Source organism: Tinamus guttatus, unplaced genomic scaffold (genome assembly GCF_059628265.1).
Source record: "Tinamus guttatus ecotype Peru unplaced genomic scaffold, ASM5962826v1 Tinamus_guttatus_pri_ptg000038l, whole genome shotgun sequence".
In the NCBI taxonomy this organism is placed as follows: Eukaryota; Metazoa; Chordata; class Aves; order Tinamiformes; family Tinamidae; genus Tinamus; species Tinamus guttatus.
In genome coordinates, this window is record NW_028288572.1 from 2,092,991 (window position 1) to 2,165,079 (window position 72,089).

Genomic DNA, 72,089 nt, shown 5'->3' on the forward strand with positions numbered 1-72,089 from the left:
AGTGTCTAACCTCTCTAAACCACAGCTCAATACTGACAAATTTGGTGAAAACCACTGCTTTTCTGAGTAATACCAGTGAATCATACCAGATCAGTCTTGCCAAGACTGTATGGTTTCATCCTGAATAGTGCAGGCCTTAAGACTTCCAAAACTGATTCCTGCTTTAATAAAATAAAATAAAAATAATATGAAAAAGATCTCTTTTGAAATCCTATGAGGTTAAGAGCTCGAAACACTGGGTGTTTGCATAAGTGCTTTATGTGTATCTAATCTAATTTTTACCACTGATATACCTGTACAGCCTGACAGTTAGTATTAAGTTTAAAGGTATGATTGGGCAGGAAAATTCTCCAGACATACACATGAACTAATAGTCTCTAAAGGAAGTCAAAGTCACAACAACAAACCATCTAATATGGGTCTGTTTCCACCAGAGTTTAATCATACAAACCACAGTTATCCGAGCAAGCTCTAATCTGCCCTGGTCCACTGCATTCAGTAGAACTTAACTGCTTGGGAATGAGTCTGTACACAAATACCCAAGCTGCAGTCAAAGTGGAACTAATTCAGTCAAATAGCCTTGCTTTGTGATGGAAATAGAATCATTCATGAAGAAAGGCGCAGTGCAAGAGGAGGAAGGCTACCAGAATATCTATTTTTGTTTCTTTTGATTTTCTTGTGCTATGGAAGGATGTTGTCTCATAAATATAACTATATATGATTATGATATAAATATATCTATAGGTGAAAAAAATATAAAAGAAAAAGGAAAGAGGGAAATGTATCAGGAGCTCTTCAAGGCACTTCAGAAGGAATGTGATATGTAATGATTTTTACTTCTTTCTTGTGAATAGTGAAATTCAGCTTTTTGTATTATTTACACATGAGAATGTCACTTTACATATGATTTTGAGCTATACACATGTGGATATTAACAGACATACATATGCATGTATGCACACGCACAGACTCCACCAAGGAACTGAATGCTTCACATTCTCCCTCTCTCTTTCAGATCTCAATGTCAACAAACAGAAAATCAATTATTAGTATGCAGACAAATTTCCCTAAATTGCACCTTTAGCCATTCTTTATGACAATGCTGACAGTGTTATTACTGAATTGAAGAGAACACCCTGCTGAACAGTGTTTTCCTGCTTTTAGCATGAAGCCAAGACAAAAGCTAGGAGAAAAAAATAGAGCTTTTTTGTACATGTCTTTTCATGATGTGCTTTTTATGCAAATATCTCATAGTTTTCTACAGTAATGATACCATTAAATGCCTTGAGATTATTTGTAAGAGAAAAAGTGTTACCTTGAGATTAAGACATAAAGTACTAAGTGCATTTTTAGAAACAGAGAAGATTTCTTCGTAAAGAAGTTAATGTTCCAAAGAAAGCTTTGTTTATTCGAAAGGTTTTATGGCTGTGCTGTTTTCTTCACTTAGCACCTTAATTCTCACGAACCATACGGCTGTCCAGATGTTTAAAATAAAAAGCCCATTTGGGTATTATCAGAGATTACTGAGAAAAGATATACTGACATGATGTTTAGCTATACAACATAAATTCTCATAGTATAAGGCATCAATAAATTCCATATCTTAAACCTAATGAAACTGAATCCATAAATCATAAAAACTAGACAAAGGTCCACAAAGGTCTTAATACAATCTTCTTCAATCAAGATACCATTTAAAATGAATCTTCCAGCTAGAGTGATATTCCTTTTCTTTTTTTCTCTCAACAAAGTATTATTGGAAAATGTGTTTACCACGGGTGAAGATGTTTCTACCAGGCCCAGACGCACTTTTTAGTTGTTCTCATTGCTTGTAGTGCCTTGAGAATAGGGTTACCTAATGCCTAAAATACATACATTCTCCTGATTACCTGAATCTTTCATCTCCTCCCCTCCAGAGCTGCCTAATATGCTCACCAAGCTATTATTGTTTTGCTTCGCATAGCTTGGCCCTCTTGCCGAGTTTCATTTGCTGTCACGCAGTCACAAATTATAGCACTTACTGCAGACTGCCTCCATTGCAAAGTATCAGTTTGCGCTCGCTGAACTGGAGAGCATGATGATGGATCAAGGTGCATTTGTGCTAATCCATTGCAAGTTGATTCTCCAAAGGATGCATCACAGTAGGAGTCTCTGATATTTCCTTTCCATTTTAATTTGCTTATGTGGCTTGTTCGTAATTGTTTGCTCTGCCAGGCTTTTTGTCAGCCACAATAGTCTGCACTCACTTTTCTTCTTTGGCTTTTGACAGATTATGAAAAAATAACATATATAAAATAAAGTATAATATAATATAATATAATGCTTGTTTTTTTGTTACTTTCTTTTCACTTTCATAAACAAATCTGTAAAAATGGCCAGAATTTCTGCAGGTGCAAATCACCGTAGCTCCTCTGTGCATGATTTTTTATGCCAGCTGAGGCTGTAACACACTACTACTAAAATGCCAGTGATGTAGCTATTGTGTAGACTTCAGTTCTGTGCCAGACTCACATCTCCTAAAGGAACATTTGCCCCATTTTATCTTTGTTCACTGACAACATCTCCTGCTTCAAGTGCTTTCAAACACACTTTCTCTTAAATGCTTGAGGTTACCACAATAGGGTGGAAAGTGAACGTTTGCTAATCGGTAAATCACTACCTTGTGTTAGCTGGCAAACTCCAAATGAATAGGTTGGTATTTATCTTCTACTTTATGTGCTTCATTAGTGGTTAAGAATCTGGATCTTGGACCAGGTCCCCACTGGTTTAGCTGCTGGGTCTATGCAGAACAAGGGGAGAGTCTTCCTTTCTCGTATTAAATACGACCCTAACATTAAGGTTGTTCAGATTCATCCATATCAGAAAAGTTCAAATGCCAAACTCTGTTTTCTTCCCCCCCCTCCAAAAAAAAAAGGGACATAACTGACACAACATGATAAAAATGATTTCAGTTTTAGTTTGTCAAAACTACTACACTGTTATTTTTTGTGTTGTCACAATGCGTAATGTAGCATAACTATCATTGCTGTGAAAATATTAGCTTTGATTTCCTTAGCATTGTCTGTTCAAATTGTTGAGGTTCAGTCTGTGATACCTTTTCTTTTTTTCTGTGTTTCATTTGCTTTGAGGGTCAATTCCTAAAAGCATTACACAGCCAAACTTATGTGGTTCTCTCTGTTCACCCAAAGGAAATTGTCTGTCATTTTGAAAAGTGCTCTCTTTTTCTCCTCAATAATTCTTAGAAGATAGAGAAGTAGTAGAACTAATATCTGATAAGCAAGACCATATAACAAAAGGATCATGGGTGTGAGCCCTGAGGCAGCACCTTTCTAGCATTCAAAGTTAAAAAATAGTCTATAAGCAAGCATAACCAGTGCTGTCACATGTAACTTAGGACTTAAATTTTGGCATACAGTCCCTGAAAGGTCCCTTGAAAGTATGAAGGGTGCAAGGAGAGTATCTTTTGGCCAGCGGGATAGGCTTAGCCAGTATTTGATGGACTTTCTGTGCAGGGTAATAACTAAGCTATTCTATTTAAACATTTATAGTGGGTTCTGAAACAATAGTTTTCTCAGTTTAGCTGATCAAGGATTGTAATCATTGGTCTTAATTAATAGCAATCAAAAGTGTGTATTCTTGCTATTGTGTATGTGCTTGTATATGTGCCTGCAAGTTGCAATAACAGTAAAATCATCAGCTCTATCTGAAAATTGAAAATTACCCATGAGAATGAACTCCCATCTCTGGGGTACTGGTTTGTAAAACTTGTTTCCTAGTTTTGACCTTAGGAAGGAGTAGAAAATTGTAGATATGAAGATCCAATGTTGTCAGGGACAAAATCAAGAGCAATGGTTTTGAGCCAAGTTAAACCGTGTACACAAAGACAGCAGGATCTTGTGAATTTAATTAGTAGACTAATTAGTTGTCCTTTCAAATTCATCAGACACAGTGTCACATCATTGTTATTTTAGAATCACTCTCAATACTGCAATATAGCAATCATCTATGGCAACCTTAAAAACTTCTTGAGATTCTGAGCTCTGTATGATTGACAGAGAGTAATAGTGCATGTTGGAGACCGCCACATACATCCAGAGAATATCCATATACTACAGAGGAAGTGTCAATAATTTTATTAATTTAGGTCTGCTGGGTAGCAAAATTTAAATGAGATACAACTGAGTCTCTAAATCTAAAGCTTGCAGTGCTCACACACAAAGCTTTGTCTGGCTTTGTTAACAGACAGAAAGGTACTGTGAGGAGGATCATAAGTCTTCATGGTCCATATATAAGCCATTTGAAGGTGAATATGGATAGGGAATGGTCCTGTATCACTTTCCAGAACAAAACCTGAACATCACCAAACGAGACAAAGCAAACAAGAGAAGGTTGTTTTTCACCTGGTGTGTGGCCGAACTTTGCCACAAGTGGTTTTACTCAAGGTCTGCAGGCACCTAAACACCACTGGTACTTTAATCTATTGGTTCATCTACTTGAATGTTTCCCAGCTACATCCAGGATATCGTCTTCAATATCAGTAAATATCAATATCAATACAGGTGCTGTAAAACTTGCTTAAAACTTGTCCAGCTCCTTCTTCTTTCATCGGGATCCTTCCTGTAGGAGAATGAGCTGTTAAGCATTTCCAGAAAAAGCCTTATATTAATGCAAGCAATTTGGACATCAGCTATTTCATTTTTTCCCCTAACATTTTCTCTGTAATTGTCTAGTAACTGTGCTCTCAGGTGACATGGGAGACTGCAGACCCACCTCTGCCTAAAGAGATTCAATCCTGCATCTCTCACTTTTCTAGTGAACTCTTTAATCACCTAGATATAGCACAGAGTGAGGGAATGAGAGAAATTGTGCATATTGCCATTCATTACTCCCTCCTGAGGAAAGTAATCTACTAGATAGCTAAATAATTTGAGCATCATGAAACCAGACAGAGCACAAGCAGGAGCATAAGTCTGTAGACTAGTGATTAGGACCCCCTGGAGACCTAATTTCCTCCTCCGATGACACTATTACATGTGAAAACTATTTCAGGATAAAACAGAATATTTACTTCTTTTTTCTTTTTTTGCTGTGATCCAAAGAGTCTCAGAGTGATTGCCTTTCATAGCAATGATATCCCGAGCAGGCAGTGGCCTTATACATAGATGATTTAACAAGAGTGAAGTCCGAGGTAATGGTTTACAACAATAAACTTGGCTAGTTGTTAAAACTACCCTTGTTCACATAACTTTCTTTTTTTCCTTTCATTTTTTCCCTTTTATTTCTTAGCACTGAAACAGCTGATTGTGACTTTGCTTCAAATCACACAGCTATTGCTTATCTCATAAGACACTTGAGAGTGAGCTGATACCCTGACCTTCAAGAGGTGCTGAGTTACCACAACTTGCAAATAAAAAAAGCAGCAGCAAAACACTAAAATACAAATTTAATGTCCCTTTAAAATCCTACAGAAGTTTTCCTTAAAAGTGGGTTCTCAAAATTTACATTTACGTAAATGCAATATCTTCCTTTTCAAAGCTGTTTACAGACGCAGCCAACAGAGAGAGCAAATTGCACATCAGTTTCTACATTTCGCTTTGAGATCTTCTGGGAGCTTCTGACACTGTGAGAAGAGTACATTTTGAGGACTGTTGAGATTGCTGCTGCTGCTGAGAAAGGATAGCCGCATGAAACCTTGAGGAAAGCTTAAGGAAACCTTACCTTCTGGTAAGTTCAAGCAGCTTCTAACAAGCTCTGTTAACTGTTCCTGGTCAGAAGGTGCTTTGAGCTTCTTGTTTCCAGATGGCTCTTGATGAGAGAAGGCCAAGCAACCTTTCAGCAAGTAGCAGGGAGAGACATATATCACTGCCAAGACTCAGTCCTAGCTCTCATATGTAGCTCATACAGACTCCATGGAGCTTGTGTGCTCTGTGGTGATGGTGACATGTTATGGAGGTATGGTTCCCTGAAGCACCCATTGAAGCCACAACCCCTTGGCATATTAGAGGCTTCGTCATTGTGAGCTTCATGCTCCCTTTTAAATCCTCGCTTATAACAAAACTCAGATGTTCTTGGATGTTCCATTGTTGTTACTTATTTATTACAATTTTACATCTAATTGAATTATTAAGATGCTCGTTCCTTGGCTAAAAGTGATACTGTCATATTTCTAGTTTCCTTCCTCTAGTTTTTCAGATATACGATCATTTCAACTCTTGTGAAATTTTCACTCCTCTGACCTTGATCCATACCTTTCTTAGATATGTTGTTCTAGTAGAGGCCTTCACAGTGCTGAATAAATTGGTAGGACAATGGCATATGGTTTTGAAAGTTAAACTATTATTTTTTACATTTAGGTTGGGTGAGGGGAATTTAGATGACACTGTCACCAGTACTCACTGACGACTCACTATAACTTCTAAATCATTTTCTGCATAATGGCTTCTCAAGCAGCTGTTCCCCAGTCTGATTTTTTTTTTCTTTTTTACAGCTGATTCTGCCTATCAAATGTTATACTTCGCATGAGTCTTTAAGAATTTTTGACTTTTTTTTTTTCTTTCCCCAACTATCTCTCTGATGTGTCAGGATCATTTTGAATTCCAGTCCTGATCTTCAGCTTCTTGAAAGCTGTTATCACCTGCAGATTTAGCAAGAGCACTTTCTATTCCATCATCTATGTCATTAATAAGGTATTAGATAGTTCCAAAATGAAGACAGAAGCCAGCCATTTGTTTTGAATACAAACCATTGATAGCTAATCCCTGAGTACAACCTTCTGATAGTCTTTGTACCTTCTTCATAATAGTTTTATCCAGACCAGATTTCTCAGGCTCCTTGCAGAAAAAAATACCTCCTAGACTGTCTCTTAAGTCTTAGCAAAGTCAAAATATGATGCTTTTGTTTTCTGCTTGGTCCACAAACCATCTTATAGAAAGAAATTTTTTGGCTTGGCAGGCTTTGTGCCTGACAAATCTAGGCTATCTGTTGCTCATTGTTATTTTCTGGAGATTCACAAAGAAATTTATGGATTCTATAGCCTTTTTTTGCTCTTGTTGTTGTTGTTGTACAAGTCATAGTCACAAAATGTTGCCCATTTCATACATCCCTTAAAAAAATAGCTTTTTGTTTTCTTTTCTTTAAAGGCATATGAAGAGAATTTGTTTTAAGTTATGTTGAAATAAATATTGTACCTGTGCTTAGTGTTTTGCGGTGAGAGCACGCTATTCAACATAAATATCTAGATTTATGCAGAGAGATGTGAAACATCTTTATTAGCTGTGCGTATGAAGTACTTCTTTAAAAAAATTTGCTTTTCAGGAATACAAATATACTCATGTCTGTAGAGTCCATCAGAATAGAGAGGGCAATTGTACCTTATGCATATATATGTGATAGAACAAAAGCTTTATGGGTATTTCAGTTGCTGCTTATTCTGACCTCAGAGACAGAACAGCATGAAGGAAGTGGATAGTCTTATTTTATGCAAATAGCTAGGCTTTTAATACAGTGGAGAGAAGTAATCCATGAATCAAGACTGGGAAATACTTCACTTAGGACTCAAATTTGATTTCTAAAGTCAGTGCAAATAACCTCTGTTCGTCCTGTCTGTTTTCTTCCTTTCCCCACTGATCACACTCTGCTCTCATCTTAACCAGCTGTCCATCAAGCTTATTTTTTTCATACCTCTCAGGTTACAAGGCTTGAGATTTGGCCTTAATTTTACTAATGCACAAAATCGAATTGATTAGCATCAGAATTCCCGTTACTGCCACAAGAAGGAGAAGGCTGAATAGTTCATGTTTTCCTTTTTAACCAGACTTTTACTGACTCCTCTTTCTGCAGAAAAATCAGAAGTTGGCACTGTTTTCTGCACTTTGGTTATAGGTTAAACTGGAAGAAAGGAATGAAAGGAATGAAAGCGTCTCAGAATAGCTTATGGATTTTTACTGGCCCATGTTAGGGATATGTAGAAGGTGAAAGCAGCCATGTTATTAAGGTTATCAGTCCAGAGAACTTTTCAGTGCAAATGGGATGATAAGTAAAAGCAAGAAACCAGATGTATAGAGACACAAGCCTGGAAGGCAAAGGATAATGAAGACAATGACAAAGAACAAACCCTTCAGTCACTAACTGATGCAACACTATAAGAAGTAATGAAGGGAAAGAGAAAGATAAATGTGGTGATTTAAGAGAACATGAGACTTACTTTTTATGAATTTATTTTTCATTTTTCAGAAGCAATGATTTTAATTATTGTGAGGATGATTAAAAACGATGGAATGGAATAAATGCTTTTATTGTGGTCTGAACCCAGAAAGAACCTGAGTGCACGGCCTCCATGATAAGACAAAGTTCTACACAGGTAACAAAGGGTAAAAATCAAAATCAGAATATACATGCACATTTTGCATGAAGAGTGTGCTCTTTCCTCAGTTGTTTAAAAAGTTGACTGTTACAGCATGCTGGTTTGCTATTTCTTCTCATCAGGTAGTTATCAGTAAGATTCAGCATTTACCAAGTTTGTTCGGTCCCTTGGTATAGATTTTCTATTGCTCTCATAAACGTCATGAAAGCATGATATCTTTAAATCATGGAGAAAGTTCTGGTGCTAAAGGGTAAGAAATACTTATTGGTCTGATGAGTTTATCTATACAAAATTTAGGAAGTATCAGCAGGTTACCTAATTACTCTGCTGAGGCTGGTGGTGGGGATGGACCATAACAGAATGGGGATGTACACGTAAGAGTTGAAACGACTGGACACTTGTGCCCCTCCAATGTGCTGTATGTTGTGACAGCACAAAGTGTCCATCCCGAAATGCACTTTGTGGGACTCCTCTTCTCTGCTTATGAGATGTTTAGAGCATCCCAAATACTTGACCTGAAGGCATCACTGTGGGAGAGAATGGGATGGGCATCAAAAATGAACAGAGATCCCTGGGCTGTATGAACTGCTGGGAACAAGGAGGAGTTATAAGCATGTTTAAAAACAAGTTCTGTTTTTAAAGAATCTCAGGTGAATTACAGGTCCAGTATTAAGTGACTTTCATGAGGTGTCTTGTCTGCTGTATAAATAGTATACCAGTTTGACATGCATTATTTTATCCCCATTTGTCCACTGCTTTGCTGTTCCCTGTGGGAGAAGTTTCCACTGTTATTATGACCAATGATTACAAAATACAGTATTTTTTTCCAGTGAAAATTTACTTTGCTTTCCCAAGATTTTTTTTTTTAACTACCCTGGAGAAAAGTAGATAGTAGAACAAAAAGGAAGAAAATAGATTTGCAGTTATCTACTTTCCCTTAAAAAATGTAAGAGGAAAAAAACCCACGAAAAATAAATAACACAATTTTTAATTTAAAAAGATTTCACTGAGAAATATGTTTACTTCAGAATGATATTATCCCATATTTATTTTAAAATAGTCTTTTTGTTTTAATAAACCCATTTACATATGTTAGCACAGATGCATATATATTTTTCTCCCTTTAAACTTGTTTTAAACTGTTACACAAGAAAAATAAATAAAATAAAAAGAACCAACTGTGTGTCCTGAAACAGACTAACATCTTTTGTAACTGGCCTCCAGGTTCCAATATATGTGCTGAAGTAGAACTGGTCTTTTCCACCATAAGCTCTTCATCTGATTGCCTGACAATGTTGAAGTCTATTCAATTGAATCAGGAAAGAGATGACTCCTGATCCTATCAAATTTTAAATAAGAAAGTTCAGTAAAATAAGCTATGCAAAAATAAAATGCTAAATAGCTCTTTCAGTGTTTTTAACATATCTGTATTTCTGCAGCAGGATCTGATGCAGGACAATGAAATCTAGCAGCAGCTAATGTAGCTGAACAGCAGAGAGATGGTGCAATTTGCCAAAATGAACATTCTGCATTTTGCTAAACAGCTAAATCTGTTTTTTAATAGGATCTGATCTCTAGCAAAAGGAGAAGAGAATACCATCAAAGGAGGAAAAAGGGAAATGCTTTGCATCTGTAGTCTGTCTTTTCTGAAAAACAAATGAAAAAATGAAAACAAAGTCAGAACATTTCCGGTTTTCCTTCCAGTTTGCAAACCCTAATCCTTGCTACCGGTCTCTGCCAAATCCCTGTTCTGCTACCGGAGTGGGAAGCACTCAAACACCTCATAGTGGGCAGCCTAGCAAGTGGCGTCTTCATTTATCATAATTAAATCTGATAGGGACCCTAATTTGGAGATTTTACTTTGATTTCAACCACTCTTATTTTACAAGACCCAGAATAATGAACACACTCCATTCCCTGCCAATGACTTAAAAAAAAAGTCTATATAGATTTGCAAAGGACAGATTTTAAAATATGCTGGCTATATCATGAAATTACTCACAGGGGTTTAATAGCGATGAAGTCTACAAATCATGAAATAAAGCTTCCCAATGCAGCAGTACACAACAGCTTTCAAATTGTCCATTACTTTTTATTTACTTTCGAAGGAAATGAACATCATCCCCATTGAAGGAATCTGTTAAACCCATGCTTGTAAAAAGAAGAAACCAGCATTTTCCTACCTCTTGAGGATGTACAGAAAGGAGCTTGCAAATAGATTTATGACCTTTGACAAATTTGTTGCTGAAAGATGAATAAAATAATCCTATGGTAATCCTAAGGTAAAAAACAAAATACTGAAACAATTTATAACACAGACTATGAAAATAGGAAACTTTGGATTGAGATAATTTTAACATATATATTCACATATATAATTTTACAGGGTTTCCTTACAAGTGGAGTTTTTTTTTTCTACTGAAGAGATTTAATTAGAAAAAAAAATATAAAGTCAACCTCAAAGTAGAATTTTTATTAAAAATATCCAATACGTTTTAGCCATTTGAAAATATTTAAGATGAAATGGGTGGAGAACGACCAATTCATATTTTTTTTTGTCTTATCATGCTAATATTTTGTGATTAAAAATGTTTGAAGGACTTAACTCTTTACCCAGTAAATCACCTAGCCTTCTAACTTTCAAATTCCCCCAGACTTATACTCCAGTGTTTTGCAAAAGACAAAATCTTTTAAGATAGGTAGGTAGGCAAGCGGCTAAAATAGGAGACAGTAGGGAAAAAATCCTTGGCTATTGGCACTATTGATAATGCCTTCATTACAGAGTTCACTAATTACAGAACAGATACAAATTGTTTAGTTAAAATGTATTACTGAAGCATAAAGAACAAGGAATGAGCCTTAAGCTTAATCTATTAGACGTAATAGTGGCAACCCCTGATGTGTTAAAAAGTTAATGTGACTTTAATAGGTTGTAATCAGACTAATAAAGGTTATAGCCATTCACTTTAGTAGCCAGATTCATTTAATAAAACTATAACTTTTGTTCTTGGGGTCTTCTCATACTCAAAGCACAATACATCTTTAACAGGGGCCGAGCATTGCTTTAATGGAGTTCAACAGCAAGAGGCTCTGCGCTATTCCTTTTTCAAAAAAAAAAAAAAAGGAAAAAGGGAAACTGTCTCTAAAGGACCAGGCTGGTCAGTTTAGAGGTGAACTGGAGTCTTCTTCTGCAAGGGAAGAGAGAGGTTTAGAAAATGCATCTCCTAAGTCTGAGACATCAAGTTGCTCCTGGAAATCATTTGAAACTCTTCCCTACTGTTTGCAACAGCCAATCAATTAAATATATATATATATATCCATTTGGGATTGTAAATAATAATATTGCAACGCCAAAAGAATCAGTAGAAATTCTAATTATTAATGAAAATATTGCCATGTACTATGCTGCCTTGTTTTATATGCTTTTTTTCTGGCTGAATAACCTGATGAAAAATGTTTCTGTTGAAGGGAATTTTTTATTTAGTATTTACTCAGTACTTGAAGCATCATTCAAGCAAATCCCACCAAACAGGAAAACTTTTGTGTGCGCCCATTTATTTGACACTGAAAGAATGGAAAATATCTTACCCTAGGAAATACTAGAGGGTCATAGCTCTAAATAGCCCTAATGTTTATTCTGATGGGATTTAAAAAGTACTCAATGACATTATGCTTCCCTTCGAATGATGATGCACTCCTTTTGACCATAGCAGAAATGTTTACCCTTCAGCAAAGTTGGCAAATCAAAGGCAGATCCAGCCCACACCGTTGCACAAAGGAAGCGACAGCAATCCCAACTTTGCAGAAAGGGCTACATTGCATGGGGAAGCGTCAAGGGACTGGAGGTCTTTGAAAGGTAAACAAGTGCCACTCATTTTAACTTCAGTTTATCTGATAGAAAGAGCTGTCAGATATATTCAGCCTCTCTTTCTTCCTTTCAGTGGCTCTGTGATAGGAGGCACAGAGATAAGTCTAAGAAAGTAGGAAAGGGCAGGCAGGCAGTGTAAAGTGGATGCATTGTGTAATGTGACAGAAAAAGAGCAGAAGAGCTCAGCTGGATGTCTGTAGTTAATGTTTTAAATATTGTCCCATTGAGCTTAAGTGCTAGCCAAAGCAATTTCGCTTTAATGGCGATTCTGCTTCAAAGGCGCTCTGCTGAAATGTAGAGCCAGGCAGCTGCTAATGCAACGAGCTCTTCTCCAGAGCCCGTTGTGCCTCAGCAGGACCATTGGGGAAGGACTTGACTATCTCCCAATACTCAAAGCCAAGGGGAGTCTTTCCTGAAAAATGACCAGTCTCCCATTCTTTTCAGTAGCTACTGAGTGAAGGCGAACAAAACTCAAAATCCGAACAGGACAGCCTTAGAATGTCCTGTTTCCAGTACTCTCCCTCACAACTACAGTTTTTGAGATTTGAGATACAGGTTTTTGAGATTTGCTACTCTTTCCTGCAGACTTAATTTTTCGGCAACATTTGAGTCTTGCTGATCACTTGCTCCTTCATGGTTTGTCAAGGGCAAACTGCTCATATATTGAAGATCCACTTAAACAAGCTCCCTACAAGTCTTAAATATTGGCCCAGATGAATTTATCAATGATGACTCTATCCCTGACTATGCTTGGAAGCTTATAGATAGCTAGTAATCTTTGACTAAGGCCTTTGCTGCCAGTTTCCTCTTTCCCTAAGGAAGGTTTTTTTTGTATATACACTGACTCTTTGAACTTTTTCAGCAGTCTGTGAACACTTAATATTTAGTTGAAGAGCTGATAGCAGAGTCTAGCGAGCACTGGTTACTCTACAACAATATGCTAAGGTGAAGGTAATGCTTCAGGTGATTGTAAATGGCTAGTAGCATTCCAAATGATTTTATTACATATGTGTAACCTGTGACAGAATGCATAATGTATTATCTATGGACCGAAAATAAGACTATTCCAGCTAAATGTGTGTGTCTGCAGTGAAGGAGTCTGCATTTAAGCTGATCACCCTGTTAACCTTTGCAGTCCATGGGTGCTTGGTCAATACTGTCAGTGATGCTTATGGTGTGTTTCAACTAAATGAATGCCCACAGATGAGATGGAGCTTACCCTAACTGACTATATTCACTCTATTGATTAATTCTCCATTTGATAAAGTAGGAACCCGAAGTGCTATCTCAGAGTAGTTACTGATATTGTAGATCTATACAGTTAAGGGGGGTGAATCCTCTCAAAAATCCTACTGTAATTTAGGAGTAAGTTGTAACTATCAAATATCTACTCTGATTCTCTAGTCACATTTTCATGTTCTTACACACGGTCTCACTCACAGATATATTAGTGTGGGTCTCTGAGTTAGATGACACGATCAAGAAGCACTCTGTATTAGCTTAAGAACATCAGCCTAGCACATGTGTGTTCATGGTACTAATATTAGATGTATTGGACCATATTCAATAGGCATATGCATCCAGATCTAATAAAGATGTCACCTCAAGAATTCACTACCAAAATATGTTGCAACTCTAAGAATATTATCCCTGTCACAACAGATGAACTCTTCTAAAGAGGTGGTATCAATGATTAGCTCTTGTGAACTTTCCTATCTTAGTGTTTGAGGAGCTGAGGGAGAGAAAAATGGGAATTTTATTTTATCTGTCATTTTTTTCTCTCTCTTGTCAAATGGGTGCAAGTGTCACGGGCTAAAGTCTTTCTTTGTGCTACCATGTGTAAGGAGTGCTACTACAACAAGACTCTGACCTTATTTGTGGCAATGTGACTCTCTCAAACAATGCTGCTTATATAAAAAACAATTATTTCCTGTCACTTCGGTAAAAGAAAGAGGTAGGAAACAAAGACTCTGATGAGCTTTGCTTTGTCCATAGATGTATTTATGGCAAAAAGGACAAACTTTATGTAGGAAGGCACAGTTGCTTTATTCCTAGGCTTATCTGTGAGATATAATGACAGCTCAAGCAACAGAACCTTAGAAAATCTGGGGAACAATAATAATAAAAAATGCAATGTATAAAGCATGACTTTTTCCCCTTCTATTTTCATTTCCAAGGAAACAGATCCAAGATCAGTTGGCAACCTGGCATCATCCATTATTTTAAGGGAGTGTACTGTTCATAAGATGTTATGAATGCACTTTCTCTGCAGATATTTAAAACTAAATTTCATCAGTTTAATGACAATGCCTGAAAGATTCAGAAGACTTCTGTTTCTGATGCCTCATTATATATGAGATTACATGCAAAGATGCCGAAGTTGTGTGAATGACTCACTAATGTGGTTGCTGATTAAATTCACAGTTCACGTAAATCCTAATAAAGTCAGGCCAAAGCAAAAAGGCAGTTGTCTGACATTTTCCATCACTGCAATGCTTTTTGACACTTCCCTTCTTATTGTTTTGTTTTCTGTTTCTTACTGACCATTGTAATAAATATTATTCAGTGAAGTCTAAATGCTTTGTGGATGTAGCAGTTATGCCGCCATTCTCTACAAGTCCAAAGCTGGTCAAGACAATTAGGAACAGAAATATTTTTGCCAGAAGGCACATATGAAATGAATTTAGTTCCTCAGCTATGTTGCATATTCATTATCCTAACAGACTGCTGGAAATCACAAGCTGAAAATCAAGAGATTTACAACTCTGGGGAAGATTTGCCAATTCTAAAAGACTGGGGGAAGGGAAATTTGCTTAGCCACTTCCTAGTGCTAACACATTCTCAAGCTTCATCATCTTTCTTTTTGACGGCCATCAGTCCAGAATGTTCTATAACAAAGGAAAGATTCGTGAAGTATCAAGAAATAACATCTTTCCAAGTTTATATTTAACACGCCATAATATCCCTTGAACAAATAGTTTTGTGAGCAGAGATAGTATCACTGCAAATGTATGTCCTACAGGCCTGATGGCCAAACTTTCATGTGATAAACTTCGCTTTCCCATTACACTATAATAATTTTGGTTGCTCAGAAATTCTCTGTGGCTCCTTACTCAAATACTATCCAATCTTCCCTAAGACTTTATCAGCCGAGTGTCTTCTCCCAAAGTTCCCTATGGCCTCCCTCTGAAATACTCCGTGCTACTCTACTCAGTTTCCTTCTACATCCTCTGTGCATGCTGGCTTGACCTAGCAGCTGTCTAATTGGCAGGAGAACAGTGAGTATTTCAGGGCTATGTATATTTAGTGGCCATACGTGCCTATCTGGCAGCTGTCTCATCTCCTGGCCAGACTAACAGAATGGATAAGAGCTGAAATCTCTCCTCTTTTCCCTCAGCAGGAACCACAATATGATCTTTATCCTTCTAAGCAACACAAACACACACCCAAGAAAAAAAAAAAAAAGTATTTGGAGTTTATACTCATTTGTTGAATGTTTTTGGAAGTAATCAATGAATTCCGGAGTCATTGAACTAAAATAAAGAGAGACATGGCAAATTCACAACACAAACCTTGCTTTATCAGGAAAACGAGGTACAAATACTAAAATACTCGAGGGAAAAGAAAAGTCAGAAAAAGGAACACTCATTTACTCTAGAATGAATTTTAAAACTGAGCATTGGGTACATTAACTATATTTTTGAGGAAAGAAAAGGCCAGCGGAACACTGAGGACCTAGGTTGAGCTTTGAAGATCTCATACTGCACTGCACTACATTAGGCACGTTACTGGACCTCACCTTATGCCATCATCCTTCAAAAGGACTTAATTTATCCTTGCTTCTAGAGTAACTCTCAGTAAGGATATAGCTTCTGCAAACACATTATTTAATAGCTGCATTACGTTCCTTTTAGTTGTTAATCATCTATAATCTGTCTTTTCTGCAGAAATCTTAAACTAGGATACGAAAACAATGATGTGATTCTTTTGTTTACATTCTCCCAAGATTGTCTCCAGAAAAGCAACCCATATACACTAATTAGCTAATCTCTCTTTTCTTTATAATCTTTTGTATTTTTCCTCATTTTCTTAATCACAGATTAACTGGTGCTAGCTTTTCCAAAGTATGAATTCTAGGCACTATATTGGTTCTTGCATAATTTGGAAAGGGACCTTTTAATGAAGTCCATTATTCCATTCTTCTGCAGAGCTCAGGAGTAAAGCAGGCACAACTGGCAGACTGGGCATGCTGTGATCATACTGTCTCCTCACTAACAACTCAGTTAAACAGCTAGGCTGCAGATTTTCCCTCAGAAATTTCCTTTGCCCCAGAGATGAACAAAATGAGAAGGTATGTATCCAAAATGTCCACTGCCACAACTTTACCAGAGCTAAGCTACTGTGACTACACACAAGAGAGAAAATTAGCAAAGAAAGAAAACAGAGGGTAGTGCTGTACTCTGGTCTGAAAATCAAAACACAGCTAGTACAATTTTTTTTTCTTATATAGCATCATATTCAATTTCTATATTTGTTCAATGTAGACAGGGAAATGTTGAGAGAAAAGAAGGTTCCAAAATTTTGCTTTAAGCTGCTAGATTTTTTTTTCCCACAAAATGAAACTGAATGTTGATATCTGAAGAGAACACACTACATATTATTTATTTATCTAGTTAGACATTTTAATTTCAAAAAGTTCCGCAAATTCACAACTGTGTACTCAGGTATACCTGTCTTTTGACAATGACATGTTTCTCCACATCACCCCACTTTCCCCACATGAAGTGCTGGATCATATGGCACAGCCATGACTTCAACATGGCGGAAACCACTGGAGATCATCTCTACAATGAGTAGGTCTCCCTAGGAGTGGAAAAGATCACAGATTAGATCTGTGAAGTGTCTTTGTGCTTTCTTTCTGATACTTGATGGGAGCAACTACCAATTGCTTTCTGCTGCGAGCATGTCTGGGAAACACAGGAGCCCAAGGGACGGATCAGGTGGGATCTGTGTAAAGTTTGATTAGAAATAGAGATTGCATCTGTTGTGGCTTGATGGGGGGGAAAATTTGGTAAGACATGAATCCCCTTGTGTTCCAGATGATCCTCTAAGGTTAGAGGGACTGGGAGCGGCTGGACTCATCTCTTAATAGGGATACCAAATACTGTGTTATCTATACATCCAACTCTGGCAGTATCAGATTTACCAACAGTCTGTCAACGGTAGGTCTGATCGCCTTCCAAACAGTAAATCAAGTTCACGAATAGCACAATTTATTCAAATGCAACATTTGGCAAACAGATTTCAGATGTCAGTACAGGAAATTCTCTACTACAGTGTGGGGTTCTTAGCTAGTGTCTAGTGTACAAATGTGCAATCATCACTCACCCAGAGGATGGGAGAGGGCTCTCAACCATGAGGAGTCTCCTCAGGCAGTGTCTTGACCCGAGGGGAGGAAAGGGGTTCAGCCTGTTGACTGATCCAGAAGTTACGATGGAATCTTCCCTCTCTCCTCTTTCTTCTTCCTTAGTTCCTCTTCCTCCATTCTTACCATCCCGCTCTTCCTTCCTAGTTCTTACCCCATTCTTCCTTCCTACCATATCCCTCCTTAGTTTGCCTTTTATATATTCTCTTTTACATTTAGGTGGAGCTTGAGTGACTCTAGTCATACTTACTTTCATTATCAATTGATTGAAAAGAAGTCTCCTGAGTTAATCTAAAATCTAGAGAGCATGCTCAGTGAAATGGCGTGGTGTGTTGGTATTATAATGAGATTAGAAGGAGAAGTTTGAGCAAAGCCTATCGGAAGGGACTGATCTGCCATCACTATTGGCCCAGCACCTGACATCACACTATGTATGTGGCTTATCAGCCGCATAGTACGACCATATTGCCGCCTCTGCAGGGAGTACAACAGTTTTGCCACGGCGTCTTCACTGCGTTCCACCCTCCATTAACTCATCATTTGCACGGCACATTCATATTCTCCCCTCTGCAGGGAAGCCAATGAAGTTTGGCCATGGTGTCTCCCTTCTGCTCCACTCTTAGTTTACTCTTATTAGTACATGCTAGGAGGGCAGATTATGTTGCCAAGGGAATCGTGGAGAAGTAGATTCCGCACATACCAACCATCCTGGAAGTGGTAACTGTCTCTCACCTCAAACAAGCCTATGTAATGCCATAACTGCTGTTAGGCCCTAATTTCCCTCTAAGTTTCCTTTTCTCGAGCAATTCTCTCACAGCATCAAACAGAAATGCTTACCAAACCTCAATCCTGGCAGCTGTGCTCTACATGCCTGCGTATAGCCACAACTCATTACATTGTGCAGTTTCTCCATAGATTGGGACAATTTTATGTTGCTCACCATGGGACCAAATATTGCTTCTTATTATAACCCTAGTTTGTAGTCAGCGGTTGTTTTATCTCCTACTTCGACAACTTTAGTATAAATCAAAAAGATCCTTTCAGAGATAAAACATGTGCTATGCTATTTTCTAGGAGCTGTTGATTACCTGCCAGGAGTCATCTCAAGATTGTTGTGTTGTGCAGCTTCATAACAGCCATTTGGGCTCTGTTTCTATTGACAATAGATATTATATTGGTTTTGCATGTGGAAAAGAGATACTTTTCATGTTTATATTCTTTATTTTTATAAACTTTTATGTGATATTGGTACCTATGAGAAAGACAGATTTCCCTATGAACAAATCTGGATGTCTTCTCAAAGCTGTCTCATTGTACCTTCATCCCGTCAGAAGAGAAATTGTCTCTGCTAAAAGAAGAGTCATTCATTGGTCAGGCCATGTGTTAACCTCGCTCAAAGGTGCTGCAGATTGGTTTTAGCACTGTAAGATGAAACTTCTATTGTGTCCTTGTATGGCACCTGGCATGCCCAGGCCGAGTACATCGGTCATCAGGAGACAGCTAATGGAAATAACTCTCTTCATATGGAAAAGATAGGTCTAAGTTCCTATCTGCGTGATGATACCATAGCTCTTTGAAATATTGAATGAGCCATTCCAAATGCAAGAGGTGGTTAGGCTTTTAAAGGACCTACAGATTTCAGCAGGACCCACTTGTTAGAAAATGTTTAAATTGCTGATTTCCAAAATATCTTTTAGCATGAGGTCCAAAATGAGTACTGTATGGATTTTTTTTTTTTAGTTGTTCCCTACTAATAAACGTCAACACATAAAATCCTGTCATATAGATTTCAGAAAGTTTCATTTAATTTTCTGTTTTCATCAACATGGTAGGAATGTTTTTTAGCTTCTCATGTAACATACAATCTGAGGTCTGAATAATCATGGACATCAGTATTGAGGATGAAACAAGCTTAAGCAAATATGCCAGGAAAAGCTCAAACCCCAAGATTTCAGAAGAGATATCTCAACAGATTGTGACATAGCTTTCAAGAGCTTTAGTTAAATAATTTTAAGCTTTAGTTAAATAATTTAATATTTAGTTAAATAATTTTAGTTAAATAATTTAGTTAAATAATTTAAATAATTTCATTCTATCCTTGGAATGAATAATTAAAATCAAACCTTTAAATTATGGTAGATTTAATTAGGTTTTATCTCATTTAAATTTAAGTCTGTAAGTGAATTCTTTAAGTTTGGAACATAAGTCTTCCTGAGATTCCTCTGAACTGGATGAAGAGTGCATGCATTTCTAGAAGCTGCTTAGACTACCTATGATTTGAATTAATTAAATAAGATCCTGTGCTCCCAGATTAATATATATTGTAACCCACAGAGATATATTATTTTGTTTATAGGATGGCATTTATTCTGCCTCAAGTTAATAATATTGTATAAAAATGAGCTGCATTTATTTGCTCTATGCGTTGGAATGAGGAAATATATGTACCTCAGGATTCGGTCCATAAAAGCTTCAACTTCTTTTGGGATGTTACTTCATAATTTCCTAAATGCATTCTTAGGTAATTTCCTTTGTTAACTGGTTTACCTGTATGCCCCTTAAAAATGTTTTTAATGTTTAGAGCCTTTCAGTTTAATTTGTTTTTCCTTTGTGTGTAACAAAAAGCATAAATGACTAATTCATCTCCACAGAAGTGGAGGGGAAAAAAAAAAAACAATGATTTTGAGAAAATCTCTCTTTAGCAAAAGAAAAAAGAAATAAAAAAGAAAGCCTCCTCAAAGACTTAGTTTCCCACCTAAAATGACAGAAGCAGAAATATCTTCATTTATGTCTAGTAGTTAGAGTGCGTAGTCAAGATGAGAGATCAAATAGGCAGACACTTAAGAGAGGGAATGACTCTGTATGCCGTCCAACAGTACACCCAAAAGGCATATTTGTGTTGCAGTACTTAATCTAGTGAATAATTAATAGGGTTGAGTATAGAATAAATTCAGAAGGAGATACAGTGAATATGACGTAAGATTCTAGCATGCTCTGGTGACCTGGTTAATGTGGGTTCAAAGTCATTCAGAAATAAGAAAGATTTGAATATGGATCTCCCAGTTCCTGATAAAATATAACAAAACCAAATCTTCTCTGGCTGCTAGGTGAATTGTTCTCTTTCACGTTTATTAGGAATAAACTATTTGGGAGCGTATCAGAAGAATATTTTTTAAAATATTTTTATTCCAGGCCTGAGAACCTGTTATTTAACTGATATATATGGCAAGTGATATATAGGAGATACGTGGAGATAATGCGCTGATTTGTAGAACTAATATTTTGTCACATATTGAAAATGACGGGAAGTGTCACAGTCATTGTCATTTGAGGAACTTGTTCCAATTTAAATCCTCTATAACAAAAATATTTTTGTCTTCCAATACCCACTTTTTATCACTTCTTATTAATATACAGTCCCTGACAATCTGTTGTAGCTTAATTACACTACAAACAGTATGCATTCTGATAAAAGAAAAGATATTATATGCTAAGGTTATCAGACATTTGTGGAGATTATTTTGAAAAATAGATAGTAAGAAAGCAAAAAAATGCACAAACTTCCACATGAAAAGTATAAAGAAAGGCCAAAGATTAATGCTATTCAATTCAGTAGCAAATCATTCTGGAATGACCAGTTAGAAATATACATTTCAGGAAGAAAAATGCATTCAATTTTGATTTGGGAATCTGGCTTCTTTCTTTCTTTCCTTTATGAAGTAAATATGGTAAAATTACGTAGGATTTTTTTTTCTTCTTTTCCTATTCTCCTTTCTTTTGCTTTTTCTTGCAGTTTGCCTGGGCTAGGGAAACCAGACCCTGTGGAATAATTTGTCTTTAAGGCCAAGGTATTTCAGGAATGCACTTCCACATTGAATCCATTTAGAAAAAAAAATGGCTATTTCACATTCAGTATAAATCCTTCCCAGAGGTGTGCAGTGAGTTCGGGATTATAATTGTAAATTTCCGAATGGAAAGTTTTACATGTAAGATGTACGCTGTATTTAGGAAGTGGGATCATGAAGTCAAACTTTAATTGTTTCATACTGTAGGAGGAATGGGATGAAACAAACAAACAAACAAACAAAGATAACTACAACAACAAAAATACTCTCTATTAGGAAAGCTCAAAACACGGCAGGCAAGTAATAAAACCTACATAAATGTAAGCCAGTCCTAAAAATGTGCTTTATTTTAAAATGTAAATGAATTGTGCTTCATTTCGCTGTTCAGTATTGCTGTGTAGATTTGCATATTATCTCCTTCTCCCTTTTCAGTATCCTCAACCAACAGCTGTGACTTGTCAAAACTTGCCAGCACAAGGAAAAAGAAAATGAAGGGGCAGATTGGAAACTGTGCCAGCTTATCTTTGGCTTTCAGTGAAATGTAATTGCTGAAGATGCCATCAAGAGGTATATGAAAAAACGTGTTAAGGCTGCTTAAATTGTTTTTTTTTTGTCTTCTTTTCTTCTTTTCTTTTAATAGGGTTTGCGTGATACCGAGGAAGGGCAGGAGAACAGACTGTCCTGAGCAATCTTCTTGCATGGTGTCTCCCTGTGAAGCTGATATCTCTGCAATGATTTCGAGAGGATCCTTCATCACCAGTGCTTTGTAGCGGCCTTCATATTCCTTCTTGCACTCTAAATCCCTTCATCCGTCTTCCTCCTTTCTGATGCTCACTTTCACTCTGGAGGCTTCATGTGTTGCACAACAAGGAGCTTGGAAGGTCTCTGTGTACGCACACAGTGAGGAGAAGAGATATGCAAAATCCATGAGAGAGACATCCCCATATGGTCCTGTGTACCAGATAGAAGGATCAGGCCTGTACCCTTGTTACTCAGAATCTAATACAGAAAGAGGTCATGTGTTGAATTCTGAATCTCAACTCCTTATCCTAAAGTTCTGTAATATAAGAAGCAAACTAGCATATTGTTTTCTTACTATTAAAATTAAAATGGTCAAAGGAGTGGTGTAAGCAATGATCTTCTTTGCTCATCTTCTGGTGCCTCTGCAGCTGAAATTGGGATGTCAGCAGTTAGGAATGAAGCCTCTGGGCTGCCATGGGGTGATTTATGGGACTCGAGGTTATCAGATTGCAGTCTGCAAATGGGCTGAGTTTCACTAAATTATCTCTGCTTTTCTGACAAGTGGATCAGGATTCTTTGTGTTTCCTGGCTGGCCTCATTAAGTTTCTATAATTATCATTTTATTGATAAAGTGCCTGCCCTCAGTGAGACTCAGGGGATGCTGCACAATTAAAATAACAGATTATGTGAAAGTAAGATAATATTCTAACTGTTAGAACAAAACTTGTCTGATGGAGAAAAGTGTTAGCCATAGGGATACTTCCCTAATACTAGACCTGGGCAATGCCTTACTGTCAGGAAATAATTCATCAGTTCGCAAGTGATATTTTTGATAAACTACTCTAAAATAAATTTTTAAGGGTCCATTATCAACAGATATATTTACTAATATAGACTTCACTCTATTTAGAGCTGTTAATCATTATACAGAAAACACACAACACAGAGGGCTTTTACATACCATGAGTAGACAAAATCATTGAGGCCATCTGAAAAAAGACTAGTGCTGTCATTGCTTAACCTTGAATCTCCCCACAATGAAAGCAGAGTCAAACTGAACAGCTTTCAGCAAGCAACTGTTTCTTTCTGTGGATTTATGACAAATGCATGTGACTGATTTTCTAACTTCGGCTCTTGAGTTAGATTCCTAAAACTAAGGAAAACAGGTCTAGGCTACCAAAACATGATATGCATATTTTGCCAAAGAGTCTTGACTTACTGTCTCCCAGAGAAATGTAAAACAGGACAAGAAACCAGATCGACAGAGGTATTTAAGTACATAACTGCTAATCTGCCAAGGAGAATTAAGGGCTTGAAGATGATTGGTGACAAGTCATCACCAAAGATTCCTAGTCTCTGCCATATGCAGTGATGCAAAACATGAAATTAAAATGCCAAAGTCTACAGGAATTCATAACAATGGACAAAATGCCTAAGCTCCCTGTAGAAAGGCAAGAGGGGGGCTTCCACTTTACAGTTCATACCAGTCAGAGGAAGCCTAAACTAGCCAACAGGAAATTTGTCAAAGACATCTATCTTCTGACCTTGCTTACCTCTAGCAAATCTGAATACAGATACTCCTTCCAGGGTGCCGATCATTGCGCCACACTTAGGACTTTACGGGTAAGTTTTTTGCCATTCTTTGCATAGCTTCTGTATTTTTTACCTATTGTAATTAAACAACACATATTTCTTTCCAGTCTCAGCTGAAAGGCCTGACAAACATGATATAAAGTCAGCCCTCCCCTTTAACTGCCAAATCTTGTCTTTTCAGATATTACACATTAGCTTTACCAAGTCAGAGGAAAAGTACTTTAAACTTAGTGGCTATGTATCAGGAAAAGGCCGTGGTAGCCTCATGAAGGGCTATTTTTTTCTACTTCCCAGTAAGTCTTCAAAGCATTTTATTCGAAGGACAGACATCATTCATTTCCTCTGGAGTGGGCTAAGCAAATTAGACATGAACATAGTATATATTTGAGGATATATTTAAGGATGGAGAGGTAGATTGACCCATTTCCATGTTTCTAAGCATGTTATAGGTAAGAACTACATCAACATCTTGGCAAGATGCGAGTACTTAGCAGCATCATTATGATCCCAGTCACTTTCTGTGAAGTGGTCAGAGTGTCATTAAGTAGAAAGTTGAGCCAGACTCAGAAAGGCCTTTAAATACACCTTTAAATAGTGCAAAGGCAGGGAGAGACATTAGTGTCGACGGAGTTCAGGTAATTATGCAAATCTTTTTGCTTCTGTGAGCTTATTAGCACTGAAGAAAATAAATATTTATTTAGCACTTTTGCCTTGTGGGCAATGCTATCATTCTTATTTTAATTACTATATTTTTTTAATAGTGATGTGTTGCACCTGTCATGCTGTTTCCATGTTCAAAGTACTTTGCAAAGGTGAAAAGTGGTTATCTGTCACTGACTTGATAGTATAAGAAGGGTATTAAAGGCAATATTAGTAACTACTTGAAGCCATTTCTTTTCAACGTCTTAGGATAAAAGTAGAGTTTATGTAAAAGTTAAGGTTTTATGTAAATAAGGATAAAGCTTCCTGGATATGTTTCTGAAGGCAAGCAGTGATATTCTGACTTTATTCTGGTAGCTGAAATGAGGTGCAGGAGGAAGTCTTAATTTCAGAGTATAAATGTAGATGCTAAACATAAACTATTTGCTGCATCTACTGTACAGTCTTTTTGTGTGGTAACTGGGATGGACTTCACATTTTAATTCACATCAGTACTGACTTCAGAGTACATTCTTCCCTATACACATGTATGTATATGTGTATGTAAAAAAAATATTGAATCTGCATGACTATATATAATGGCTTAGGAATTTAGAAACATAATTTACTGCTTTTAAAAGTGTTATTTCAATGTAATAAAGAGGAAAAAAAGGGCACAAGATATCTGTGTGATCAAGATCTCAAACCCAATCTCCTCCCATTAAAAAGTAATAATAAGAAAGGAATTCATCTAGAAAGTGGTGCAGAACTGCTGTGTTTTCTACTATTCCCAAATGGCTAGTGCAAAATGACTTGTTCCTGTCTTCTTCAAAAAATCTTCAAAAAAATTTGGGAAACCAGTAATATTACAAACAGTTGTTATAACCAGCTGTAGCAAATCACAGTGTATATGATACATGTCTTTTAATTATTAATATCCACGTAATTGAAAATATGATATTACCTTGGACTTTATTGAGTGACCTCAATAGAGCTTTTAAAAGTTTAACTCTTATTGCTGCAGACCTTATTACTTTATTCTTTTTTCAGCTCTATGAAGATCAGTTGTCATCTACTATAAGCCCAGTTGCACACACATTCACACGCACATACATGCGCATAAACACATAGTCTCTCTCTGTATACATATATGGTTGTATGTTTATAAAAACATGCATATATTGCATGTCCAAATATAGAAACATATTCAAAAGAACAACTTTAAAAAAAATGTGTTTTTAAGGTGAATGCATAGAATTTCCATCTCAGTTCTGGTATTTCAGATGGTTAATAGTTCTTTAAGAAAAAAAAAAAAAAAAAGCAAAAAAGACCAAGAATCTTGTTTAGTCCAAAATTATTATGCTGTTAGACTTATGGTCTAAAAAGTAAGATGAGACACAGAGGACACAACAGATGTCAAAGACGGTTATGGTAGAAATAGGCTTAGTGCTTTGGCACTGTGTGGACTGCACTAGACAGTGTTGCAATCCAATAAAGTAATGATGTGGAATAAAATAAAAGGTTACAGGTGAAATTTCTACAGGAAGGTGATCCTTCTTCAGGACAGGAGACAAGAAAAAAACAGGAAAAAGGAGAAAGTCACAAATAAAGAGCAGAATAATTTTTAAGATGCAAACTGTAGGTAATATAGTCCCAGAGAGGTAGCTCTTTAACTAAGGGGAGTGGGCTGCTAGATGGAGGGGACCCCAAGGAAGCTAATCAACAAGAAAAAGGAATGGAAAGGAATAAAAACAGTACACAACAGAATAAGAATTAAAGTTAGAATATAAGCTACATACAGCTTTGAGGTCTTTCATTTTGGGGGGACAGACTCCTGTGGGTCAAAAGATGGTTTCTAGTGCCTTGCAGGTATTTTATTGAGTGGGAGAAAATTTTCATCATTTACTTAGGAAAAAAAAAAAGAAATATATATATATATATATTTTTTTCTTTAGAAGATTTGTGGTTAATTTTTTTTCTTCTTTGAGAGCAACAGAAATCATAGGGATGATGAACAAGCGTGATTTTCTTTGAGAAGGAAGAACAGATCCTAGTTCTTTAGACGTTTCATTTAATAAAATAAATAATAGAAAGGATAGAAGAAATTAGTGCAATGCATTTTTATTGTTGCTCTTATAACATGTATGATCCAAATTGATGAGGCATGAGTCCTTTGAGTAAAGCTCCATACACTGAGCAAAAGGATGGTCTTTGTATTATCTGTAACTCATGCAATTACAAGCCAAAAGGCAATGGAGGACAGCAGACAAAGAAATGGGGTAGTGCAAGAAGCAATCACAAAAATTTGTTAGATTAAGTCAGGATGATGGCATGCATGAACGGGTCAAGAACTGCACAAACGAGACATGGCATCTTAGCATGTCTTTTATTTGTAGTATCTTTTATCTATTATTATTATTATTATATTTATCAGGTTAAGATACATAAGTGAAAAAAAAAAAAGAAAAAATAGGGAATACTAAATTTTTGTGGGTATTGTTGGAAAGAAGGGTTTTTAAGTAGAGTAAGAGTAAGGTCTGCAGATGTCTGTGAGGAGTTTTTCCTATGCATCACAGAAAGTATCAGAATGTTTGCTTGAAAAGAAAAAAAATATGAAAGACATCCTTTTAGGCTCACCAGAGTAAAGCTGACAGTGATAGCGAATGAAAGACAACAATTGAACCAGCACTGAGTGAAGCCAAAAAGAGGCAGAAACAGGTAATGACCTTGTGTTTCATTCAGGATGCTCCTCTCAATCTAATCTTGTTTCTTCACGATGCAAAGAAAAAAGGCTCATTTCTGCAATGTTCATGATGCTAGTGATCTCTTCTCTGCTATTCTATGAGAGGCAAGCCGTGGTGGTCTCATCCTCTAAACATCATGGCTATATTCAATAGACATCACAATTTTCTTTTTTTCAAAGTATTACATTGTTAAGCAGGTGAGAAACAAAGCTGTCTATGTTGTTTCCCTCTAATTGGAAAGCAGAGGTCAAAAGGTGCCAGAATCAACTTCATGTTTGAGGATGGTGTTATTAAATCCATGTTTTGTTTTGTTTTGCCTATAATTCTGCAAATAGTAATGAGAAAAAGAAGAAAAAAAGACATAGCAAAAAAAAAATCACCTAAAATCACCTGGGAAAACATAATCGATACCAAAGACTGTTACACAATTGTATGCAATAGATAACACTAGAAACGAATGAGTCGTTAGACAAGATCAGAGGAAAAAGGTGCAGACAATGTTAATCAGCACTGTCCACTTTCAGTGGAAAAAATGTCGTCCACAGAAGCTGAAGGCCTAGTTTATAAACTGCAAATAACATCATTGGTTTACATGGCTACGCTTACACTCTTTAAGCCACCCTCTACCAACAGAGGAGTTGGCAGTCGGCCTCCAGTCTTGCAAATTGATCTCTCAAGACTCATTTAAGCATCGTGCACAATGGTCCCTGATGGAGACCTGCTATTGTGTCTGCACTGAAGTTGCAAACCTTCACGTTGTTTACATGGTGATGCTGCTGCTATTTTGTCATGGAATTGCAAATTTGCTGCTTATGGGAATCAGCAAGTGAGAACCATATCCCTTGTGAGTAAACCTAGACATGTCAGTGGAGTGGAAGAAAATGTTACTACTAGCACACTGGAGAAATGCCAAACTAAACTGCTAGCAGATAACTGGAAATTTCACTCAGTAAACATTTGGCCTGGGACTTTTGCAGGCAAAATCAGTGAATATCCAATGAATGCCCTTCTATCCCTTGGAGTCTCCAAGAATGGTTTATTTATGATATATATACATATATTTATGTAGAATATAATCAGATTTTTGTTATTATTATTATAGTTTGAGTGCATATTTTGCCTCCTCTCATGACTTATTGTTTCACGTCATAAATACCTGACCTAAATCTTCCTCCCTCCTCTCAGGCGATATTGGTAAAAGTAGGTCAGGTTCAAATGCAATTGCTCTGTCTGACACTTTCACTGATAAAGAACAGTTACATAAAGCTTTCACATTTCTGAGTCCCTTGTTGCCTTTGGTATCCACTTGCTTCTGCTTGATATCGGCTTTTCCTAAAATCTCACTTTTAAATAGCTGGACAGTTATCTACTCATTTTAATCAACAGTTTCTTTTGGGACTCTATCTCAGAATGTCTAAGCACTGTACAAGAAAATAAAGCCACAGAATAAGATATTACCAGGTAAAATTTAGGATGTACCTTTTTTACAACAGATTCCTGAAATAGTTTTATTAATAATTTCATTTTCTAGGATTTTTCATCTTCTTCTAAAAGAACAAAACACAACAACAACAACAACAAAAAAACTCAGTTGTTAAAAACAATCTCACTAAGAAAAGGATTTGTTGCCTGGCAGGAACTCATCAGAGGAAGAAAAGAGAGGCAGAACTAGCAAACAGAAGTGAGTACCAAAAAATGAGAAGATGAATTCTTTTTCCCACTGGAGTTGGTGGCACTTTGCTATTGCAGCCTGTGAAGGGCTATAGAGTTTCCAGAGTGATTTCTACCAGAGGGAGTGCTGTAGTTGAGATGCACACATCAAAAAGCCTTTCCACCACCTACTTCTGAGTAAAGACAAGAAGTATGGGAATCATGTGTGATGGGCTGCAGCTTCCCACAATTAAGCCATGGGTAATGGTCCCACAATTAAGCCATGGGTAATGGGATTGCTATACAAAATACCCTCTGACTTGATCCAGGACCTGGCAAAGACTCTAATTGCAGTCTGATGTAGTAAAACACAAATATTACTATTGCTGGGTCAAAGATGCATGTCTCTGACAGGTAGCACTATAAATCCTCTTGCACTGGGGCTCTGTGAAATATATGACCCTGGATGCTAAATAGAGGCCACGAAATTTGAAATTGCAATTCCTTTACATTAGCATTTAGGCATCCAGCCTAAATAAGTTACCCAGCATTCACTGTATAGTTATGTGAATAGATTGTCTGTGTAATGATGTGTGTATATATGCATATGTAAATGGGTGTATATATGTGCGTACAGATCTACTAACAAAATTCAGACTCCTGAAACTGTACCAAGTAGGTGCAAAGTCAAGTGTTGGCTATATTTCTTGGTGTTTCTCTTGTTTTGTTTTATGTGCAGGATGATTATATGAAACACTTTGCCTTTAACATCTGCTGCCTGCCTATAAATGATGAACCCAGTTCCAGACACAATTTTTGCAGGTAACCAGCTGTGATACCCTGCAGTGATTCATAATACTAAAGTGTTTATGGAGATTTTTGAATTTACATGTTTATGAAGTTTACAGTGTGACATAAGAGGAAATAATTTAATTGATGTTGTTTATTTTGCTGCAGCCAGGGGTCTAAGGTGCTCAGTACAGTAAATTAAGTTACCGTGTACATCTCACTGTATGGCTGCAAGCCTCTACTCAAAAGGACCAACCTTATAGAAGAAGTAAGATGAAGAGAAGAAGTGGAAATCTTGTATTCCGAAAGCTATCTTCACAATGATTCTGCAATGTAATTTAGTCTAAGAATTTAAACTGTTGAAAAGTTGAAAAAAAAATAAAAATGGCAGGAAATGATTGTCTTTCCTTTGTATGGAATTAAATGTCCTTTTGGAAGTCAAACATTGATTGTGACTGTCTCTCACTGCATTGTGCAGAAAAGAAACAGATTTGCTAGAGATGATCCCAAAGCAAATTTTTGTGACAGAATTTAAGTGTGCTTCAATAGCTACACATCCTGTATGTCATGAGTTAGACAGAAGGGAGGCATGTGTTTCCACAAACTGTTAATAGCAGTTAACATGAAGGGCTATTTTTCGACACAGAATACATGGAAGATATTCAATATAGACATTACTGAAGCTGAGGTAGGCTCAAGGCTTATCTGTGTTTATACAGCAATGTTTAATGCATGGAAGTAGCAGATTGGTGAAGAATATGGGAATTTTGAAAAGAAACAAGTCATTGTAGTTTTTTCTTTCCCTTTCTCCAACCCCATCCTCTTCAAAGGCTGGTCTTATTTTGCCAAGGGTCGGAGAGGTTCTTGGGAACCTCCACTTTGTGTGATGGACCCAAAACAGCCTAACGCTGTGAGCTACAGGTCCAGACTCAATCACCTCCTGGGACCCTTTCCTTTCTCCCCACTGGAATACAGGGTCCCCTATACCAGATGCCAAATGGGTACCCACATGATTTATGGAGTTCTCACACAAGTATTCAGCACCATACGTAGAAAAAGTCATAACCCTGTCTTGGTATGCTCAGATACTCAAGATAACAGCTTGCCTGGGAGTGAAGAAGGAGAACATGGTGTGGAAAAGGTGGTGCCCAATTCATTTGTTTCTTCCCTTTTTTTCAGGCCTGAGGTGCAATATTTTCCCATTCAGCACATACAGTCTGAGACTGTCAGAAGAACAAGCCGGTAGACACCTTTATAGATATTAAAATTTATGTATTTATCTTATTTATTTTTATATCTATAAATAACATTTATCTATTTAATCTTAATAAAATAGATATTAAAATAAAATTAAAAATGTAATAATAGGTTTAAGATATGAGAAGAAGAGGACGCTCGAACAAAGCTCAATATCAAGTAAAAACTCAACCCTCCCTCTGTACCCTCACCACCCACCATATCACCAGGAAAGAAAAATGGACTATAAAGTACAACCTTCCAGTATTTCAGGTTCATCTAAATTAGGAAAATGTATAACCATTATGTCTAGATTAACAGAATTTTATTGAGGTGAATAATGGCTCCATAGAAATAAGCAACCTTTTTGAAAACATCATTAATGTCTTATCTACATTTTAATCTTAGAAACTCTTAGTTGAAATACGTACACTGTTAATATCTTGCGAAATCGTGTAAAACCATTCTGTCTCCTGCTTCACACTTTAAAGTATTTGCTTACAGGAAATTGTGTAGAATTTAATAGAAAATTGCAAGCATTCAATAGTTCTTTATTTACTTGAAACAATCATTTGGAATTTAATAGAGAATTAGATCACTACTATTGAATTCCATAAGATGATTCAGGCATTTTGCAAGGAATAAACTTTTTCTCTATTAAATGTCATAGATTTTTTAGCAAAATCTCTTGAGAACCTCATTGATTAACTCACAATTAAATTCTAAAGTGCTTTTCCACCATTGTACGAACAATTAACACGAGACAGATTCTTCACTGTCTCTCATTTTGTGCAGAGAAAATGAAAAATGCTTATGGTGTGATATCATACCACACATATTTTTCATTTATTATGCATCAGTGCTGAGACCACAAAGTACTCTCTCCCTTATTTCTCACTCTTCTTAAAAAGCTTCATTTTCAGACTCTGCAATAGCTCATGATGTTCTGTATTCCCTTTATTACTTCAGTTGTGCCAAAAGGTTGTTTATATATGTATACATATGTATCTATGTACATTTTATATACATATGTATGTATATATGTGTGGAGGCTCGTTCAAAGACAATAGCACTTTGTTAGCAGATAGTTAACCACAAGGATGTCAATCTTCTCAGCAGATGGGGGACAGAGCTGAAAAAGGAGGACTGCAGAACACCTCCCCCTGCCCCCTGTGAGGAGTGTCTTGTCAGAAGAAAAGAAACAAAGCCAGGACAACCGCACAGGTGGCAAGAGGCTGATTGGTTGTAAGCTTTGCAACACTTGTGTTAAGAAAGTGTAAAAAGAGGTTGGTTTGAAAATAAAGTTGTCTTACTCTGCACCTCAAACTGAGTCCATGTCTTCACAAGGTGTAACATGTATGTATAGTTTATCAATGTCCTTTGTACACTATGAGGACTAAACTGTGCTCTTTACTTCATTGCTAACTATCATAAGTAGCTCAAACCTTTTTGGGTACTGGAAATAGGCTCTTTTTCTACATTCTTTCTCTTTGAATGAAAAAAGTCCACAGTCATTAAAAAACAGGGTGGGGAACCTACTGAACTGAAGTTATTCAGTTCTGGGATGTAACTGAACAAAGAATAGCCTTTTATTACATCACTTACTTGGAAAACAAGCTCAGAAATCAGGCACTAAAGCTCATTTCAATTCTTTCAAATGTCTATGCCCACAGATTAGTTTTGTTAATGATGCAGAATCACAGAATTGCACTATTGCTCTGCTGGACAGGTACATCTGGAGATCACTCTTTGCTCTACTCAAACAAAGTCAGCTGAGACAAGTAGCCTCTTCCTTTTGGGTTATGAATATCTTCAGGAAAGGAGACTCCACAATCTCTCTCTGATACTTCTTTGACCACCTTCACTACAGGAACTCTTTTCATATGTTTACAGAGAGTTTCAGATAGTCTCCCTATATTCCTCCTGGGTAACCTCAGCCAACTTTCACCTCTTATATTCTTCCTTTTTATTTAGTTTAGTCAACCAAATTTGATGAAATGCAAAGCAGTAGCTTGACCTGCAGTTCCTACCTCAGTTTTATCACAGATACTACAGCATGTTTTTTTTGGCAATGCTATAAAAAATGCAACTGAAGAAAAATATATTTAACCAATATACACTTATCAATCCTAAAAATACTTTTCCAAACATACTTTTTGCCCAGCCAGATAGAAAAAGTAACTTGGCCTTGAAAGTCATGAACGGTCTTAATAAAAGAAATGATGTGCCTTTTGGGTTTTTCATAGCGGTGATAGAAGAAATACAAGTAATCTCTCTGGAGATCTTCAAAACCCGCTTGGATGCAGTCCTGTGCCACATAGTTTAGGTGACCCTGCGTGTGCAGGGGCGTTGGACTACAGGACCTGTAGAGGTCACTTCCAGCCTTAAGCATTCTATGATTCTACGATAAGTAATAACTTTGGGTGAAAATGACTACCAAAGGCTGTAGCATTGGCAGAACTGTTGCTTATATATCTTATAGTGGGATTTTTTTTTCTTCAGAACATGTGTTGTATATATTTGTGTGTGGATATATTTATGCATACACAGACACACACACATGCTTAAATAGAAGAAAACAGAGGATAAAGAGAGATAGAGTCAAGAATAGATAATTTGATAATGATCTTAAGAATTTACAAAAATTAGAAAAGAACCAGAGAACCTGCTGATATCAGTTTAGGGAAAACTCTCCAATTTTATTAAATATTTCTGTTGAGATCCTGAGGATAGGTAAATTAGTGCAGATTGAGAAATATCTTCCTCATAGCCTCCTTTGCCTCCTCCAGTTTCTTTATTCAGGCTTATAACCAAATTTCATGAAGGATTTTTGCAGGCAGGAAATAACTTGTTTCTTTATTGTGTGCTATTGAAGTTGAGAGCCAAATTTCTGCTGGAAAACCTTTACTTGTGGCATTTCTGATCAGGTCCAGATTAGGAAGTTCCATCAGCTTTTAAAGAAACATTCAGCTGATGATATTTAGTAAACTCCAAAGGCTTAGGTGAGTCAGATAAGCTTCAGATAAACATCTGACCTTTGCAGAGTTTATCCAGAGTGCAGAGAAGCTATTGAAGTGCAACTATCATTAATATTGTACTTGTTCCAAGAGGGAGATTCTCACTGATGCTAATGTGTGCTGAATGAGAGGAGATTATCCAAGAGATAGCCAGACGAAAGAGAATTTAGCAACAGTGCATGAACCAGAGGAGGTAACAGTGCCTGAAAATTTCTTCCTGTGATAGATCAGGTTGTTTGCTTTCTAAAATAACAATATTAGCATATAAAGGTAAACTGAATAAATTACAAATGGAAAATAATCTTTTGCTTTCAAGGCACAGTTTGTCTTTCAGGATGCTTCCTTGTATATGTACTTTCAAGATCTAAAAGACAGAAAGAATTTTTAATTACTAAAATTCAGTTCATTGCTAACTAATCAGAATAGCAGCATCTCACCAGTATATCCAGTATTTATAGTATTTGGTTAGTCCATTTTGGACCTGCATTGGTTTGGCCTTTGCTTGGTCTAGTTAGTCCTGTTTTGGTCTTGTAAAACCAAAATAGGTTAATCACTAGCATATTTAGAAAATGTTTCAAAAGACAGCATGAAAACTGGTACGTCTGAAACACACCTTTCAGAAGAGCTGCTGGATTGGACTCTCTTGCCTTCCAGCCTTGTTAGGCACTAAGCACATGTATCCCTTTTTCTTGACTCCTTCAAAGTTTCCAATAGTTCTTACTCTATCCTCTCATTTCTGGGCTTGTGGAGCAGGGATGGATTGGAGAGTATTTGAGAAGTGGAAGGCCATGACACAGGGCTTGTGTAGCCTCAAAATGGGTATGAATCTCCCCTTATGGATCATTTTTGGGCCTCACTTCATCTGCAGTGGTCGATTCCCTGCCCGTTCTTGCTCTTACATATCTCTTGGGTCTTCCCAATGTAAACTGTTGTCTTCAGTAGTGCAAACTGGAGGATTTCACTGCAAGTTAGCAAACTAACCTAAACTCTCCCAAAGTCAGTCCGCAGAAGCCTAACAATGTATTTCAAAAAAAACTAATGGGGAGAGATGAGAGATTTAACGATGCAGCTGCGCCAGTTTATAGCAGCTGAAGATCTAGTCTTTTCCTGTAATTTTCCCTGATAAAATTGTCCCTCTTTTTACAGAGTTTTATTCTTTCTTTTTCCTTTCCTTTCCTTTCCTTTCCTTTCCTTTCCTTTCCTTTCCTTTCCTTTCCTTTCCTTTCCTTTCCTTTCCTTTCCTTTCCTTTCCTTTCCTTTCCTTTCCTTTCCTTTCCTTTCCTTTCCTTCCCCTTCCCCTTCCCCTTTCCCCTTTCCCTTCCCCTTCCCCTTCCCCTTCCCCTTTCCCCTCCGCTTTCCTTCCCTTTCCTATAATTACTCTTTTTCTCTATAATGAGTGATTTGTTCACTGGAATGCAAAGCTGACATAAGCTAAAAATTCATTGATTTTGGTCCTGTAGAGGAGTGCTTATCTCCAGAATCCCAACTAAGAACCCCTGACCTATGTATTTTCATTGTCCTCCCCAGAAGTCTATTATTTTCATGATCTTTTTCACACAACACAGAGAATGAACAATGCTGGAGATGTGAATACATTTCCTTATTCTCTCAAGCAAAATAAAATCTACCCTTTCTCAGGCCTCTCTTGATGGAGAAAAGGTGTTAATGCATTAAACACAAGACAAACCACAGAATTTTAATGGGGTCTTTAATCCGCTGAGTTTGGTCATGTAACTGTTAACATTTTGGTTTTCATTATGACATGTTTTGTGTTTGGAGTACTCCAAGAAATGAACATCTGGTATTAATAACTTTTCAGCATAAAAAGCTCAACAAAATTACAACCTATTGTAGCTGGCAGATGGGTTGCAAAGAAGAAAGAGAAAAAAAAATATCCACAAGACACCAGCTAGATAATCCACCACAATATAGATCCTGATTTAATTCAAACAATGCATAATGCATTGACTTCTAACAATAGGTGGCTATTATAAGCGGTCTTTTCATATTTAGGCATATTCAGTAATGATTATTCATGTAAACAGGCTTTTTGTTTAAAATTAATCACTGAATTGTTTTGACTGGTGCAACAGTTCCAGCCTTGATAGGAGATAGTCCATACACACTGTGGAATTGAGAGGCTCTGGAAAAGTGGAAACAAACTCCCTGTGACGGAAAGCACCTGGCACACAGTTTCCATGCTCCATTTCAGAAGCAATTAGTGAGAGGCAGAATGATAACTAATTTCCTCCCTATACCTGAGTCTGGCTGTGAAGAATTGGGGAGTGTTACTGTGTGGGAAGACATTTGCCATCATTAAGAAAAAATGTTTGGTGCAAAGCTGGGTTGAGCTGAAAGAATTTGAATGAAGAAGAAGTTATGATTTGTACTTTGCTAGAACTTTGGGGGTTCTCTACTTTTTAAATACTTCTGAGAACCTTATTATGCTTTTTTTTTTTTTTTTGAGGAAGATAGATAGGATAATCTGCCACATTTATTATCTCATTAACTCATTAAACACAACCCTGTTTATTCCAGGAAGGGAAAATATTCTTCATGGAAATTCATATTTCAGACAGAATTCTGACTACAATTTTTCACTCAGAACTACACTTAGAATTTTTCTGGCCTTACATGATGGACCTGGATAGGGAGGAGCAGGTACTGGTCTCAGCAGAACTTAATTATTTATGAAAGAGTATGTTTCTCACTCTTAAGTGGAGAAAATTTTTGAAGATTTCTTATATTTTCCTTTCCTTTATATCCATCCAAACAAGGGGATGTTATTCCCTTTATCAAGTAAAATAAAATCCTGTGTGAAAGAAACAGACTGTTATAAAATCTGAAGAGGAAGGAACTTGAATAAAAGACAAGGTAGACAAATGTAAAAAGGGGCAAACAAAGGTTATTGAGGAGTTTCTTGCCACTGAAGTTTTTTTCTTGATGTGAATGCTTATATTAAATGACCAAGAACCCCATGGTCCTCTTTTCCCCTGGTCACTGGTGGATTTTTATGGAATAAAACATCAAAGACAATGTAATGCAATCTTTTCCACAGTATACATTTCTAGTCATAATCAGATCAGGTATTCCTGCGAAGATGATTTTGTCTAGATAATCTTATTTGAAAGCTACAGGGTGACTGTTGTCCATGACTTGGCGAATTCTTTTGTACCTCATTTATACACTTAGACTCTAACATTTTACAGCAGTGAATTGTTCAATGTTCAATAAACCATGTAAAAAGAGAAAAAACAAAAATAAAAACAAAACTTATTTGTTTGAATCTTATTGTCTAATATCTTTAATTATGACAATGAATATATATTTTTCTTTATTTTCATTTATTTATGCCACTCGAGATTTTATGCAATTCCATCCTATCCTGCTTTCAGTAACTTCTTCAAAATAAGAATTCCAGTCACAGTTAAAAGGTCATTTTGATATGAAAAATCTTAGGCAGAAAAACGTAGACCATTTTTGCCACTTCTATTCCCTGCTGGAATCTTCCCTGCCCTCCTTCTGTGTTTATGCAGGTGGCTCATCCATACAGTTAAACAGCACAGAGTCCGAGATTAAGCTCAAGTGTTGAACCATCATCTCTTGAGCTGTCAGTATACTTCAACGCATGGCCATGGTCTTGGCCACTTAGCATTCCCCTAGATTTTAAAATTAACCTTTAAATGATTTAAAGGCCAAGATAGTTTTCATTACGGAGTATGGAAAAGTTTATTCTCTGCTCACTCCATCCTATGTATATCTCTATATATCAGAGAGTTTGACATATCATCACGCTGTATGTTGGTGTGTGCAACATCTATTTTGCATTATAAGAACACCACTGTGCTGGACTTCGACATAACTGTGCCATTTTTTTATACCTTTTGTTCTAGAAGGGGAGAGAAAAAGGTGCACACACAAACAGCAATAGTAATGTCTTAAGGCCAAGAGACTCCTTCATGGAAATGAGGGGTAACCCTCAAAGGGTGGTATGGAGTACGAAAACAGCTAGTTTGTGCAAACTGGATTCTGGGTTTTGCTCTATTTAGAAACATAGATGTGGCCATTAAGATTGGAATGGGGCTCCTGGCAGGTGCTGAGAATGACAGATTTCATCTTTGCTGGTATCTGAGGTGGGGACCGGTAAAACTTCTTTGCAGGACTCCAAGACTCATTTTCATGCCTACCTGCTCTTGAATGAGGTTGGCCAAGACATCCTGATCTTTGAGTTTCTTGAAACAAATTTACTCATGAAAATAAGATACTTTAGAAAATAATGTCCTTACTTGCTGCTGTCCTAATAATTTTGCATCTTTAGGGACCCAATTATTATACAGCAAGCCCATTTTTGCTCACTTTCATATTATTGCTTTTGCCAACTTACCAGTTGATATTGTAAAATCCTTTGGAAGTGGAACTATTTTTTTATTATTTTTTATTACATGTATGCATTTTGCCCTGATTATTTCCTAAATGCTACTGTATTGCAAATAAAAATAGAGATCTGAATAACAGTCTCCTCATGAAAATCTTCATGACAAAATACTGACTCAGGGACTATAGATTTAGCTGGGAGGTACTGTTTTTAATTAAATAGCATTTTGAAATATAGCTCTAAAAAGTTTTGGAATTTCTCAGATTGCAACATATGAAGATATATAAAAAAGTTTCAGTTTCAGTTCAAACAGAAGTTTCAGTTTTATACAAAAGGACTCCTTTTCCTGTAAGAAAATAAGTCCTGTAAGAAAATAAAAGAAACTTTTTCTTTTATTTTTATTATTATCATTCATTTTATCTTTTCTTTTTGAATGGAAAGAATGTTGTGAAAAAAAAGAAAAATCTGGATTCTACTTAGATATGATAATAAATGATGTAGTTCATATTTCTTGAAAGATGACAGTTTGTCATTGCTGAAATATCTGCAATACTTGTGGGGGGATCCTCTTGAGAAACATTTACTGTTGATTCAAATAGCATCGTCTTTTGACTCTGTCAAGGTAGGCTTCTTTTTAATTATCAAACTGAACAAATAGTGCTCTAAAACCCAGCTTACAACCACCTAATTAACATAACCTATAAAATGTACAAATGTGTAATCCACATGAGCTAAACTCCCAAGGGAGCTCCTGTTATAAGCTTGAACTATATCAAGGGTGACAATCTTTTTAGTGTCATAAGGTAAATGAAGTGGCAAAGGGAAGTGTATATTATACTAACTTCAATAATTTATTTCAAGCAACCCATCAGGGTAGCTTCTACAAACAGCTAGAGTTCTTAATTGAAATGTAAATGAATGATAAATTAAGAAAAACATATTTAGAGGAGGAAAACAGGGTAAAATAAATGGAGTAAAACCAAGATTCTTAAACCATATGGGGGAAAAAAAAAGTGTTTGACATGTTAATTAGGTAGCACCAAATTATAGTAAAACAAGAAGCTACACCCAGGCATGTCTGTGTGAATAAAATGAGACACATCTACTGTATCAGTGATGCTTTACTAGTTGCTATTCAGCATTCCTGAGCAGCAGGATGTTGATTGTTTTGTCCTTGGCCATCTAATAACTCAGATCATGGTTTTGCATGTGTGTATCACCCCACCAGAAGTTTGAAGTTCATTACACTGCCCTGTAATGATAGAGTGCACACTGCATGCGGACTGCTCTGAGGGACCCTAGCAAGTAGTTTCAATAGCAGCCAGTAAATTTGGCTGTTCGAGTCTTACTTTCTCAGCATATTCATCCTCAGAGTGATTGAGAAATCGGAATTTATGAAAATATGTCTGGTTAAGCACTAAAATAAGGCTTCTAATAAAACTAGCAACTACAAAGACTCTTTCTCTGTGCTCCAGAAATATGGGCCTGAACAGCTCTATAGATAGTCTCACAGAAATGTATTCCCTTTCTCCCCTACCCCAACTTTTGAAAACAATCTAAAAAATTTAATGGAAGTACAAAGCATATTGACTTGTACAGATGCATATCAGTTGCAGTATGTTACCATTTTCTGAACTATATATAAGTTGCACCAAGGGAGAGTTGAAAAAGCAGTCTGGGGAATATAAACAAAGTGCTGCAAGGTTACTGATCCAGACAAATACAGTATTCTTTATTTAAGAGGCCTGCACAGCTCTTTGCAATCATGTCTGATATTTGAAGTAGTAAGGGTCTGATTAAAGATTAAGAATGTACTAGGAATTTAATCTGTTTGATTCAATCTTTCCAAGAAACTGAACTATTGTGCCATCTTCTTTTTCAAGATGAGAGAAGTTTTTTTGCAGTCAACTTGAAAGCAAAGTTAAAAACTCAGATAAAAAATCTTAAAATATAGACTATAAAGTCCAGAAACATGCATATTCTAGAAAGTATGTAAAAGATCTGAACCCAGAGTAAGCCCTGAGTAATTAAATATGAATTAATTTTCCCTTCTACTGTCATCACAGCACATCAGTGGTAAGCCTGGGATTGCTCCGAAAAATTTTGTGCTGTGAAGACATCACTAGAAGTCTTCAGTATCACTAGAAGAATATCTGAAACAGATAAGGCAAATCCACACAAAATTTCTCTACTGCACAGAAGTTGCTCCTCTCACAAAACCTTGGGAGCCAAACATCATTTTTGAGACCAATATGTGCAAGTCAAATTTATTTCACTCACAGATAGTACAAATGAGCAAATAATCTTGTATAGAGTTTGAAACTGGCAGATGACCTATTCAGAAATATTTCTAGTTACTTTGCTGGGCTAATTAGTCTCTAAACCTGTCTGTCAGTCCAGGGCACTTCAATCACACTTGCAAAATGCAGGGAGAATGAAGAGGTAGGTATCAACAACACTAGTTCTCCTCTTCCAAGGACCCCAACAAGTCATGACTGGCTATCTCCAGTCCCCTTATGCCCACATGCAGGGTCTAGCAAGCATCTCTCCTCCCCTTGAAGGAATACACACAATTTATCAGAAAGCATGTAAGTTCCCTCAGAAATTACTGTTATTAGGCTTCTGACACCCATAATCATGGTCCTTGTAAACAGCTGGCTCGAAGGCTGTGACAGATGGATACATGTCTAATGGACAGAAGCATGTGGAAGAAGAACAGATGTTGAGGCAAAAAGATGGCAACTTCAGGCAAGTTGACTGTCAGAGAAAGTATTTAGAGAAATAGGGTACTAAACTCACCAGTGAACCATGCCCTTTCCTCCTGGACTATTAAACAATAGAAAGGTAATACAGAAATTATTCTCTTTGGCTCATGAAGTGATAAAAGTGGTATTGAGGAATTCTCCTACCTTTCACCAGACAGAAATCCTGATCCTCTAAATTGGAATGCTGAACAGATTTAAGGAGGGAGTAAAATAGCCATTAATGGATTGAAAAACATGTTACGACACGTCTACCTGATGGAAGCAAGAAGCTTGAGGGCACAGTATACTGATTCTGATTTTTACATTAGAAGTCTTAGTTTTAAGTTTGCTCTTAAATATTTGAGGAAAATACTCATGGTCATTAACCTCAATCCCAAAGACATTTAAAACTCAGATGGAAGGCAAAAGTTCAAGGTAAAGCTTCTATGAACTATATACAGGATATTCCTAAAGCAGCATTCCTAAACTCTGCACAGGGGTTCTTAAACATATTTCAGAAGCCTATGGTTCACCTTGTTCTTTCTTACAGTGGAGAGGAAATGGAGTCTCAGAACCAGTTTTTATCAAATGGTTCTGATATGAGATAAGGAATCAGGGTGTAGAAAAGCCCAACAAAAATAGGAAAAGCAGGTTGTCCAGTGAGTCTGGTATCTCCATCCCTGGATATACTCAAAGCAAAATTGGACTAGTCCCTAAATAGTTTGTTTTAACCAGATCATCTTCAGACAGGAGGTTGCAAATTCTTCAAACGCCCCTGCTCCAGCAGGGGCACCTAGAGCACATGGCACAGGGTGACATTCAGGTGGGTTTTGAAGGACTCCAAAGAAGGAGACTCCACAACCTCCCTGGGCAGCCTATTCCAGGGCTCTGTCACCCTCACAGCAAAGAAGTTCTTCCTAATAGGGAGGTGGAACTTCCTGCGTTTCAGCTTGTACCCATTACCCCTTGTCCTATCACTGGTCACCACTGAGAAGAGTTTGGCCCCATCCTCCCTACAATCACCCCTCAGGTACTTACACATATTGATCAGATCTCCTCTCAGTCTTCTCTTCTCCAAGAGAAATGGGCCCAGCTCACTAAGTCTTTCCTCATACGATAGATGTTCCAGTTCCTTAATCATCTTTGCAGCTCTACGCTGCACCGTCTCTAGAAGCTCAACGTCCCTCTTGTACTGAGGAGCTCAGAACTGCACACAATATTCAAGGAGCAGCCTCACCAGAGCTGAGTAGAGGGGCGTTCCCTCAACCTGCTGGCAACGCTCCTCCTGATACAGGCCAGGATCCCATTGTCTTTCTTGGCCAGAAGGGCACATTGCTACCTCATGGTTAACTTGTCGTCAACGAGGACTCCCAAATCCCCTCTCTGTGGAGCTGCCTACTGGTCAACCCCTAATCTGTACTGGCACCTGTGGTTATTCCTCTCCAGGTGCAGGACTCTGCACTTGTCCTTGTTGAACCTCAGGACGTTCCTCTCTGCCCAACTCTCAAACCTGTCTAAGTCTCTCTGAATGGCAGCACAGCCATTGGAGTGCTGGCCAGTGTTGGGTGCACTCTGTCCCCTCATCCAAGTCATTGATGAGCAAGTTGAATAGTACTGGGTCCAGTACTGTTCCTTGGGGACACCACTGTCCACTTATCTAGCACACACTTCCTGAGCTTCCCCATGAGGATGTTATGAGAGATGTGTAATGGGTGTCAAAAGCCTTGTTGAAATCAAGGTAGATCACATCCACAGTCAGTCATCCCATCATAGAAGACTATCAGGTCTAACATTTGACCATTTGAGATTGGGCATAAGCAATATTAAATATGAACTTGTTTAATTTAGAGAGTTCAACTTGGAACAGAGTTTTTCAGCAACCTCAATTCAATACTAAGTGTTATTTCTAGGCTGCAATTAGGCAGATTAGTAACTGATTTGTTTGAAGGATAAGACAGACAATCTTGTAAGAACAACTGTAACTCAAAAATGTATTACAGGAATTAATTTAGATCCTGAAAACAAACAAACAACAACAAACCCCCCAAAAAGGACAATTGTGATGCCAATGAGAACAGTACAATGCAGCTTTTATTTTGGTTTTGATTTGTATCACATGCAGCAAAGTGACCTACTTTCAGATGAGATAAAATGTTTAGAATTTTTGAAAAAAAGATGCCCTCAGAGTAGATTAGACTTTTATTCTCCTGCAGATGCAAAGTGACTAGACCTGTATCTAGCCTGAACTGAGTGGTGAAGGCCTATATAGACCCCGGGGAAATGAACACAAAGAGTTACCTTCAGAATTTTCTCGAAAAATTTTAAAATCGTAAAGTCTGCACTGGCTCTTAAATTCCATTAGACAATCAAATGAGACTTGCATAAATCAGTAACTGCCTCTTTCTGCTCTGCTGTTAGATGCACTCTCTTATGCCTTTCCTTATGATTAAAACACATCATCAAATATTATACACAACCATACAGGAGGAGTGATTTGTTCTGACTCCTGAGGCATCTTCTTGTTTTAGTTTTCCCACTTATCATTTCTAAATCTTGTAGTAGAGATGAAATCAACAGCTTATTAGTCTATAGCAAAGAGAAAATATCATAAACTCTACCGAGTCATTTTGAACTATTTTTATTCTTCTAACTCCAATATTGACCTTTCTTGTTCCACTGGGTGTTTCTGTAGCTTTCAATTTTGGGCTCTCCATTTCATGTAATACATTTGCTTTAAGTCATGTCTTGCCTTCTACTTTAATAAAGGTCTTCTTCATCTTTCACCATATCTTTCCTTTATCATTTTTAGTGAAAAGAGGAAAAAGGAGAAAAAAAAATAATGGTGGTAGTCATAGGAACTTAACTGTCTCTGCCTTAAGTTCTCAGCTTCAGACATCTGTACATGCAGTTAATAGGGGAAGACTAACAAGTAGATCCAGGTAATTTTTCTGAAGATGACGACCTGGTCTTTGGATTAACTCCAGTATTCAATAATAGACTTGATTGGATGATAAGACAGAAAATCATGTGACCTGAGAAAGTCATGTGGTCCAGTTTTGACATTAGCTCGTTCACTTGCATATCGATGCCCTACTGCAAACACGTATTTTATTTTTCATCACTGACAGTACTCAGGAACTGAAGGTCGGTTTTGAAAACCTGGTTCCAAAGAATGATTATTTTTTTTAAATCCCTATTTTCAGTTGTTAACTGCTCTGATTTGGCAGTGTGTTAGAAAACATGTCAGCAGAGGCACAGACATTTTTGCTCTGAATAGGTTATCCTGTTTGACAAACATTTCCCATTAGTCTTCAGTTGTTTATTTCTTATTTGACCTCCCTCTTTCCTGAGAATATCACAGAATCACACAGTTAAGGTTGGAAGGAACCTCTAGAGACCATCTAGTCCAACGCCCCTGCTCAAGCAGGGACACCTAGAGCACACGGCATAGCATTGACATCCAGGCAGGTTTTGAAGATCTGCAAAGAAGAAGACTCCACAACCTCTCTGGGCAGTCTGTTCCAAAGATACAACATATTTTTGTATCTTTGATGTTCATTGCTCAGGAAATTGCAGAAGAACCTCGGTGGGTGACTTCTTATAAATGGCTCAAGCAAATGATCAGGGTCTACCCACAGGTTTTCTCTGAGCTACCTGCTTTCTAAGACTGAGGTTTACAGATAAATTGAAGCCTGTCATGAGATTCAGGAAATTAAGTGCTCTGAGTGTGGCTTTTAAAGTTTAATTAATTAATGTCCATAAAACATTTTGCAGTACTCAAAGTGAAAAACTATAAGTACACAGAACAAAATACGGTAATTATTAATTCTATATCTCACTGGCTGTGGGAGTAACAGCAGAGCTGTCTAGCGGGGATGCTATATATTAGAGAGTCCTAATCCTGTGGCCATAACCCCCTGAAATAGCTCCATTATCTTTGCTGCTCCCATCCGAGGATAGATTTGCTTTTCACAAGTTGGATGCAGAATGAGAATGAAGAGCTGAGCAAGCCCTTTTACAGCTGTGCGTTTTGACTCATAGAAAATATTCCAGCCCTTGCAATGACAATGTGCACAATTCTGATGAAATAATGCTGCAGACACTTAATAACATGGAAGGCACAGATACAACTTAAACATGCAAATATGGCAATTACCAATCTCAAACACAATTATCTCATGTGCTAATACTTGGAATGGGAACAACATTTCTTTTTTTCTTTTTGTTTTCCTTGCAGAATCATTTGCAAAATGATATCTCTCCATCTATTTCCTTCCTTGTAGGAATTTGTGTCTCTCACAAAATTTCTTTTTTCCTGTAACGACATGGAAAACACCAGTTCATTGACCTGGCAGCTCTTTCACAGAGCCTGTAATTTATGCTGCCTTTCCACTTTTATATGAGGCATCTCAATTCCCACAAACTGACCAATGTGCCTTAGCCTAATGTATCTGTAGCTGAGGATGCAATTACCATAAATGGCTTTCCTGATTGTCCATTGTAGGTCTAAAAACTGTTCCAGACGCATAATGACACAAGGATGATTTATGCCAGCAGAGAATTTTTGCCAGCCTGTATGTCTGTATCAGATTTACTTGTATAATACCACTCCTCCAGGATTTTGTTCTCTAAAATAGGCACAGCCATTTAGTTTTTTTTTTTTTTTTTTTTTTTTTTTTTTTTCTTACCCTATGGCAAATACCCAAAATTTCAGATGTAAGACCTATTTTTATGTGTATAAAATCATTTGTGGAACAAATATAAAAAATTCCTCTTAGACACTTCAGAGAGGTATTCTGAATCTTTCCTTTTACTTAGAACCCAAAACTCACTTCTAGTTCCATGGAACCTTCTATTAATTGAGACTGGATTTTTCTTGTACCCATATACTCTTTGATATTGAAGTAAAAGACATGAAATATCTTCAGGAACATTGTTGTTAGAATATCTGATGAGTTTTTAGGAAGCAGGAAACACCACAAATCTGAGTGAAATGGTTCCTGTGGGATTTTTGTCCTGGGTTCTGGAGGTTTCGTGTTGGTTTGGGTAATTCAGGCAAGGACGGGAATTCTGGAGGTTCAGCTTCTGGAACCTGTTTACATGCAGATAATCTATTTGTTTCCTGTATTTGGGCTGCCACAGCTCCAGCACAGCTTTCTTCTGTGATCTCACATTAAGGTAGACAGAGCTGCTAGACTGAGCCTAAGGAAGGGCTACTGAAATTACTTTTTCCAAGTAATTCTGAAAAGATTGTGCTCAGATCTATATTTACTCTTCGATTTGAGCCAAGATAAGACTTTGTTCAACACCACTAACTGCAAGAGGGAACAGTGCTTGACCACACATGCTATGGAAACTGACAGACATTCTGAGCCCAAGTTTTCATTCAGATTTTGAGACTTACATCCTGGTGATAACAGTGTTGGGGGAAGGATACTGCAGCGCTTTGGAATTAATGATTCTAATACTGTCAGTAAATAAATTTGGTAGAAGTTTTCAACCATTAACCTGCAGCTCATCTTTCAAGGTTTGCTGTTTGCATGGTTCCCCAGAGACATTGTTTTATAATTGATTAAAATTAATATATATTTAAAATTTATTTTGGAACATATGAAAATTGGTACATTTGAACAGGTTCCTGGCTGAAGTAGAAAGCAAATATTTTAAGTTTGAAAATAATTTCTTTCAAATTTATAGATTTCTTCCTATGCAGATGTGATTTAAAATAGGCTGAGGGAGTTCATGGACTCATTAGTTGAAATTCATTTAACATTTTGTTTTCTGAAGGTGATGTGATTCTTTGCAGTATAATTCAGAGTGTCTTTTTAAATGTATCTTAAACTTCTTCTTTTAGATTAGTTTAACAGTATTTTTTGCCTATCCTCATTTGATAACCTTCATTCAGATCAGACTCTCAGTGGTTTTAGTTGAATTTTTTTCCTGAACAGGAACTGCACACAGGTTATTATACTGCATTTCATGACACTTGTTTTCATTTCTCACTATGCCAGCTCCTCACGTCAAACAGAGTGAAATTCATCTGAATAAATTTTGGCACTCCCATCCAGGTTCTCTTTGTAGTCTGTGAAGAGAAATAAATATTTTTAAGGCCTGAGTTACCTCATTTTGAAATAGACTTCTAAAATAGGTCATTGGAATTGTACTTATTCATTCAGGTCTCTTCTCTCAGCTGACTACAAAGACACCTAGGGTGACTAGCACAGCTGGAGACATCTGCACTGAAGAGGTGTAAAACTGGATGAGATGAATTCTGCCCTTGTTCTCTAATGAAGGCAAATTTCAGCAATAGTGGTAAGTCAGATACTCACTTGTTTGGCCTCTTATTCAGTTACCTGAATGTTTGCAATGCAATTAGAAATGTATTTTTGCACCATTTGGGCCAGATCTAGTTACACAGGGTTAAGAGTACTGGAAAACCACAGAATGCAATGAACAGGATAGTTTTCTTTCTGCTGCTAAAGCAAAACACTGAATTTCTTCCTTCATTACAAGAGTTCTATAGCTATTTACCTGAACATGATGATTTAAATATTCTGTGATTCTTTGACTGCAGCTGAGCAACAGACTGGGGGACCTGATGTGTAGTTCCAAGAGACATTTAGAAGCTTGGTTTCTATTTCATTGTCTCAAATTTTTTAAAAAACTTAAATATCAGAACCTAGGGTAATGGAAGAAAAAAAAAAAAAAAAGAACTTGGGATCCAAGCAGGGACTTGGCCTACTTTCAATATTTAATAGTCAGGAGAAATATTTTCTGCCTCATCTCTCTCTCTCTCTCTTTTTCTTTTTCTTTTTTTTTTTCTTTTTTTCTATTTTTTAAAGCTATTTAATATAGGAAATATTAAATATCAGCTTGTTGGTTACAATGGAAATATCAAAAGATGACCCATTATTGTTTCTCTTTATCCATGTATTATTGTTTCTCTTTATCCATGTAACTCATGAAGAAATTTTGGTATTAGAGAGGAGCCGTGGGTCACAGTTTCTGTTTCTCTTTCGTGCACTATGCCTGTTTTGAAAGTCCGGAGTGGATAGAATATTTCTTCTTACCTTGCTGCATTAAAAAAGAGGATGGAAAATTGTAAATTAATATGGTACCTGAGTCATGGCTTCTAAATTTTCCTCGGAGATTTTCTTCATGCCTTCTATGAAGCAGATACTTACTTATGTACTTGGAAATAAAAGGGCTCTTGGAAGCACTCCTGCCTGTAGACAACTAAACAGGGACTGTATGTAATATGAGATATTTTCCAACTGGAGATATCCTTTTAAAAGTTAAGTCATCTAATTCTCCTCTGTGTAATTTTTACTTCCTGATGCAAATCCATATCTATCTTTGCTTTATTTATTTATTTATTTATTTATTTATTATTTATTTATTATTTTGTCCTTTCTTCCCTTAATAGAAGTATTAGTCATTTGGAGAATGAGAGAAAAGATAGGAGGGATTCTGAAGATATGTCACTGATCACAATTCCAGACTGGCTAGAAAGTGCTATTCCCAAATTTAGTACCACACATTAGACTGTGAGACAGAAACAAATGGTAAATGATTGATTCACAACATGTGGTACGATATATGGACCATTTTGCCAAGTTTCTGTGACCAACGCATGAGAATTATTCAGAAAATACTGTCCTTCTAAATGCCAAATTCAATGGCAATTTATAGCCACTTCGGTTTCCCCCAAATTAGTGCCAGCAACCTATGTCCTATTTCTCCTCCATAATTTAGCATTTCATAACTGTACTCAACAGCATTCACTCAATAGTTAAATAATTTTGTGTGTGTGTTTGTGTGTACAAAGTCTTTCCAGTACTACATGTCATACACACGGTGCCTGAGGATCAATGCAGACTACAGATAATTTCTAAAAAAGCACAAACTTGGGAACACAAAAGGAGAGCTTACAGAAGTGTATGCAGTAGGAAAGACTTACCAAACCTTTAACAGGAAGCCATACTCACAGTAAATGGGATTAAACATCACTGACATTTGTGTCAGAGATGGCTTGTTTCCCCTCTCTATGTTGCTACTAACATCTGAAATAACTTGCACATAATGTAGCCCACCACATAACAGTGTGTCACCTTCATAAACTACATAAACTACATACATTATCCTCACATAAACTAGCAAACAGAAATGAAAAAATAGAGAACTTAACTGGATAGCTAATTATGCTGAGCAATCTCCTTATTTAGGAGGCTGGACTGTAGTTTACGAGACTTTCACTGCATTTAATCCTGCTTCTCAAAGATAACTAATACTAGATTTATATAAGATAAGTTTACACTGATAAGTCCTTTTGGATGCTCCTAAATCTAGCATTTAGATCCTCAAAAAGCTCTTCTTAGTTACTTCTGAAAGACTTCTGGACTTTGTGATTTGCCCCCTATAGCCTTAAAGAATATCACTGCCAGGAATGCACCCAATTCCCTGCAGTCCTGATATTGCAGAGCTGACAGATAAGGTTAAAGTCCTTTAAGACCTAGATATTAAGCCAAACAATTTATCAGTAGGGACCTCGTGGGCAGTACCTGCTGATTGAGGAGTTGCATTTGCTATAACTAAAGAAATTCAGGGTAATACTTAACCATTTTTACTGCAAGACTCATTACTAGATATATGTTTTTCCTCTTTCTGAGGGGATTTCAGCACATGCCTCCTATGAGAATGCTTTAATCACTAAGCTAGGATATTCTTCATAAGGCTTCCTCACCCTCTACTTCTATAGCTGTTCTGCTTTGCGTTTTCCTTGGACTAGAGGAGACGAGAGAAGAAGGGAACATTGAAGAGCAAAGGAGATAGGGAAACATGACTTGATAAATCTCTATGAACAGCTCCACCAGAGTGAAGAAAGACCTCCATCTGCAAACAGCAGGAGTTTCTTATTTGTAGTAGTAATCTAAATAAAATTTCTTCCTCTGTCTGTTAAAAGAGGACAATATTACTTCTTTTCTTCATAAAGTTATCAAAATAAACATACTATGGAATGTTAAATACTCAGAAATCCTTATGATAGCCTGCTGTTGGAAAACAAACAAAAGCCCAGTGACCCAACCAGAAAAATTAAATATAGTGAGATCTGATATTTGATCAGGTTAGTAATGATTTTTATCTATCTGTATGGTTCCACACTGATGAATGGGTTTGATTGTGCCTTGCATTCCTCTTTGTAAACTGATTTGAATCAGTGGGAAAATAAGAGATTAGGCTCAGTTGTGTTCTCTCTAGGTCATCCAATGACTTTGGGTAGCTAAGTCCGATACCTAATTTTTCAAGCATCAGTTTTATTTGCATTGCATTTTTTTTTCTTTCTAGATTTTCCAGGTTTATTTATAAAGGATAACTTCTTTTTTGTTTGTTTATTTTTTTCTTTCTGAACATGAAATCAAGATGCAACCTGCAGACATTAACTCTGACTTCACGTTGTTGTAGAATGTAAAACAACAGACCTGTCAAGTTACTCTAAAATGTTTTGTTCTGCTAGAAAACTGTGTTGGGTAATCTGATCTGGATCTTTCCAGATGAACATAACTGGAAGATGCAGATGTTAGCCTATGACAAGAAAAGAAAAATAAGTGGAATGATCACAAAATATAATATCCCTCCAGAGAGTATATTTTAATTGCAGATTTTATCTTATTAAAGTTACCTCATATAAAATTTTTCAATGTCCTTTTCCATCCAAATTCAGATGTGTAAGACCCTTAGAATATGAACAACAGTTTACCTAATATAAATTGGAGATTCAGCTCAGGCTCAAGACTCAACTCACGTGTTGAGTCTGCATCTGACAAATTTTGAATCAGAATACTTATCTGCCTCTTGTGTCCCCAACTCAGCTTTCTTTTGTTTTTTGATATTTTAGTTAAATTATTCCCCAAGCTGTGAAGTCTTCGAAGGGTTAGGGTCTATGAAAAAAAAAAAAAAAAAAGTAAATATGTGATTCACAATGAATAATATTAATAAGTAAAACTGGCCATTTACCAGTGGTCTAGACACTACAGATTTTGACATATTATAAAGGTGTGTTTATATATGTAAGCAGCTGAACTGTGGATCCCCAGATTTTTCCTGGTATTTTGACTGATGGGAAAAGTTAGTGGTATTGGCTTGAGATGAAAGGCGATCACAAGCAGCTGAGAAGCTGGAGCTCTTTAAACATTCTCCTCTCCAGCTGCTACAGGACTACTCCATTTGTGTTCCCTTGCCGTGCTGACTGAAACTGAATCAACTTATTCTAAACCTTGGCAGGCTTCATGGACAAGTCATGACTAACTTTTGTAAGATGAAACCAAATAAAAAAGAAGATAGAAGAGTTCCCTTAAATACCAATATGATATTCCCTCTGCATGGAGGCTGCTTTAAATTCAGTAGGGAGTTACCTGATCATCTTCTATTTTCTTCTCTGCTTCTTTACTCATAAAATATGGCTGAGATTATCAAAATAGTGAAAAGATTACCTTCCTGTTAGCAACACATTACCCAGGGAGTGCTCTGATACTTTCTTTACTATTTTAAACCAAAAGAAGCCAGCCCAGATCTGAGCCACATGAATTTAGAAAACTCAGATTTAGAACTGCATAACAATTCAGTTGCCTAAATACATGAAGAAAAAAAAAAAAAACAGAAAATTCTGATTTTGCTGTGACTGCTATTCATAGATTAGGCTGCATTTCTTAAAATTCTAAAGTACTTTCCTTTGCTCTTGGTTTGCAATTTTTAACCTTGTCCTCTATATAGTACATACAAAACTAATAACTTGCTTGAACAGGTGAATTTGACCTATGTATGTTTCACAAGGCAAAGTATTTTGGCTCGGTAGTCTGATCCCTGAAGACTAACCCAAAGGATTCTTCAAGTGACCCATAGAGGCACCTACAGATGAACGCGTGGAGAATGAAGTTGACTGCACTGCTGTTTTGTAATCCTATCTGCTCTAGTGATCATCCTTGCTTCAGCGAGGTTCACAAGACTGCAGCCTCCTAGAAAAAGTATTACAGAACAGTAAAGCAGGATGTCTTAATTTCAAATAGTGACCACTGCATCTGGGTAAAGAATCTCCTATAAAATGTTTTCTCCCCCTGCCCCCGCCAGATACTCCTGGCAATGCTGTTATATAGATACCAAGCTTCAGTTATTACTGTTAATTAAACATATTTTATACATTTTTAAAATGTGCTATTGTTTCCTACATCCATGATAAAAACAGAAAAGACTCTGAGGTTCAATTTTATAAATGGTATTAACATATTTCTTCACAAGGTTTGTCCATTAGTTGCAATGAGCTCAATTTGCTTCAGTAGTCTTATATACTCCTTAATGTCATGCCTAGCTGTGTTCTTTCACCAGAACATCCTGATGGAAAGCCAAGGAGGACTATTAGTAGGCGTTATTTCTATCACATTAAGTTACTCAATGGTATATAGTTGTTCCAAATCTGACCCAAAGTCATGCACATCACCTGCCCTGCTGACAGGCACAAGGAGGATATGGATAAAATGATCAGCTAGAGTGATAGAGTAGTGACTGCCTTTCCCGCCTTGAAGGATTATAAGTATTAAATGAATATCAGGAGCCTACAGATTTTGCTCATCTAGCTGTAATTCAGTCTACAGAAGTTAAACCTTCAAGGAATTGAATGTGTATGCATATGTGTGTGTATACATGTGTGTGAATGTGTGTATATATATATTCATACACACACATATATAAAATAGTCTTGAATCATCCCCTATACACAAGAAACCTCAGTGTCACTTCTTCCCAAAACCTGAGGCAGATAGATAGCAGGATAAAAAGGATCGCAAGGAATGGTTTCCTTGGCGACGTGTATGAAAGAGTTTGGAGTTTCCCATTTCTACCTAAGACTTAAGTTTTTTATTTGTTTGTTTGCTTGTTTTCTTGATTTTTTTTCCTTTGTTGCTATGTTTTCGTTTAGACAATCGGATGTGAAAGGGAGGCAAGAATGTGAATCATATCACTGAATCTGGTCACTCCAGTTGTCAGAAGCAGATGCAGACATCAGAAACATTACTTGCGGTTTCTCATCCACCAAGACTCTGAACTGAGCATTTCTTAGGATGAGGTCCAATCCGTCTGAAAGAATGGTGTGGGATAATTGTTTGAAAAAGGGGAAAAAAGAGAGAAATTAGGACCTAGCGGAAGTTACAGCATTACAGAGGCTTGTTTGAGGTGAGAGATGCTTAACCACTTCCAGGATGTTCAGTATGTGCAGATCTACTTCTTCACAATTCACTTGGCAGCACAATCTGCCCTCCTAGCACACACTAATAAGAGTAATGAAGAGTGGAGCAAAATGGAGACACCATAGCCAAACTTTGTTGGCTTCCCTGCAGAGGCGATAATCTGATGGTGCCGTGCAGACAATGAGTGAAAGGAGGATGGAGTGGAGTGAAGACACTGCAGCCAAACTCTGTTGTACTCCCTGCAGAGACGGAAACCTGGTCGTACCATACAGCTGAAAAGCCACACAGTGCAATGTCTGGTGCCAGGCCAACAGTGGTGGCAGATCAGGCCCTTCTGGTAGACTTTGCTCAAATTTCTCCTTCTATGCTCATTATAACACCAATACACATTCCCATCCCCGAAGCTGCCTGTGGGAAACCGTGAGAAACTGTGAGAAACTGTGGGAAACCGTGAAAGTTAGGAATGTGCTGAATAACAAATTAGCAGATAGAGAAACCTAAAAAACATGCTGGATGCGCCGGTGTCTGGTTGGTTACCTGCTGGCCGGTAGTAGGATTGGACCCAGATAGCAATAGAGTCAAGGAATTGGCTGGAGGCAGGAGGAGGGAGTGTGTGGACAGCGCGTGGACAGTGCATGCTCACAAGTTTGGTCTGATGCTCAATAAAATGTTGTCCGGTTCTAAACCTTAAGCCCCTGCTCCTTCTGTGCTCCCACAGTTACGCGCTTCCAAGGAACAACCACTCCTCACTGAGCATGCTCTCTAAATTTTCGAATAACTTGGGAGTTTTTTAAACTAAAGAATAACGAGAGTAAATATGATTAGAGTCACTCCAGCTCCACCTAAATGTAAAAAAATATATATCTAAAAGGTGAACTAAGGAGAGATATAGTAGGAAGAATGGGGTGGTAAGATCAGAGGAAGAAAGAACGGAGAAAGGAGGAAGAGGAGAGAGGGAAGACTCCATCATAACTTCTGGATCAGTCGACAGGCTGAACACCTTTCCTCCCCTCACATCAGGACACTGCCTGAGGAGACTCCTCGAGGTTGAGAGCCCTCTCCCATCTTCTGGGGTGAGTGGTGATTGCACATTTATGCCCTAGGCCCTAGCTAAGAACCCCACACTGTAGTAGAGAATTTCCTGTACTGGCATCTGAAACCTGGTCTCTAAATGTTGCATTTGAATAAATCATGCTATTTGTGAACTGGACTACTTGTTTTTAAGGTGATCAAACCTACAGTTGTCAGGCTTTTCATGAATCTATACTGAAAGAGTTGGGCCCATAGCTGATCTTACTATTTGTGAACTTGATTCACCATTTGGAATGCGATCAGACCTACCGTTGACAGACTGTGAATCCGATACTGCCAGAATTAGGCCTATACTTACCACAGCATTTGGTATCCCTGTTAAGAGTTGAGTCCAGCCGCCCGCAGTCCCTCTAACCTTTGAGGATCATCTAGAATGCAAGGAGATTCATCTCTTAAAAAATCTGCCCCTCTCTCCCGTCCCCATCAAGCCACAACAAACAGCAAATTCTCCTTGATGCTCATGGTCGGTCCTGCGGGATTCATTGAGTTTTTGAATATTTTTCTATTCCCTCTCTAAGGGTAAGCCAAGAAATGGGGCAGAAAAATTAGATCCAATAAGCAACCTAGATGACTTAGCTTCATTTCACCCAATTTCTTATGCCTAAAAGGGAAGAAGCTATCATTCAGCAGATGAACATCTTAACTATTTCAGGTCTTTTGTGGTCTGAATTGTCTTCTGCAAGCATAATTCCACATTGTTATTTAGTGGTGAAATGACCATGCTTCTTCCCTAGTCTTCTAAAGTCATACACCATGATTCCTTAGAGGCCATTAAAGCCAAAAGAACAGAAGCAGCAAACTGGCAAAGTACTGGATCAGTGCTGTGGTTGTGAATATGCTCTTGTTTCTATTCTTTCTCCTGATTTTCCAAATCAAACAAATTTTATGTGATGGCATCAGCCTTATTCAGCTCTCTTCATTTCACTGGAGCTGCTCCAAAATCACAACTATAAACTGGGAGTTTAACAGGTCCAAAGAAACCTATTTACTCAACTGTTTTCTTAACTCACCATAAGACTAAGTCAAGCCATCTTGTAAAATATGATAGAAAAACCGTGTCCTGTCTCAACCATCTGGAAGAAATTACACAGAAGTAGTTGAGGACTAGTGACTCTTTCCTGTATTCACTTTATAGGATATGCAAGTTAGGAGTTGCGTTGCTTGGGTTTCCATCTCCTCTTGACTAATCTACCAAACTTGATAATATCAGTATTGTTAAGTGAAATAACCATGTGTGTGGATGCAAACCCACCCTCAGAGGCAACGATCAAGAAATAATTTGAATTACTTTTAGGTACCTTGAAGACAAACACTTGCCTGGAAGAGAACCCTTTTCGTTTTAGACCTCCTATAGTTTTTTATCATTAGCTAGAAGAAAGGACCTGGGTAAAGGCAGACATAAGCTTGGAATAATGGTCTTTCATTTTAACTTTAAAAAATAATGCCATATATAAAGGGCTAAGGATAGGCAGCTCAGAGATGGGAGAAAGCCTGATTTAGGCTCAATATCAGATTCATGGAGTGAAATTCTGTGACATTTAGGGTTCAAGAAGTCAAGCTGGTAGATCAGAGAACCACAGGAGGACCTGTAAAATAAGGAGGAAAACAACGAAGTTTCAATGAGCAGTAGATAGGGACATAGAACAAAAAGCACTATTTACTTTCTTTGAGCCTTGACCTCTTTGAATTTAATAGCTGGGCTATCATATGAAGCAATATGGAGCTGATACCCTCTTTTGGATTACTTGAAAAAAAATACTTGGTTTTTGGAAGTAATTAGGTTCTTCTCATCTTTTTCTTTCTTTTACTCTTTTTTCTTTTTTTTTCTTTTTCCACAGCTATTCTATTTGCTTTCATAATAATTAATTTGAACAAACTCCAAAAATATGTTTTAATACATACTCCCACAAGAATAAGGCATACTGTGGTTTTACATCAGAGGGGAAAACAGTGACTCTTTCTTGTGGCTGCACTGAAATCATGCAAATAATATTCCACTGGGAACCTTGCAAAGTCTCAATTTCTTATTTGTTTAACCATAATTGCATATTTATAAATTAGAGCAGAGTTTTCTAATTAATTTTGTATTATGCAAATAACTTTGTTTTGTAACAACCTACTATATTAGTAAAATAATTGCCAAAAAAAACATAGCAGTCTGTAGTCACATTTAGTTTGAAGGGAAATGAAAGACAGCCAGAACAGAAACTACCTTTTTGTTTCACTCATGAGAGGTAATTACCAGCTCCAAAATATGAAGATAAAAGCCTTTCATCAAATGCCCCCACCCTCTCTGATGTTTTTAATTCTGTCAAGCACAAAAGAGATGTACAAATACAAGTATGATCTCGAGTCAAGCCAACCAAAGAGATAGTATTTGGAAAGAAGAAAGAAAAAGAAAAAAACAAAGCAGCTGTGATGAATTTCCTTCTGCACCAAAGCAGCCAGCATATGGGCATGCCTTGTCTGAAGATGTGTGAAGCTCCCTTAGGTCATATTGGGTGCCTAGGTACTTCTGCAACCAGACTTGTGGTCCGTGTAGACAAAGGATCGTTTGGGTATGATTATTAACTGTAGTATATATTAATAGTTATACATCATATATTTATAGTTAATTATTCAGTTAGGACTGACCTTCACAAAATTTGCAGCATTTGCCCCCATTCTCTGGTGTTACGCTCAGCCTCCCAATATCTCTTGTTCCTAAGGTCAATAGTGCCTGTTCTTCCCAAGAAGAGTTGAGTTCCCTGTTGAGTTATCACAGACTTAGGGTTTTCACTCATTTTCACCTAATGCTTATGGCAAGAAGTTCTTCCTCTTTGGTTTGGAGAACTTCTTCCTCCTTGGTTTTGGAAGTTTCTTGAATTTATTTTGATATGTTTTCTTACAACAGTCTGTCTTTTTGTTCATTGGTTATCAGCTAGCTCAAATGATACAAAATTTGCTTTTCTCATCTCCAGTTAACACAAAGAGCTTATGTTTTTTACAGAGTCCACCTAGGTTTGTCAGACACGGAATTCCCAAAACTAAGACAAAACAATTTAGACAACAGTCATCTGACAGAGGCTATTGCTATCACAGCTGAAACAGCCTAAAAGCAGCTCAGGCAAAGACTAGCCTGGATAAGTCCTTTTGACTGTTGCTGCGAGTTTACACAAAGCCTTGACTTTCTATTGACAAGGGTAAAACTCGTATTTGCTGAACTACAATGGACATCTCAAATGAAGTAATGTCCATCGAGCAAGAGTGTCCCTAAAAGGAAGGTTGCTGGGTTGTTTTTGTCTGATACCATCATTTAGCTGGAATAACTGGAGCTTTCATACAGTAGCCAGTCTACCTAAGTGCACTCTGAATGGGCCTCCAAGCAGGTTCATACAAGGTTTCCTCTTGGATTATGCCCATCAAGAATTATGCCCAAGTATCTCTAGGAATGAAGGAATATATAGAGTGGCCATTGTGGGCAGGGGAACATCCTGCAGTGAAGAGATAGGCATTGAGCCCTATCTTGGTTTTGCAATGGGCCTGAAAGACCTGAAGGATCATCTGAAGGATGTCTGTTCTTTATACTTTGCACTATTTGCTTGATGAAGCAATAAGCAATTTGAGTTGGAATGTCCTGCATTCCTAGATCAGTGTAGCACTATTCTGCCTGGTCATTGAGAAAATCAACAAAAACACTGGCCTGTCTACTTCAGCTGATGAATTTTCCCCTCATAAACTTCCAATTATTTAACTAAAAGGTAAAATGTATCGGTGGAGAGGACTTCCTGAGCATTTTCTTCTCTCTAAGAACTCCAAAATGAAATCTTGTAGAGCAAACAACTATCGCAAAAATTAACAATCTCCCGCCTTCAATATGGGCTTTTTGATTACTTTTGAGACTTCTGTCTCTAATATTATCAGAAATCTGTGTGCACATGAAACACAAGCAAGTAAAACTTTTTTTTCTTTTTCTTTTTTTTTTTTTTTCTCTCTCTCTCTCTGGAAATAAGATGAGAGAGATGAGAAAGAATGAATTGTATATGGTCCATGTTAGTCACATCAGGTGGTGCTGGCAGTTATCAAAATTTTATGGAAATTGTGACAGTTAAAACCTATAACAAGCAGAATAATACATAATATTAGAACTAATACCTCATCTGCCCATCTTACTTGCTTAATCAGTATTAAGGCTATGTGCACTGCAAAGAGAGATTTAGGACTGCAGTAGAAGGTTCAGAGGAACTTTCAACTTTCCTAAGAATTCTAGAACTAAAACGTGGCTACTGAAAATTATTTAAATATGTCAGAAAAGCTACTTTGGATCCTGACTGTGTAAAATACATTCTGCAGATAGCATAAATCAGCAGTTTCATTGATGTTGCCATTTAGCCTTGAAAGACACATGCTGTTGCTATAAATTGAATACTGCTAATGAAGGCAATGGAGTTATGATGAATTACACTGGCTGAGAATACAACACATCATTGCATTCCCATTCTATTGTTAACAAGCCTCATAACAAACTGTGGCCGCCAATGAAAACTAGCTCTAAGCAGCCATATGAGCAAAACCATGACAAACAAAAAAACAAAACAAAAACAACAAAAAAAAAAGCTTGCATTTGGAGTTTTTAGGTTACATTATGACAATTTTTGCATTCACAGTTTTAATATGTTTGCGTACATGAAATGCAGAATGTAATTAAATGTCAGGCTGCTTAATCGTGCCTTTATTTGTATAAATAAGAATGTTGCAATGTTGCTATAGAAAAAAAATAAAACACATTTCATTTCCCTCACTATATTATATTTGAATTAATAGTTAAATAAGAGGAGCCTTTTTTTTTTTTTTCAGGGAATCAGTGTTAATTAGTATTTCACAGTTTGAAAGAGGATGTTTTGCCACAGAGGATGTATCACTTCCTTTACAAAGACAAAATGCTTCAATAAAATGTTTTTCTGCCCAGAGAGTGAAGAATGAACACTGACTCAACAAACCACCATTCAAAGATTTTAGTTCATTTTGCCTGTTCTGGGAAATTGTCTGGAGCCATTTTTTAAAGGGATATAAACGTTTAAATTGAATTTCTATTAGTCTGAATCCAAGGCACCTGTATCCAAACTGACCAATACAGCAGATTCTTTTACTTGGGCCTTTGGCACTGGGGTTGATGGGGTTAGGTTCACGCTTACCAGGTTTCAGAAAACAGTGACCATCTTCTTTCTTAGACTTGTTTGGTTAGGCATCCTCAGAGTCTTGGGAATATATTGCAGCTAGAACTGCAGTTGCATATAACAGCACGTCAATCAAGATGCTCAAGCCATCAACCCAGAAGCAGGAGGCCTTTAAAGGTCATTGCTGTCCTCTACAGTTTGCAAAACTCATGTCAAGTTCATAACTACTAGGCAGAGTTGCAGGGGAAGGGAGGCTCCTTCCGCCTTTGACTTCCAGGGCATCAGACCATGGTAAAAGTCTTGAATCTTTCTGTGTACAGCAGCAGGTTGGCTAAGGAAAGGGTGAGCATGATGTCTATAGGCTGTGTGCTTTATTGTCAGAGGAAGGGAGAGCTAATTTTTGAGCTACTGGGCAAGACACAAATACTCACTCATTGTTCACTCAGCCCTAGCTGAGGTCTCTTTTGTTTATTTATTTATTTATTTCTGACACAGTGATAATTCCGGATTCCGGATAATTCCGGGTTTGACTACCCTCATAAATCACCAGTAGCTTATTAAGAACCTTATTTGAGTACCAGATGCCAGCAGAAGAGAAATTTTGAGCTCTTCAGCAGATTGTTGCTTCCTTGCATTGGGGTCTGAAATAAAAGTAGTTTATGCTCATATTAGCCATGACAGAAGGTGTTATTGACAGGTGAGGGTTTTTGTAGGTAAAGCATCAAGCTGGCAGGACAGAAGGGCCTCTCAGCAGCAAGGCATGACAAGATCACAGTCGCCATAAAAAGCAGCAAGCAGATGTCTCCCTGTGCTGCTGGGATTGTCCTGTGAATAAGATGTTGCCAGGGTAGAAATTTTGCTGCTGACGAAGGAGCACATGCAGAGAAGCACTGGCCCCACTGAGGCTGGCTTCTGTAGGGGTTCCTTGCCTCAGCTAATTATATGGAAAACTAACTGTTTTAGCGGCAAACTAGTGCTGTGCAAAGAGGTGGGGCAGATACAAGACATGACTGCATCTGAGAGTCTTCCTTTTGTATTAACACTGACCTGATTTATCTGAAATAGGGTAGGACACATTCTGTAGTCTACAGGACCAACATCTCAGGCTCATGCACAACAGCCTCAGTAGATTATATATACCTAGGACTCTTTCATGATGTTAAGGTGTAATGATAGGGAATGGTCCAAATCCATAGTATTATCTTGTCTTCTCTGGAAGGGTGACCACATACAAACTGCAAGCTATGCTGCTTCCTGCACCATGGCTGGGAATTGATTAGGAAAGTACCGCTTGGTACCAAGTTGTTGAGGGACTGGTATGGAGAGCATTGACAATTGCATTCCTGTGCCCAACAATCTCCCTTGGCACTGCTCATTTTAATGCGAAAGATGTTATTAGAGAACAAAATCTGATTCCTGTGTCCAGGATGAGAAAGCAGGAAAAGTTGTTATTCTTTCAGTGGTTATTCATAGGTTAAAGAATGAAGCACAGGGACTAATTAGGCTTGAACTTCTAATTAAATTCACTATCAGGGATATGGGAGGAGAAGAGAAAATTGTCAAAGGCATTTTTAACTGGTCAACTGGAGCCAGCTAAAGTTAACACCTATATAAATTTCTTTAAAAATTAGGCCCTAAGTGAAGAGCAAAAACAAGCCACTAACCTTTCTTTTTATGTCTTTTATGCACTTATTACCCAAGTATCACATTAAGGAGAGGGAAAAAAAAAAGAAAAGAAAAAGAAAACCTTAATTAAATTCTTTACAACATCTACTTTCCAAGAAGAGCCTGAGAGGGTGAAAATAAGGAAGACAAAGAAGGAAATCAAATCTAGTCCTCTTTTCCCCTAGTAATTAAATGCTTCTTAAGGAGTCCTCAGATTCCCATGATAAGTCTGGGGCATAGGAAGAAAGTATGTCTCCGTGGTGGTGCAAGAGGAATCCTGAAGTAGGCCGTTTCTGGGGTGATAACTCCATACAGGTGCAACACAATGTCAGGAGGACAGAAGAGCGTAGGTTTGGGGTGATCCAGGGATACCTTTGGCACTGGCATTCTGTGGTGGTGTGACAATGAAGCAGTGTAGTTTTACCATAACTCTACACCCCTGGTTACTTTCTGGGATGAGCTGCAGCCTCATCCTGACTTGTTCGACTTGTTCAGAAAAGTTATTTAATTACTCGATATGTCTATTTCTCTGCCTTTTTATTATATATTGTTATTATTTTTATTATTTTTTTTTCTAAAATTGTCTGAGTTTTACTGCTGTTCTCTGCTCTTTTGCAGTTGCAAATGCTGTTAGTAAGCTATATACAGTTATCAGTAATAAAACATTACGGTTATTCATACAATAGTGGTACTCCAAGACTCCAGTCAAGCAAATGACACCATGGCACTCCTCCTTAAGCCTTGTACAAAGGGCACTCCTCCTTAAGCCATAGATAGAAATTCCCTCCATAATATTCAAAGAGGTTAGCAAAATAGGATCTTAGCAGCAATGGGTGGTAAATTGAAGTTAACTTGGGGAACTTTTTTTGCTTGTTTTTAACAAAAAATAAAATAAAATAAAATAAAATAAAATAAAATAAAATAAAATAAAATAAAATAAAATAAAATAAAATAAACAATAACAAGAGATATCATTATGAAACATTTTCCAGGATCAAGTAGACCTGAGAAAGGCAGTTTCAGCAACTGGTCAAATTCAGTTCATCGGTCGAAGCATTGCCAAGCTGTTCAGAGTCTTTTTAGCCTGTTTGACTCATCACTATTCAAGGAGGTGAAGTCATTCCATGTGCAAAATTAGAATGACCTACTTGATAAGACTGTGATAAAAATGTAGCTGACTACAGCAGGGAGGAAGCATTTGCACCTCAGAGATAAGCCAGGCTGAACGAGGCACTTCTTCTCTGCTGCTTTGGAAGGTCAAAGAGTAGAGGCTGAATCCGGATGTGATACACTTTCCTGTAACAATGATTTTTTTTTTCTCTCCTGCTTCAGTAAGATTAATATAGACTAACAGAAAACTCCTGAATTACTTTTGCTGAGGTACTTTTTTTTCTTTTTTTGTATTCATGTTGGAACTTTATTTAATATTTAGGATGAAATGAAGTGTATTCTTTTTCAAAAGTTTTCATGATGAAACAACAGAATTTTATTCAGTTTCAAAAATAATTAGTATCTACATACAAATTAATCCTCAGACTTCTATTTCTTCCTTCTGTTTTCTTTTTCTTTCATTGAATTTTAACAACCATATATAGATTAGAAAATTTAAATACAGTGTCCTATGTCAGACAAAATAATATATATAGCCAGAGTAACTTCTGTAGTATTCTCCTCTGTTTGCTTGTCCATATGCTTGCTTTTAATGAAAATTTCTTCAAGAAATATCAACTGTCTGTTAATTCCTTTGAGTTCAGTCCGGTGAATGGAATATATTTTCAAGGAAAATAATAACAAAAGTCCAAGGATTTTTTCCCAATGTCTTATGAGAGAATATAGATTTCTTCTCCAACTCTGTGTGATACCCATTCCTCATAGAAAGCACTAAGCATATCTAATCTCACTCTCCCAGAAGAAAACCATGTGACTATGTAGTTGTGGCAAAGGAAATCAAATGATCTCTGAGAAACACATCCTTTCCTGGGTCCCAAAGATCATTTAAGGTTGTGTGCCAAGGGTGTTTGGCTGCAGTTTAGCGCACTATCGTCACGCTAGTGTTTAAACTATATCTGGATCCAATTTACCCCTTGTCATGCAGTACACATGGTAAATGTTCTAATTTATTTGGTCATCTGATTCCTGATGTCTTAATTCCCACTGTAGAGTCTTAAATACATGACCGAACTTACATTTAGTCAGGTTGGCCTTGCTAGCAAAAGCATGCAAAATCTTTTTCTGAGGAGAAAACAGCACAATTGTTCCTACTACTAATGATTGCAGGGGCTGCACAGTCTTTGAATATCTGCCTCCCTCTCTGAACTTCTGTCTGCTGAAAATGGATATCTGTCTTCCATTAAAGCCATTCTGAATCTTGTCACAGTAAAACACTTATTTTTTCCAGTAGTAATCCATAAAATGGTCTAGAAATAAAAAGGACTCCACTTCCTACCAAGTGGAGGTACTCAAAAAAGCTAAAATTTGAAAATAAAATGAATTAAAAATAGTCTTCCTACACTTTTATTTTTCAAATTTTACTGCTACAAATTTCAAAACATGAAGCACACTAAGGTTCTGATTCCTTTAGCAGGAGTTGCATTTTTTTTACAGTGTGTGGTTCTGTCCCTTTGAGGTAAACTTTAACTTTTCCATCTCAGTCAAAGAAAAGGCTGTTTCATCTAGGGACTCAATTTGAGTTTTTAAATCTTCTTTAACACCCAGATTATGAAAGGGTTTTTTTTTCCTTTAACCAATCATCTCAGATGTGTAACCTTATCAAAAGCCTTTTGAAACTCAAAGTTGATGGCAACCCCTGTGGTTTCCACATGTCAGCACAACAAAAAAAAAAACTTCAGAATGTGTTATCTGTTTTTTCTTTTTTTTTTTTTTCCTCAATTTCCATCTTGATGCACCTGGAAATATGATATATGATCACTATTACTGATAATTTCTTATCGCCCATCATTGTAAAAGAAATAAACACAGCACTCAGGGCTTAAAAAAAGTTTCTTACAGTTTCTTACTCTGGTCTCTGCCTTCCTGCCAGCTTCTTTACTGATCTGTAGTTGCTGGATTTTTCTTTCATCTTCTGTCCACCACAAACATTGGGAGTAATCCCTGTGGCCATTTATACAAATAACAGTCAGAGCATTTACAAGAATGTGAAATGCTTTACTGGGCATAAAGAATCAGAGGAAACTGTATGTTTTAGAGAAAGAATTTAACCCAAAATATAGGTTAGTATTCGTTTAGATTACAGTTTGCTTCCTAAATGTTCGGTCTACCAATTACCATGGTCATATCTTCTTTCCACCATATTAACACCATCGACTTCTACCCTCCCATTCACCTACCCATCTTTTTACCTTTTTTTTTTTTTTTTTTTTTTTTTTCTAAAGTCACCTTTCTATAAAGTCACAGTCATTTTCATTGTTTCTTTTGTGTTTTATTGTAATAGTTTAAATTTTTAGTCTTTCTCAAAGGGTCATTTTCCTGCTGTTTGGTATTTGATTTGCTACTATTTTCAAAAAAAAAAGAAAAGAAAAAAAGAAAGAAATGGTGAATTGAACTATTGGGACATTATATCTGTTGCAGTGTGTTGATACACCTTACAGTTCGTTTGACCTAAAGGTTCATGAAAGTATTCACCTCCTCACCTCAGAACTCCTTTAAAAAAAAATCTAGCTAAGGAAGAAAAGTATCTTTTTATGAAAGATATTGCCCAGAGATAGAGGCAGGTTTGGGCATCTTTCTCATTTAACATTTCACATTTAACATTGGTTTAGGGTAAGAAAGAAGTTTCTCTTCCAATTTTTAAGAAATTTACAAGCCTGTAATACCTTTTCTGTTTTCTGGTGGTTTTATGTATTTTTTATCTCTTTCAACAAGATAGTCTAAATTTATAGACTTTTGCTTTTTATACTAGCGTTCTAAAGTTTTCTTTTTCTTTTTCTTTTTCTTTTTTTTTTCTTTTTTTTTTTAAACCAGAAAGAGTAGCTCCATCTGCTGAAGTTACAGGGCTACAATCTCTTACGTGTGCTTCTCATGCTTATAGTTCTCTTAGAAAGCCATCTTGAAAATGGAAAGGAATTTATTGAGCATGCAGGTCAGAGACATGGGTGAAGAACTATATAAAAACTCTTTCTGTATTTAAGCAGTCATTTAGGTCTCTGATTTCTAGCCTGAGAGCCTCAATTGTAAGAAGTTCTAAGGTGTAAATATACAAGAAATATTGACGGTACTCAGTAAAGACCCTCCACTCCCTACTAGTGTGCAGTAGGTTCTCATTTTAGTCAGATAGGCCTTCCAAACATGAATATGCTCCTGGACACCCCCAGACTTTGGAGAATCTCAACTGAAATATTGTGAGAGAGAGTGATATTTTTACCCAGCAAGCTTGCTAGAAACTTCATTTAATCTGCTTACATTCTCCCCATGTGAGAGCTGAATGAGTCTCCCCATGGAGTTGCATGAGAATCTTAGCTATAAATGCTTCATTCCCCCTCCCTCAGCTGGCATGTTTTGAAAGAGCCAGTTCCTCCAGCTTAGTGCAATCAGCTCAGCCAGTTCCATGAAAACAATGGAGAAATCTGTGCCAGTTGCCATGCAAGGAAGAAACATCGAGGTTGATTTATTATGGTCTACCTTTCATTGGATAACCCGCTCAGTAAGAAACTGCATCCTGTGGAAGTCTTGAAGGACATCTTGTTAACAATAAAAATATGAAAGCAGTTTCTTCCTGTTATCAGGTTAAATTCTGCATTTTTTTTTTCCATTTTCTTCAAGTTCCTCAGGTAAAAATCACCTCTTCCTGTTCATCTGATGTTAGAGACCAGGGATGTTGAGAAGTGGACATGAATTCATTTATAACTAGCTAGCAAGAATTTGTTAGAAAGTCTTTGGTGAGAAAGAAAAGCAAAACAAAATAAACAAGGTAAATTAATTCCACTGCAGCATATTTAGCATTAATGGGCAACAAAGGTACAGCCTGAGGCTACCATGCATCACAATCTATCATGACCAAGATAATTTATATTCAGCTTTCCTACACTGCAGGAGATCAGGATAAAGAGAGAAATCTCAAATGAGCAAAGGACTTTTGTTACTCCTCATACCTTTAGTGAAAGCCCAAATATTCATTTACAGACCAGCACTACAGTTCAGAGCTGGGCATTTACATATCTATATCAACTCAAGTGGTTAATGAAGTGTGAACTGGTTTCACTGTTCTCTCTCTCTCTTTCTTTCTTTTTTTCTTTCTCTCTTTCTCTCTCTCTCTCTCTCTCTCTCTCTTTTTCTCTCTCTCTTTCTCTCTCTCTCTTTCTTTTTCTCTTTTTCTCTTCCTCTCTCTCTGTGCTGCCATCCAGAGGGACCTGGACAGACTGGACAACTGGGCAGTGAAAAACCTCATGCAATTCAACAAGGTGCAAGGTCCTGCACCTGGGGAGGAATAACCCTAGACACCAGTACAGGCTGGGGACTGACCTTCTGGAGAGCAGCTCTGCGGAGAAAGACCTGGGTGTCATGGTAGATGATAAGTTGACCATGAGGCAGTAGTGCGCCCTTGTGGCCAAGAAGGCCAATGGGATCCTGGGGTGCATTAAGAACAGCGTCTCCAGCAGGTCGAGGGAGGTGATCCTGCCCCTCTACTCAGCCCTGGTGAGGCCACATCTGGAGTATTGTGTCCAGTTCTGGGCTCCACGGTATAAGAGGGATGTGGAGCTGCTGGAGAGAGTCCAGTGCAGGGCCACAAGGATGATCAGGGGCCTGGAACATCTGCCCTATGAGGAGAGGCTGAGGGAGCTGGGCCTGTTCAGCTTGGAGAGGAGAAGGCTGAGAGGGGATCTAATCAGTGTATATAAATACCTCAAGGGAGGGAGTGCAGAGGACGGTGCTGGTCTCTTTTCAGTGGTGGCCACTGATAGGACTAGAGGAAATGGCCGGAAACTGAAACACCAAAAATTCCATAGGAACTTAAGGAAAAATTTCTTAACAGTGAGGGTGACAAAGCACTGGAACAGGCTGCCCAGAGAGGTTGTGGAGTCTCCTTCTCTGGAGATCTTCAAAACCTGCTTGGATGCAGTCCTGTGCCACGTGCTCTAGGTGATCCAGCGTATGCAGGGGGGTTGGACTAGATGATCTCTAGAGGTCCCTTCCAACACCAAGCATTCTATGATTCCCTTCCTCCCTTCCTTCCTTCCTCCCTCCCTCCCTCCCTCCCTCCCTCCCTCCCTCCCTCCCTCCCTTCCTTCCTTCCTTCCTTCCTTTTCCTTCCTTCCTTCCTTCCTTCCTTCCTTCCTTCCTTCCTTCCTTCCTTCCTTCCTTCCTTCCTTCCTTCCTTCCTTCCTTCCTTCCTTCCCTCCCTCCCTTCCTCCCTCCCTTCCTCCTTCCCTTCCTCCCTTCCTTCCTTCTTCCCTTCCTCCCTCCCTCCCTTCCTCCCTTCCTTCCTCCCTCCCTTCCTCCTTCCCTTCCTCCCTTCCTCCCTCCCTTCCTCCCTTCCTTCCTTCCTCCCTCCCTCCCTTCCTTCCTCCCTCCCTTCCTCCCTTTTTTTTTCTTTCTTTGACAGAAATACTCAAGTGATGATATATAGGAATTCTAAATTAAAGATGTGGTGACTATGTTGGATCTTCCAGCTCGTGTTCTTCCACTTTAGAGAAAATATTTATATATATATATATATATGTGAATTTTTATATATATATATAATATATATATATACACATATGTATATATATATACATATTTAAAGATTAGGACTGTTTCACCCAGATTTTGAGAGTCCACATGATTCAACGAAGATCACTCTCCATCACTATGAGGCTTACCTGCTATTCAGCAAAAGCAATGACACTTTCTGCTAGTTGTATATACTTGTAGCACTGCACTCTATATCAGTCCTCTCACTTGTTTCAGTGAACACACCCAGATGGTGCAAATAGTTCTCTTTATTTCATTAGTCAAACTTCAAAAACTTGAGTCATTGACTAAATCCGTAATAACATAGAATATTGGCTGTTCTTAATAACTTTATTTTCCTTAAAATCCCTACAAGTATCATATTGAGTTTTCCTTCTGATGTATATTACAGAAGAATTTTTAATTACTGCCATACAATTGATGATCTTTGCATATTTCCTGCTGAGGTCCTTCCTACAGGCATGTACTACTCTCAGTACATTCAGCACTCTAAGTATGGAAGTTAGTTCCAGATTAAGACGCCTCTCCAGGACCTTGTATGTAGGAGCCTACATATGATAGAGATGTCTAAGTTGCCATTACAGTTGCTAAATTTCTAGTCAGTTGACTAACAAAAAAAAAATGTTGATTTTTTTTTTTGCCTAAACTGAAACGGTGGACTTAGCTTAAGAGTGAATCTTGTGTGCCTTTGGGCTCTCCAAAACAAAATTGTCTGGATGGTGAACATTTTTAGCAAACATTTATTCTTTTCACAAAGGAAGTGAATATATTTTCATGTTAAAGATGAGTTTTGTCTCAGAGCTGGAAAAATAAAGCTATTGCTTTAAACAGTGTAGGTTAAGGGCAAGTCATTTATCGTGAAGGTTTGCTGGCATTCTGCATGTGCATATCATCTGAAAAACAAAATTGAAATTGAACATTCAAGCAAGAAAACAAACAAAACAAAACAAAAAATGGATTAAAAAAGGAGGTGTAGGTTTCAGCAATCTAAGTCCTGATCATCTTCAAACAGACTGAATGTACTGTATTACAATCCAGCCAAATTACATCCAGATCTGCCATGAAAACAAGTTCAGGTGCACAATGGGCTTAATTATGCTTTAGAAGATAAGAGCATTATGGAGAGCAGAAGGGAGCACTAGAAACTAACTGCAAAATTTTCTGTTTCTTTTTGCAATCATTTTTAGCACTTGTAATATGTATTAAAAATAAACATGCACACATAGTCTCACTTACTTGTTGTCTTTTTGCCCTTTCTCAAGGTCTTAGTGATCATACTGTGATCCGTGTCAAGATCACAGTCAGTGTTTCGTTTTATAACAGGTATTTTCTAGCTTCTCTGTGCTTTTGTAAGGTATGGTCACTTTGACAGGGATAATTGGACCTTACAGGAGTTTTCTGTCAGGATATTGCAATAGCATCCATTTTTCAGGGAGGCAAAAGTAAATTATTACCTTGGAATACAAGAATTATCTATTATTTCTTAGGAAAAAAAAAAAAAAAAAAAAGCTTTTGGAGCAACACGCAAAGCTATAGAAGATATGAAAACCATTGCTGAAAACCATTATCTTACATCTTGCTGAATGTTCTCTTCAGATCACCTAACAAGGTTTCTGGAATACAAAAGATCTTGTTCTACCTGTAGCATCAGCATCTCCTTAGGTTTCTAAGAGGTAACTATATCATCAGCATTTTACCTGTTAGGTTCAGTCAGTTTTAAAGAAAACCTGTTATCTTTTTGGAAGAATGATTTTGACTTTGTAATTTTAGGTTTCCTTTCACTGCAGACCTGATTTTAGGAAAAGAAAGCCATTCAAGATAGAGCCACCTAGAAAGCAGTGGCTAGCCTGTTTAAAGATAAGGATGTACAGAATTACTTTTCATTCTTACTAATCAAACACAATACATAATAGGCTGCCTAACTTGAAGAGATGCTCCATGTAGTCCATTTTCCAGATGTTTTCTTTGTCATCTTTTTGTGCCTTGGGATTATATCGCTGCCCTTGAAAAGTTATGAACCATTCCATGGACCTGTAGGTTTTACAGCCATATATATATATATATATATGTACGTGTGTGTGCATGTGTGTGTATGTATATATATTACTTATTTTACTCCATTCACCAAAGTAAGGCTCTTTCCTTTAGGAAGGCAAAGAATAAGGTAAGTTTCATCTTTTAGACTTTTTATTTATCTCAAATTTTCCATTATTCAATCATAAAATCATTATGTTCTTTTTGGAAGAGGCCTACAGAAATCTTTTCTCTCTCAAGTGCCCTGAACTGTAGTAAGAAAAGGAAGGAAATGCACTTTAAAAATTGATATTGAGGGGTTATAGTGGAGACCATTGCAATTAGAGGCTAAGAAAATGCTAAAGGCATGTGGTCCTTTTAACAGAGGTTTCATTTCAGATTTTTTTTCTGCCCAGGGTAGAGCAGGTACACAGGGACTCTGAAATGGATGCATCCGGGATTTGCTAAATGTGTTTCTAATTGTCTGAGTTTAATAATTGATAATATAGACATAGCTTGTGAATTTTTCTTTCAGATAAAAGATAATTGTGCCTGAGTATAGCATAGTCTGAAATTAAATGTGTTAAGTGCTCCAGGGACTAGTACCTACATGCCATGAAAGAGCATTCCTCTTGATCAGTGCAAGTGAGAATGTGTAACAACTTTTATTTATTTGCCTTATAGTGGCATTTGAAGTGCTAAAGTGGGGCCAAAGAGCTGTAATGACTGATGACCAAGTCTGTTCCCCATAAGCAATCACTAAGAGTTTGTCTTCATTGACCCATTCTTTTCTCCTCATTTTAGAGCTCTGGTCATCCAAATTGCTCCAGATTAGGGTGAGCTTTCTTTCCTGCATGCAATCTTCACATTCACCTCATTCCTTTCAATTTTTTTGTACCATAGGGAATGAGAAAGACACAAAGTAACAGCCTTGGGTTTCTTCTGTTTTCCGTTTCAATGCTGTTTGGAGGAAGAGGAAAGATTTTCAAAGACTGAAATGAGCAAAAGACATAGGATATAACAGGGATGTCTAAATGGAATATAAGGTCTTAGAGGTCTGTGTAATGGCAGGATATGAACAGACAATAGGGGAGGGGAAATAAAAGCAAGTTGTTGGGTGGAAACTTCAGGGGTCTGAGCACATCAAAGCAGAAAAAATACAACCCAGTCTCCTTAAGCTCTTGGTTTGACAGAGACAGAAAAAAGAGGTACTTACTCCACATGTTGCCTTTGGTGAAATGCCCAGAGGTCATTTTAAGCATTCCTTCTCCCTACCATTACTCACTTGAGCAGGCTTTGGCACTTGTCCAGAAAGATCAACCACAGATAAAAATACTCATGCTCATTTTCCATGACACTTGCTGAGCACCAAGACCACCTGGCATTCCAACATTACTTGGTTTTCCTGGGCAATGAGCAAGAAACATCACCTCCCAGAAGGCAAAGTGCGACTCTCACAGTTCTCTGTGTGATTTTGTAAGACTCTACTTGACTCATCGTATATCCAGGCAATGAAAGTGTAGTAGATCTTTTTATTTATTTGTATTTTTTTTCTTCTTCTTCAAGGAGTGTATTTTGTTTTGTAATGACAGCCTTATACAGCAGCCTTAACAGTGTGCAAAATATATCCTGCCAGAAAAACTTCAGTAGCTTTCTTCAGTGTGCCCACATTGAATGCTTTTATGTATTTGAAATTGCAAGCCTTCATCTCTTATTCTAAGGCACAGCAGTCTTTAATGTATGTGGTCAGGTGCCCACAATTGCTTTCTTTTGATAACAAGAACCAGCACTCCAGAAAATTAGACATGAACTCTATGAACAGGAATATCTCTGGATTAAAATGCCTCCTCTAACACATTTCTGAACTAAAGCTGACAATGCAAAGATTTCTCTCCCCACATAAACTCCCTTCTAAGAAAATCAAAGAAACTCTCTGGAGCGGAGATAATTCTATGCCAAAAAGAAAAAAAAAAAAATCAAAACAAGCAAACAACAACAACAACAAAACTAGTAACAACAATAACGAGTTATAAAATCTGCTATTTTAAATCATGGGTAAAGGATAGCCATGAAATTAAAAAATGGAGCACACAATGGTTAATCTGAATGCTAAACTGGCTAGTGATACACAAATCTGTGAGCAATTACAGAAATGACCCTACTAACTGCATAGATTCTGATAGGGAAGACAGATGGTAGTGATGCACAA